Source organism: Gymnodraco acuticeps, unplaced genomic scaffold (assembly GCF_902827175.1).
Source record: "Gymnodraco acuticeps unplaced genomic scaffold, fGymAcu1.1, whole genome shotgun sequence".
NCBI lineage: Eukaryota > Metazoa > Chordata > Actinopteri > Perciformes > Bathydraconidae > Gymnodraco > Gymnodraco acuticeps.
Genome location: NW_022991440.1, coordinates 1 through 56,669, shown reverse-complemented (window position 1 = coordinate 56,669; position 56,669 = coordinate 1). Strand labels below are relative to the sequence as shown.

Below are 56,669 nucleotides of genomic sequence, written 5' to 3'. Positions count from 1 at the left end.
TATACTGTATATTATAGGTCTCAGATATATCCAAGCCTGTCTCTGATTGGCTTGAAACACCAAACAGATCATTGCAGCATTACCCATAATCCCCTCTGTTTCAGCCCTGTTTCCAAAGTGCTGATTCTCTGTCTGTTAATTTAGATGAAAATAAGGAGCCCCTCCCCACGCCCCTCTGAGAGACATTTGGTTACAAAGAACTCAATGGAGTCTAGGAGGAGATTCAGGTGATAAGGGGGGGGGGGGGTTACCTTGGTTGCTGATTGGCTGATGGTTACACAAGACAACACATCATAAAGTGGCCAAAATCTGATCAGCTCATTTTCAGACAGGTTTTTATAGAAATGGATCAAAAAGAGAGAGAATCTTTGTTCCTGAAACTTTCAGAGTCTCTTTCCACAGAGGGGACACATGTTGATGTAGAAGAGACATGAAGAAGAGGGACACATGTTGATGAAGAAGGACATGAAGAAGAGGGGACACATGTTGATGAGAAGAGACATGAAGAAGAGGGGACACATGTTGATGTAGAGAGACATGAAGAAGAGGGGACACATGTTGATGTAGAGAGACATGAAAAGAGGGGACACGTGTTGATGAGAAGAGACATGAAGAAGAGGGGACACATGTTGATGTAGAAGAGACATGAAGAAGAGGGGACACATGTTGATGTAGAAGAGACATGAAGAAGAGGGGACACATGTTGATGTAGAAGAGACATGAAGAAGAGGGGACACATGTTGATGTAGAAGAGACATGAAGAAGAGGGGACACATGTTGATGTAGAAGAGACATGAAGAAGAGGGGACATGTTGATGTAGAAGAGACATGAAGAAGAGGGGACACGTGTTGATGTAGAAGAGACATGAGGGAGAGGGGACACATGTTGATGTAGAAGAGACATGAAGAAGAGGGGACACACGTTGATGTAGAAGAGACATGAAGAAGAGGACAACATGTTGATGTAGAAGAGACATGAGAAGAGGGGACACATGTTGATGTAGAAGAGACATAAGAAGAGGGGACACATGTTGATGTAGAAGAGACATGAAGAAGAGGGGACACATGTTGATGTAGAAGAGACATAAGAAGAGGGGACACATGTTGATGTAGAAGAGACATGAAGAAGAGGGGACACATGTTGATGTAGAAGAGACATAAGAAGAGGGACACATTGATGTAGAAGAGACATGAAGAAGAGGGGACACACGTTGATGTAGAAGAGACATAAGAGAAGAGGGACACATGTTGATGTAGAAGAGACATGGAGAAGAGGGGACACACGTTGATGTAGAAGAGACATGAAGAAGAGGGGACACACGTTGATGTAGAAGAGACATGAAGAAGAGGGGACACACGTTGATGTAGAAGAGACATGAAGAAGAGGGGACACATGTTGATGTAGAAGAGACATGAGAAGAGGGGACACACTTTGATGTAGAAGAGACATGAAGAAGAGGACACACATGTTGATGTAGAAGAGACATGGAGAAGAGGGGACACATGTTGATGTAGAAGAGACATGAAGAAGAGGGGACACATGTTGATGTAGAAGAGACATGAAGAAGAGGGGACACATGTTGATGTAGAAGAGACATGAAGAAGTGGATTTTGCACAATAGGTGACCTTGAAACTGAGAACCGAAGGAGTACTCACGTTAGTATCAGCGTGTCTCTTTGCTCTCCATGGAGGTGGAGCTGGGTTGTTAGTTGAAGCAGAGTTCGACCCTCCGCTGGACCCCGAAACCTCCGAACACATCGACTGGCTGCACTCGGATCTTCCCGCTCTTTCTTCTCTTTGTCCATTCTTTAAACTCTCCTCCTTGTCCTTCCTCTCCATCTGTATCCCGGCGATGCTCTCCACCAGCCGGCCGAGACCCTCCATCTTGGCTCTGAGTTGCTGGTTCTCTTCCTGAAGCCGGTTCACCGCCTCCACCAAAGGTCCGTTGGGAATAATCAGCTCTCCGATCCTCTTCTCGATGCGTTGCTTGAAGGCACTGACGTCAACGTGGACCTCTCTGATGGCGGCTTGTAACGTTGCTCTGAACTCGACTAGAGCCTCGCTTTCCATCACTTCCTGTCGACCTTCTGTGGATTCATCCATGGCTTCAATGTTGTTGTTTGTTTCTAATCTGTGAAGCCCACTGCGACAAACGTGTTTTGTGATATTGGGCTTGATTTGATTCTTTAGAGACCCTCACTAACCCCGAGCTTCAAGTCCAAAGAGTGGCCGAAATGCAGCTCGGAAACCAAAACCTTCTTTAGTTCCTTCTCTGTTCGACGCCCTTAAAAAGAGTTCTTGAGAACTTCCTCTAGTAGTTCCTTCCGTTAGATAAATCTATGGTTTTCCATGCCAGTTTTCAGTAATTTTAAAGATGTAAACGGACTTTTAACGGACGTTTTGCAGCAGGAAGATCCCTTGGCGGCAACTTTTCCCATCTACCTCCATGGAGGACTTCTCCCAAAGTGTGTATTCTCTCACGCTCTGCTCTCATCTGCTGGAAGTCAGAGCAGGCGTTATTTATAAGCTGTGGAAAAGTCATGCACAGTGTCACTCGAAACAGATTACGTACTGCAGGGAAGGATCAGGTTCTCAGAGCAGGCGAGAGCTGATGGACGATCAAAGTAACCTTTCAGAGAGATCCAGTTGGAGTGGTGCATCTACTACTACTAGTGTGTGTGTGTGTGTGTGTGTGTGTGTGTGTGTGTGTGTGTGTGTGTGTGTGTGTGTGTGTGTGTGTGTGTGTTTCCTGAATGCTTCCCCCGCTGAGTGTTGTTGTCTATAAGCTATCTGTGTCTCCTGAGCTGAAGAGCAACAGGTTCGCTTCTGTATTTTGGGACAAAAAGGGGGTGGGGGAATATCAAAATGTAGAGGAGGGGGCCGTGTTATTGTCCTGTGTTTGTCTGGGTTACTGGAAGTCCATTTCAAAAGGTTTTATGGGTGGTTTTTATTCTGAAACGGACACAATATAATATTTAATCTATTCTTAGACGTACTCCAGTCTTCAGAAATACATGTTATCTTAGTTTCAGGACTTTTTGAGCACCAAACACAACCAGAGTGTGGGGAAACTGAAATGATTAAACTATTGCCACCTTTAAATATAATAAGATGTTTAGCTCTTGGAAGGTCTTTATAAAAAGGTCTTCCACAACGCACATTCTCAAATTAAGAAAAATGTAAAAAGGATGTTGCCTTTTTACATTTGATTGATATTAAAGATGTTTTATTTTTCATTCTATCATGAAATCTAATCATATTCTTGTATAATTATTTTTTAAATTATCATTCTGAGACAAATGTGTTGATTTAATGTAATTTCAAAATGAAATCTATGGTATTCTTTTAAAGCCGGCTATTTAAATAGTACATTTAGACCTGTGCCAGTATACAGTATATTCTATCCACATATCAGCCCTGAGCCACAGTGCCTCCCAGTGGCCATGACTTCACATTACATCTTCAAAAACACCTCTAATGCACCATAACCAGACACTAAATAATACAAAAGAGGAAAAACAAAGTGAGAAGAAAATGTAGATATTCTTTATTTAAAGCAGACGGATGATCTCAGGCGGTTTCTCTGTTAATTAAATTAAAACTCCTTCATGACAGCAATGTGGATTTCTTATCTCTACCTTCAGGTTATGACACTCACATATATTGTCTTACCAGTTAAACACTGAGCTGTAACTCCATCCAGATAAAACACCTGCAGATTCAGGAGATTATTCTACTGGTGGTTTGATATAAATATATTGATCAAAGATGCTTTAATGTAACTGTTCCCACTCATACTGCAGCTTCTCCGTCATTCTTGTTGTATTCAAAACAGAGCGGATGCTACTGATGGAGGAAATAAAGAGTCCTCTCCCGCTGATGTTCAGGTGTATATCAGTATGAAGTGTCTCTACTTTAAAGAGTCCTCTCCTGCTGATGTTCAGGTGTATATCAGTATGTAGTGTCTCTACTTTAAAGAGTCCTCTCCTGCTGATGTTTCAGGTGTATATCAGTAGTAGTGTCTCTACTTTAAAGAGTCCTCTCCTGCTGATGGTCAGGTGTATATCAGTATGTAGTGTCTCTACTTTAAAGAGTCCTCTCCTGCTGATGTTCAGGTGTATATCAGTATGTAGTGTCTCTACTTTAAAGAGTCCTCTCCTGCTGATGTTCAGGTGTATATCAGTATGTAGTGTCTCTACTTTAAAGAGTCCTCTCCTGCTGATGTTCAGGTGTATATCAGTATGTAGTGTCTCTACTTTAAAGAGTCCTCTCCTGCTGATGTTCAGGTGTTATCAGTATGTAGTGTCTCTACTTTAAAGAGTCCTCTCCTGCTAATGTTCAGGTGTATATCAGTATGAAGTGTCTCTACTTTAAAGAGTTCTCTCCTGCAGATGTTCAGGTGTATATCAGTATGTAGTGTCTCTACTTTAAAGAGTCCTCTCCCGCTGATGTTCAGGTGTATATCAGTATATAGTGTCTCTACTTAAAGAGTCCTCTCCTGCTGATGTTCAGGTGTATATCAGTATGTAGTGTCTCTACTTTTAAAGAGTCCTCTCCTGCTGATGTTCAGGTATATATCAGTATGTAGTGTCTCTACTTTAAAGAGTCCTCTCCTGCTGATGTTCAGGTGTATATCAGTATGTAGTGTCTCTACTTTAAAGAGTCCTCTCCTGCTGATGTTCAGGTGTATATCAGTATGTAGTGTCTCTACTTTAAAGAGTCCTCTCCTGCTGATGTTCAGGTGTATATCAGTATGTAGTGTCTCTACTTTAAAGAGTCCTCTCCTGCTGATGTTCAGGTGTAGATCAGTATGTAGTGTCTCTACTTTAAAGAGTCCTCTCCTGCTGATGTTCAGGTGTATATCATATGTAGTGTCTCTACTTTAAAGAGTCCTCTCCTGCTGATGTTCAGGTGTATATCAGTATGTAGTGTCTCTACTTTAAAGAGTCCTCTCCTGCTGATGTTCAGGTGTAGATCAGTAGATGTCCCGCCTCTTAGCACATACAACAATGTGTTGCAACGCTAGCCAATAGGAGTGTGGGTGTTACATAATGATGTCACTATGAACTTAGGGATTTTAGCCTTTGCAGACCATTTACATGCACAACAGCCTATAGAATACACTACAGGAAAGGGACCACCCCAAAAAGCAATACAGTAGTTTAATTGACTTTGAAATACATTTAAAGTAACGAGCAAGGATTTTTCTTAATGGATGTTAATGGTTTCTAAACACAGATGGCAAGACAAAGAAAACAAAACACACACTTGTTCAAATCAAAATTTATTGAATTTTTTAAAGGGGTGCTCTGAATTCACAAGTTGCAGCTACAGTACATAACTCCTCTCACATCAATAGTTTTTTAAGCTATTTTCATAAAACAGTCCCACTATCTCTTTTCAGATATTTCCTCCAAAAAGTCCAAGCTAACAAAAAAAAAGAAAAAAAAAAGACCGATGCATCAAATGTGATATATTTATATGAATGAAAAATCAGAACGCTATCAAAAATAACGCGGGGCAGGACGTGTTAGAGGTCGTGACGATGCTTGGAGCAAAAAGTGATATATGGTCAATCTCCAAAACGTCCACAAATTAAAAAGGTCTAGAAACAGAAACACGGCAAACAAAAATCACAAAACACGAGGAGTTTCAGCCTCAAATGATGCATTAGAAAAACAAGCTGGATTTGAATGATGATTTGAAAATAAAGATTAAATGCTACAACATATGAACGGCTAAATAAATATCAACATAAAGGCCTTAATTCAGAATCAGAGGTTATCTTTTATTCTCGCAGTAAATGCATAGCAGTTTGAATAATAATGATCTTGAGGATTGCAGTGAACATGAAGGATATGAGGATAATGAAAATACAACCTGTAAACACTGCCTGCCGACTTTTTTCACACTCAGACATATGTATCAGACATAGATGTTTTTCACAAGGCACTGGAGACCAGATTTGGTTCACGGTCCACAGATCAAAATCAGTCCCGCTACATACACACACACACCTTAACTTAAAATGCAAGCTTTTTGTCAGAAATATGAATGATAAAACGTCCTCAAAGCTGTTTAAGTTCACTATAGCCTAATGCTGCATTCACATCATATCAGTATCAAACATAGACGTTATTTTCAGTGTATTTTTAAGTGTTAAATTGGTTTCCTGCTAGCATGTACTTTTTAAAATTGTATTATGCTCAGAATGTTGTTAGCAGGAAACAAAGGTAAAGGTATCCCAAATGTTTAGCATCAACGCTAGTGTGAGACGACTCGACAAAAATGTTTTTTTAACCAATTGGGTGGCGACCAACCCTCCAAACAATGACGTATTTTCATTTGTAGTAATGCCAGGATCTAACTACACAATATTTAATCCACAATAAATAATGTTTGGATAAGTCAGTCAAATATTCATAGATGATGTCCAAGAAACATGGCGGCGCTTCGGCAATCGCGGCAAAACGACATATTTCACATCAACTTCAGTCACATTTAGTCACCATCATGGTGGTAGATGAAGCCAAACTAGCTGAGAAATGGTTAATATTAAGAATCAATTGGTAAAAGGAGTAATTGGTTTGATATTGTGTAGTTTGATCACAGTGTAAGACAATGTGAAAAGTCACTCTCCATCATCCATTACCTTTCATTTAACATGGCATGAACGTGACATTAGACGGCCATTTTTAAACCTGTGCTAGCTTCAAAACCTTTATTCCGCCTCATGCAAGTCAATGGGAATGCCTAAAAAACAACAATAACACCCCCAGCCCCCAAAATATGCACCGCTAACCCTGAATACATGAGTGTGAATACAAAGCACAAAATCATAAAGTGTCATGGTGGGGAGGGGGGAAGAGAGGGGACCCCACATGCAATTCATATTCTCATCTCCAGAATCCAGAGGAACTTGACATGGTTGAGCTTATCGTGTTTGTTATTGTTGTATTAGCTTGCATGTAGAAGGACTAACTTCAACGGGGGGAACATGGAATCCAAAAATGTGGCGCTAGCTAAATGCTAACCCTTGATTTGCGAAGATCTCACCAAATGTTAGGGCTACAATTGTTAAAATTAGTCGAGTAGCATCTACTTCAGCAGTTTTTAAACAAATATAGGGCCTATACAGATATTTACAGCACCTTTCAGATATGTTGTTCACCCTCAGATGACATGAAGCCCTCATAAAGTTTAAGACTAAATGAACTACAAAATAAAACATCATGAAAGTAGTGTTTATTTTGTTTGAGTGAAGGTTCATTCTCTCAGCCACCCACTTAGTTTATTGTGCTATAGCGTTAGCAGAGTACTCAAGATATTGTTAGCAAGATGGCTTAAGTTTTGCCAAATGTTTAGCATCAAGGCTAGTTTGAGATGACTCGACAAAATCAAGTATTAGCTTGTAGTGCCTCAATAGAGTAGCGTTAGCACGCAGGGACTCTATATTGATGCTAAAGCGTTAGCAGGGTACTAATCGTGTGAGATCACTGGACACAAATCAAGTGTTAGCTTAGTGTAAAATAAAGTGTTAGCATGGATTCTACAACCTTGATGCTAACGTGTCCACATGCTAGTTAGCAAGAAGTTGGCTATTGCTCAGCTATCATTTTATTCAACCAGAACTCGAGCAGAAGGAGCTAAATATGGCTCAACAATGTAAGATAAAGTGTTAGCATTTAAGCAGCAACCACTTAGCGTATTATGCTAAAGCGTTAGCAGAATACTCCTAATCAAAATATTGCTAGCAAATGTTTAGCATCAAGGCTAGTTTGAGATGACTCGACAAAAGTCAAGTGTTAGCTTAGTGTAAGATAAAGTCGTAGAGCTCAACAATGTACGTTTAAGTGATAATAACGTTATGATACAATTATGCTTTATTGTTAGCATGTAGTGAAGCTTCAACTTAAAGTAGTGTGAGCAAGAAGCTAAATAGCGCTCCAGGCCTATGCTAAACATCGTTAGCATGTGTAGCGAGGCTTTTGTAGTTATTTCGGTGTCCATGTTCCCATGCTGTCCTTACATACAAGGAATACAAATCACATCTTGTTTTGTTAGCTTACTGTGTGATGCTAAAAAGTAGTATTATCATAGTTTCACAGCCAGTGTTGCAGAGTTAAACATCCATGTCTTAAATGTACTTGGTGCGTGTTAGCGGAGAATCAACTATACATCCATCACGTAAGGAGATGTTTGTTAGCTTTTAAGACAAATCATCTACAGTCTAAATGAACCACAGAGAGAAGCAGGTGGTTTTCTCTTCATGTCACTACTGTGAATATCTGACAGTCTTTGGTTTACCAACCCTAAGAGAAGCTTAAATACAAGAACAAATCTACTTGGTAAAAACAAAATGATTTCATTCAGAAAGGAAAACAGCAACCATTGTGGATGTGATCGTCAATAGAATCTCAGTTTAATCATCTTCACAATAAACCTCTACACACACACACATATAACAGCTTTATCAAACTTCATTAAACCCTGAGCAAAGAGGATTAAGACTTTCGATAAAAAGTGAGAAAACAATAAGATATGTGTACTCTGCATGCCTTTCCTAAATCTTTATATATATATTTATCAGTGATCCAGACAGATAGAAATAATGAGGCTTTTATAGTCATCAGGGACAATCAATGTAATCTTTAAGGTAATGCCGTCAGCTGATATGAATGTTAGCTTGAAGAAAAAGGGAGCTTTAATGATCAAATTCAGGAATGTTTCTTATATTTATTCCATTATTTCAAAAGATATGCCTGCTTTTAAACCTCACATTCATCTCCTACATTGGTTCAATTGAAGATAACCCAAACACCATTAATAAAATGTAGCACTTTTCCTCTGTCAAATGGAGTGTTTCCTGCATGTCGGATAGCTTTGTGTCAGTGATATAAAACGATGACTTTGTCTACCCGAGGTAAACGAGAACGTGTTTAAAACACATGTAATAAAAAGCATTAAAACAAACATGTCAGGAGGTTGAGGTCATGTGACTTAATGCAGCAGGAGGTTGAGGTCATGTGACTTAATGCAGCAGGAGGTCATGTGACTGAATGCAGGAGGTTGAGGTCATGTGACTTCATGCAGCAGGAGGTTGCGGTCATGTGACTTCATGCAGAGCCTCACTAATCCCTCAATGATGTAGTGTAAACTGCTGAGGGGACAGAAAGGTTATCCTGACGACAGATGGCAGCAGAGAGGAAGAGGAGGAGGAGGAGGAAGAAGAAGAGGAGGAGGCAGAAGAGTAGGATGATCTGCAGCTTTTACATCTTGGTTGAATTGAGTGGGAAAGGAGATATTTGTGACATGCTTACACTTTAGAAATTGAAACCATTGACTTCATGGAACGTAATGAAAGCTAACAGATGTAGCATCCATGCTAGAGGAGTGTCCTACTGTTGTGTGTGTGACGAGGCGTTAGCTTTGGGTCAATCCACTATATTAAGAGTTAGCTTTGTTCCTGCTAGCACTCGAAAGATAAAAGTGTCGGCATACCCAGCCACCGCTTAGATTATTACTCAAGATATTGTAAGCAAGATGGCTACAGTTTGGCCACATGTTTAGCATCAAGGCTAGCGTGAGATGACTCGACAAAAACCACGTGCATGCTTCACGGTTATTGACGAATTGTGAGAAAGCAGAGCTAGAATAGTGTGTTAAACTCCCTCATGTACTTTAATGCAGCCTCTAAACCATGACAAGATATCACAATATTCAAAGTCTAAGAGGATATGTAGTTGATGTTGAGATGTTTCCCTATTCCTAGACAAATTGATGAATATAGAATTCTCAAAATGTAAATGAAATGTGTTTTTGGGTGCTGAAGCGTCCTCACCCTCCTGCAGCTCGTCAGCCAACAGGAACACTCATCACTGCTTTCTAACAAATGAATCTGCAGCACTACAGTACCCATAATGCAACAGTGTTCAGATTTGATAAGCAGTGTTGAAATGTATACATATTTAACATATCCACAATTAACCTTATCTGTATTTATGTTAACTACAACAGCCCTTGGACATTTAGGAAACTAGATTTTTGAACAATTGTATATTCCCAAAGTTGTATTAATTTAGAAATGAATCTTCAGGTAAGCCTTATTAAAGAACACCCAACACGCCATGCTTTGTAAACCAATGGGGTTCATCTCTGTAATGAAAGCAAAACCGTGTCATTCATAGAAGCAGAAACAATTGAAACGTTGAATTTGATTAAACACATTGACTGCATTTGCTCTTATAGCTGCTTTCTGTTAGCTTATTTAAACATGTCGTCTTAACGACAGTAAACCTTCACAACGATGAGCAAAAGTCACATATTTTCGCTTTAATGCAAAGTGGGAACATCATGACACAAAACTATCCGAGGAACATTTTGGATTTGAAACCAAACAATGAGGCGCAAGTTAGATCCGTTGCTGCCTTTAAAGAAATGCATTTGTGTTTTTATATAACAACAAAACTTTTAGTAGTTATTATAAAAGTGATTTTCATATTAGTTGGAAAAGGTCAACTGAGCTGCAGCTGTAAACATGTCTTTGTGTATGCTACAACAATCCTTACTTAAATGATCAATATGCATTTATTCTTTCAGCAGTAAATGAGTTTATGAGAACACAACTGAGGTACATGTTAAAAAAAGACAACGATATGTAGTGTGGAGAACGGAGATGCTTTGGTCCCCAAATAAACAAAGTGAGGCTGACATGACGTTAGTGTCTGAATACATGCCTCTTCTTGCATAGATTGAATTTGCAGGACATTTAAAACAAACAAATGCCATAAATGTACGGTTTGTAACAATTTGTCTTATGAAATCGTTGATATGAGGAAATGATATGAGGAAGAAGTATGATGAAGTCTTAATGCAACTAAAACAAAACAAAACTCCTCTCAGGTGAAGTCACTCTATATTTAAATGTGAGCATGACGAGTGAGAGCAACTTCAGCACAACATCCAACAACTGACGCTACAGGAAGAATATCTCCTGATATCCTTCACTTTTTGTAACCTAAGCTCACCTTATTGCTCTGACACCCGCCGTGAGTTCACCCCCCCCCCTCCTCCCTCCTCCTCCTGACAAACATTTGACCCCGAGTGACCCTCGAACACTGCGGCGTCTCGACTTCAACGTTCACTGCCAGCAATGCAGCCGCAGATTCTCCAGTGTCATCAAACAGAGATCCACGAGGCATCTCTCAGTAGCAAGAACTCGCCCTCTGCACCGAGGAGTCATGCAGATGATATATTTTAATGTTCTCTCAGAGGTCTGTTTCTCGTGGTAAATATGTGAACTTAACGGAGCTGCTGTGATGCCAACAAATTGATAATTGTATCGTAGAAAAGACCAAGAAGAAATCGAAATGCTTGCATCCGAAAACATAACATTTTGCAGGTTTCAGTCGTTCTTAATCGACTAAGATGTCTTACAGATCATGACCGTTACATCAATTAGTAAAGTAAAACCCTTTGAGTTTTATCGATTAAGGGTTTCTTTAGTAGAGAAGACCTTAATATTTCCTCATACACTGTCATTTTATCCCATCATGGCTTCACGATATCATTTAGACACTGTTAGACTCATACAGTACTTCATACATTTAGCAGAAACACAAAATGAAAAGCTAGCATGTACTTCACAATAACATGAGCTGTGATGCAAAAAAGAAATGTAGTAGTATTATCATATCATGTAAAGACCAAGAGGACATTTAAAAGCTTGTATTGGGGTTTCAGTTTGTCCAAAAACAGAACATTTCGTACTGTTTCCCACTTCTTAAATCGACCGAGATGTCTCACAATGGGTTTATGTTTCCATACCGGGCTGCATCTTATCCCATCATGGCTTCCCAACAGTACTTAGACACTGAGAGTGTGTATTTCTTTTTCAAGTGAATTTCACAGCCATTCAAACTAAAAAGCTAGCATGGACTTTAGCTGCCATGCATACAAGTCAAAACACTGAAAATGAAGACGTTTTTCTACAACTGAGGTAATCTCTTATCAATATCAGTGCCACAAACTCCCACTCCAACTCCAACGTAGGAGTGGTCCCAAAAGCTTTCTTAAAATTAAAGTATTCCCAATTACATGAGAGCAGTTTTTAAATAAGGGAGGGGAGGGGGGGTTCACCATGCATACAGAGCGAGAACTAATTAGCCGGGGTTGTACAAGTGTGGGAGTGAAAATGGGATTTGCAGATTTACAAACGGATGGAGAACATGCGGGATGGGAAGCTACACACATGGTGAAGAGTCACATTAACAGGTTAACAAAGTGAAATGTATTCCTCACAATAAATCCAACCGCCCACCCTCGATTCCTAATCCTTCCTGGTGTGATTATTGAATATCGGATGGGGGGAGAGGAAACAGAAATCTTTAAAATAAAATACAACCTGTCTCTCACACTCTGTAACAGGCCGGTCAGAAGAGACACAGTAGCAGTGAGAGGTCAGGAAACGTCTCTCCAGTGGAAGCTCCTCCCACTTTCTTTTTACTCTCAGGTGAAGCAGAACATGACATCTCTCCAGTGTTGTAAAATGTAGACGGACGCAGTAAGATCCAAAGAAGAAAAATCATCAGTAGTAGAGCTGGATCGACGGAGAGAGAGAGAGATCCACTTCAGGCAGACGATATTTTTGTAACACAGGATATTATTTTTTTCTTTTAAAGTGTGCGGAAAGATGCCCAGGAGTTGTGGGACAAAAGAGCAGGCAGTCCTGTGTACTACAGTACGATGGTGGAGGGGAAATGTCGAAATGTGTTAAAAGTCAAAACTAGTGCCTTTTTGCAGAAGTAGTCGAAGTAGCGTTAGTAGCTGAAGTGTGCGGCTTTGAGCGAGCAAAGAAAAAAATCGTGAAAACGGATATCAATCAGCCTTGGGATTGTCCGCGAGGGGTTGAACGTCCGGTTGAACTTCCGTCATGCGGCTGCGTCGATAAAGACAATATCCTTTCACTGCATAGCACACGAACCAGTAGACCTGCGGCGCCAGAATGCACGCGTGCCCTCAGGTTAGGTGAGCAGCGGCAGGTGGAAGGGAACGCTGTAGAGAGGGAGTCGTAGTGGCGCCCGTACACCCAGTACATGTAGGGGAAGAGGGCGTATGCGGCACATGAAGAAGGTCAGGAGAACCATGCCGCCATTTGCCTTGTGCAGCCCAGCAGTCCTGGAGGCCCAGCTGGAGGAGACGAGAGAGGAGGAGACAAGAGAGGAGGAGATGGAGAGGAGGAGACAGAGAGAGAGGAGACGAGACGAGAGAGGAGGAGACAAGAGAGAGAGGAGACAAGAGAGGAGGAGACAAGAGGAGGAGACACAGAGGAGGAGACAAGAGAGGAAGAGACAAGAGAGAGAGGAGACGAGAGAGGAGGAGACAAGAGAGGAGACCAGACAGGGGGAGAAGAGACAGAGAGGAGGAGATGGAAAGAGAGGAGACAAGAGAGGAGGAGACCAGACAGGAAGAGACAGAGAGAGGAGACGAGAGAGGAGGAGACAAGAGAGAGAGGAGACAAGAGAGGAGGAGACAAGAGGAGGAGACACAGAGGAGGAGACAAGAGAGGAAGAGACAAGAGAGAGGAGACGAGAGAGGAGGAGACAAGAGAGGAGGAGACCAGACAGGGGGAAGAAGAGACAAGAGAGGAGGAGATGGAGAGAGAGGAGACAAGAGAGGAGGATACCAGACAGGAGGAGACAGAGAGACAGGAGACGAGAGAGGAGGAGACAAGAGTAGTGAGACACAGAGGAGGAGACAAGAGAGAGAGGAGACAGAGAGGAGAGACAGTAGAGAGAGGAGACACAGAGGAGGAGACAAGAGAGAGAGGAGACAAGAGAGGAGGAGACACAGAGGAGGAGACAAGAGAGAGAGGAGACAAGAGAGAGAGAGGACCAGACGGGGGGAGACAGAGAGGAGGAGACCGAGAGGAGGAGACAGAGAGGAGACAGAGAGACAGAGAGGAGGAGACAGAGAGGAGGAGACAAGAGAGAGGAGACCAGACGGGGGGAGACAAGAGAGGAGGAGACACAGAGGAGCAGACAAGAGAGAGGAGACCAGACGGGGGGAGACAGAGAGGAGGAGACAAGAGAGAGAGGAGACACAGAGGAGGAGACAAGAGAGAGAGGAGACACAGAGGAGGAGAGAGGGGAATTTAAAAAGAAAGTTAGACAGGATCCTTCTTCTTCTTCTACTGATCTAAACAGGTGTAGGTCGAAGCGAACTCCCGCTCAGCACAGAGATGATGTATTCAAAGAGAGACACTAGGTATGTATTCTCTCACGGTTGATATTATTGTTCTGTTCCGTTTATTTTGTGACGTTTATACATCAATATTTGCTGTTTATGTCATTTTGTATTCGTGTGCAATAGATGAGAGCAACCACCTACGTCACTTCCGGGCAGGAAAATTACGGCCCCGCCCACTTTTTGGGGGAAACAACGCTGTCATTTGAACGGCGGTCGATACACATTCTGAAGTTTTTGCCAATCCGATCAGAAATGTAAGAAACCGTGGATTTGTGGATCTTCAAATAGTAATTTCTCCAGCTGTTACTCTCATGAGCGAGGCGGAACATAATAGTTTTAACATGACAAAAAGCTGCTGTGTCGTTTATTGCTCCTCAAACATTAAAACAAATCCAGAGTTACGTGTTTCTGAACTTCCTCTCAGAACAAAGGACAGTAACAGAAGAGCTCTGTGGCTTCAGGCTCGATCGCCGTTCAAATGACAGCGTTGTTTCCCCCAAAAGTGGGCGGGGCCGTAAAGTCACGTAGATGTTCATCTGTGGACATCGATCGCCTACTGCTTTATTTAACCATACATCGAGCCCGATCGTCGATTTCCAATGACTTAATGTAATTGTTTGCCTGACTGGCCATCGTGATCGGGCTCTTTGAAGATCCACGGTTTTCTTACATTTCTAATCGGATTGGCAAAAACTTCAGAATTTGAATTAACCGCCAATCAAAAGCTTTGTTTTCCCCCAAAAGTGGGCGGAGCCGTCATTTGTTACTCTCATCTATGCTTGTCTGCGGGCTGCTGGGACAAAGGAATTCCCCAAACAGGGATGAATAAACGTATATCTTATCTTGTGTATTTGAGTAGGCCACAAGTTAGCATGGCTAGTGTTCCCTTGAGAGGAGAGGAAGTGGTCAAATGCTGACTCATCCCTGGGTTTCTGCACCACTATATGATTTCTAGCATGCTCACCGTCATTAGCTAAAGCTGAGACAAAATACAGTCTGATGGTGTTGTAAAATATGTTGGATTAGTTCATAAAACTCCTTTTTTTAAATAAAAACCTAAAAGATATTTTCTCTCAGTTATGAGATTTTTATTTCTGTGCCTTTTTGTTGTTGTTTCTTTACTATTCTGTCATGCCAAACAGACCAAAACAAATGTGCTGTTCTCCTGTTATATGATGCAGGAGCCATGGCTGCTCCACACTGAGATCGATAGGAGTCAGCAGTAAAACTGTCCGTTAGTGCTGACTCAGGCCGAAGGAGGGAGACGAGCAGCTACGCTTCGCCTTGCTCTGCCCACACCAGATGTCAGCAGAGACCTGGAAGCCATCGAGTCTATTCTTAGAGGAAGGCTTTACTGAAACGCACCGACAGGAAGTAATGTGGCTGAAGCTAATGAAGGCATTACTGCTGTTAATGGGTAATCAGATTACATTTCTAAAAAAGGTGGATATCTAGAAGGATTTCACTTAAACCTAAAAAGATGATGTAGTGTTTGTTGTAAAGGATCAGCTGTTCTCTCTTCTCTGTCAGCTGTTCTGTAGGACAATACTTTAGGGGTTAATCGATACGCCTACTGCCTGCATCTGATTTATGAGATCTTAATTTGTATTTCTTGTGGCCCTAATCATGTTAAAATCCAGACTATTTTTTCTTTTTAAGTTTTTCTCAACTTTCATGATTGAAATGCTACTTTTTTGTAATTTTAATGTATTTTCTAAATTCTGCTGTCGGCTGTGCGTGGTGATGAAAAGCTGGCTCGAGGGCCCCCAGTGAATGTTTGCCTAGGGCCCCCACCGACTCTAGGATAGGTTGGTAATCAGATTACTTTATTAAAAAAAAGGGGGGATTTAGAGCAGAATCCTGTTTGTTTTTCTAAAATATTATTTATTATCACATTTTGAACTATTTTAACAAAAATCAATTTGTGAAAACATTTTGACTTTTTTAAAAATTCTATTTTGACTATTTTTTCAAAGAATCTTACGTTTTCCAAATTCCTGACTTTTTAGATAAATCCTCACTTTTTTTGTCCGATATTTTATCAAAATTTGACTACTTTTTTATATTAGTCTTATAAGACAAACGCAGCTTTTGATTTCTGCCCCCCCCCCGGGGTAAAGAGCAATGGGTTTGAGTTGCCCTTTGTTCCATGTGCAATAAAGCCGCTTGATTTGCACCGAAGCTCCACATTCCTGCACAGCTCAGCAGCTCTGCACTCTGCACTCTGTACAATGGATTTACTTTCATTATTTGCTGTAACTGTTGTGATTAATGCCGAATGTCCTCTTGTGTTTCTGCCATTTTCTAACAATAAGCTCCGTTGTGATCCTTGGTCTGGGAAATATTGACTAGTTACTTCTCTAGATATTAAGTTAGTGTGACCTGAGACATTTAGCAGATGACGTCAACCTGTTAAGCCCAGAGCCTGTTTTCCAGCTCTCAGGCTCGAAAATGGCATGCCCAGAACAAATGACCATATCTTCACTTCTAAAAAGGGGTACATGAATAATCTTTGCTCTCAAAGCAATGATAAACCTGTGAGTTGGATGTAGGAGAGTCAGAATCAATATAGATATTTTTTCTTTTAAGGTAAATTCCGATTGAACATAGTCAATTTTTTTAAATTATTGTGTCCGTCTGTGCTAAAAGTGCGTTAGCAGTTTTCCGCTCAGGGCTCATTTCGACGCTTCTTGTGAGACTTGTGTTTTGTTTCAGTAAAAATGGTTCATATTGTCAGTTAGCTTAGTTTCTTCCCGTTAAGTGAGTATGACACATTCATAGTTTAGTAAATGTTAAGAAGCCCTGAGGCAGTTTTGTGAAATAAAACCCTGTTAAGAGAACAAAAACACACTAACATTATGTCAATCAACAGGTCTATCAATGATGCAGACAAATGATAATTATTGCAGATTATAAATAAATCATTTAGGGACAAGGGGGTGAGATCAAATAAATTGTACTTCTTCTCACTCCTTTTCGAACACTAGATGTGGCACTGTTTATGTTGCTAATGTTGTTGTTGTTGTTGTAAATGCACTGCAACATTTGTTTTTGTAATTATTTATTTTACTTGTTCGAAATAAAAATGTATCAATAACATTCCTGTGTTTATATAAATATTTGTATTATTCTTTTAACAGACATTTTACTTTCCGTTTATAAAATATGTAAAAATGTATCTATATTCGTGATGAACAAAGTGTTCTGATGACAGGTGTGTGACTTCCCAGCATGCATCTGGTGTGTGTGTTTTCTCACCTGGATCAGTATCTTTCCCATGGAGACGAAGGGTGTGCTGAGCTCCGTTAGAAACAAGCAGCCAATGAAGAAGTCTCCCTGTTCCCTTCTGAAGAACTGTTGACAACACACACACACACACACACACACACCACACACACACACACACACACACACACACACACAACACACACACACACACCACACACACACACACACACACACACACACACACACACACCACACACACACACCACACACACACACACACACACACACACACACACACACACACACACACACAGTGAGCATGAAAACAAATAAACAGACACAGCTGACGTTCAAGGACACTTAGTGGAACAGTCTCAGAGGCTTGATGCCCAGAGAGGATTCAAAGACATGAAGACATCAGGTTTGAAACGCGTCTATCGAGGTTTCATTCTCATAAAGGTGGAATACAAAATCTTATGCAACAGTTGTCATTTCATCCAGAAGGACTCCACAGTAGTCGGGGTAGAAATAAAGGTTTGCTATTGTTAAACAGAACTGCAATTAGTTATAATTCCCCCCTTCACCTGTTGCGCTATAATCCGGTTTATATACAGATTACAGCGGCTTAATAAAGAAACAAGACTTAACAATTTCAGGTTTAACTGCAATGTGTATGGCTGGAAAAGATGCAGGATCATTACAGAAGATTTCTGTTGCATTTTGAAGTTAACGCAGCTGTGGATCAAAATGAAAAGGTTTTAAAGAGGACAGACATGTTTTGCTCTTGGTTGGCGTTTGTCTTGTTAAGCACATCCATTCATTTTTAGTAAACACAGGTTTAGCTGAAGGCGTGCTGATTGGGTGAGAGCGTCATTTTGAAGCCCTGCACACTTGTAACTACTCCAAATCCAAATGCCTCGTAAAGTCGACGCGGCCGTGTGATATGTCCCAACTTTACGAGTTAAGGGAAATCGCCCGGCAACAAACCAACAACAGACTGGAGCACAATGGACAACTCCACTCATGTCTACAAAACAAAAGGCATGGCTTAGTCTATTTAAGACCGACAGGAAGGACCTTGTATTTGGTGCAGATATTGGAACATCACAATCTAGTCTAGACACTCTTAAAGTAAATGGAAAACTCCATAGTGTTATTTCTCATCAAATGAAAGTTTAGGAATATCTTACTAACAGATGATATAACTTGATGTCAACCACTGATTCTAATATTGATCAGATTAGCCATGAGCTAAAAAACCTGACATCAAATTATAAAATCAATCTCATGTAGGGTTACCAACAGGGCTGCAATGCAACAAACGACTCATTTGATAATCGATTAATGAAACGATTAATCGACTGTTACTGGATGCCTTGCACAATTACTCAAACGCTCTGATTGAGCCCTCAACCTTTAGATGGAGCTGGAGGCTGTTTTAGGCATGTGGAAACTAACAAGACAATAAAGATGAATACTTGATTCAAAAATACATATTATTAAATTAACTTAAATTGTGAACAGAATTAACATTGCTTTTTATTTAAATGAAATAAATAATATTTCACATCAAAAGAAATGTTTTAACAAATCGTATTAAATAATCTGATGACAGAACTGTAAACAGAATAGCTGAAACTTTAACAAATTAAATAACTCAGTTTCCTCTAATCATTAACCCATGTTTGTATAATGGAGTTAACTCCGTGTGTTGCTGCTAGCATACAGAACACCTGACGTGGAAACGTTGCTCGTGGACGGAGCTACAGAGCTGCTAGAGAGACGGTGGAACCCGGTACATTCCTCCGTCTGCATGCGGTGCACTTTTGCTAAATGTTTAGACACATTGCTCGTGTTACCGCCCTCACATGCTAAACTCTTATTGCACTTTTGGCAACGAGGATTGTCCACATCGAGACGGGTAAAGTTTAACCACCTCGGAGCGCGTTCTCTCCGCCATCCCCGCAGTGTGTTGCTGCATTTAGCTGCGTGTGTGTGAACCGCCCCGCCCCCTCGCACACAGACGGGAGAGAGATCTCGTCTGGATTGGAAAGATCGAAAATACACCATAGACGCATTTGTTTGTCTTTTTGCATGTTAGAAACGAGTTGGCGACACTCAGACTGCGATATAATGTTTTTGTAGCAATAATATATATGACATATTTTTTAAATGTCTCCAGTACCGATAAAAAGACCGATAACGTTGGAGCTTAACGGCGCGTAAAACACACGTGATGACGTCACCAACGAATCGACGACTGAATTAGTTGGCAACTAATTTGGTCATCGATTTTAATTGATTAAGTCGATTAGTTGTTGCACCCCTAGTTACCAACAATATGTATTTCTAGAATAAAACAGTGGCAGCTTCAGTGTTAATCCTATAATTGTAACCTGAGAACGAGTTAAAACTAACCCTCCGCAAATGTGCCTTAAGCCACTGAGGACTCGAGGTGTAATTGTGTTTTTTAGCGTCTAAAGGCCCGGACACACCGAGCCCATTTCGGCCGTCGATAGATGTCTGGCCGTCGATGAGCGTCCTGTCGCCCTACTCAGATTGTTGTGTCCTGCACCGTCGTGTCTTTTCGGCCTTGCCGACACCTTCCGCCGCCGAATCAACATGTTGGAGGCTGTCGGCCAAAGAAATCACTCTGATTGGCTGTTCAGCTTAGCGAATCAGTGCATGAGAATCCTCTTTTGAATGAAGAATACACACCACCGCCACCTGCTGGTAAGGAGAGTTATTGCCACTCACGCATGCGCAGTGCGTACGTGCTACTTGGCCGTCGGCTGAAGTCTTTGCGGTGTGTTCCAGTGCGACTTTTTGGCCGAGACGCAGGAGACGTGAGGCGACAACAATCGGGTCAGTCGGGTGTCTTTGGTGTCAGTTTGGTGAGTCAGGGCCTTAATGCTTACCATCTGTGTGAGGATTTATTTAAAAGTCCACCATTAGCCATGAGCTAATAAACCTGACATCAAAATATAAATCAATCTCATGTAGGGTTACCGACCATATGTATTTCTAGAATAAAACAAAAACAGAAGTTAATGGTTTTTGGTTAATTCTTATGAATGATAATATAGGGTTGGAGTAAATTATGATCTGTATATGCACTTAGTGGAGGAGATAAGTATTTGATCCCTTGCAGATTTGGTAAGTTTGCCTACTTACAAAGAAATGAACAGTCTATCATTTTAATGGTAGGTTTATTTGAACTGAGTAAGAATATCAAAAAGAAAATCGAGAAATGGACAAATTGATTTGCATTCAACTGTGGGAAATAAGTATTTTGGAGTAAATTGTGATCTGTATATGACGTACTCGTAAATCTCTTTCCTTTCATTCTCTGGTTGTGTTGGTACATTGGCCCCACCACAAAAGGGAGGTATCTTATTCTACCACAACTTCACCATGGGTAAAGAGAGCTAGCGTGAGTGAGTGTCCTGAACATAAGTAGTGAATGAAGCTTTCAAATATTGACCAGTGGCTGCGCGCTGTGTGGTTAGAGATCCTAGAACAGGTGAGTCAGTGAGGACGGATAGAGAGACTGCAGACAAAAGACGAGAGCCGTCTGGTGGAGGATGAATAAAGCATGAGGCCTCGCCATCTGCCCGGGAAATAAAGACTGAGACCACAGAGGGGAACTTTACACCACCTAACAAACTACCTCACCTGCCATGGACGAGTGATACCTTACGCTATGTTGATCCGACATGTGGTATAAGGCATAATTAAAGATGCCATATTCGGGGGTTTCAATCCCTTTCCTGTCGTGTGTTCTATACGTTTTAGTGCATGTAAATGGTCTGCAAAAGGCAAAATTCCCTAAGTTCTGGGACATAGACTGCAACCACTACTATTTAGAAATATTGATGGCTATTTCACTTGCATCATTTGGTTACTATAACCGTTTATGAACACTCAGTTAGAAATACAGTACATTTATATATTTAACGTTTTTAGACTGTAAGTGTAAATATGCACATTGACATTTAATTGTATCTCGTTGGACTGTCATTGCTACGACTTCTGCTTTTACCACTCTTATTTATCTATTTATTTGTGCCTATTTTTTACTGCAGTGAGAGTTGCCAAAGAAATGGTGTTGTACTTGGTATGATGATGACGATAAAGATATATTCTATTCTATAGTGAAATCCCTTTGGAACACTCACACTTCTATTGGCTAGCGCTCCAACACCTTGTACGGGATAAGAGGTTAAGGGGCGGGACATCTCTAAGCTGTTGACCAATCACAACAGAGCCGACCAGCTAACCAATCAGAGCAGACTGGGCTCTGGTTTCAGACAGAGATTGAAAAGAGGTGCTGCAGAAAATGACTAGGATAGCGCCTTTTAAACTGTGATCCCCTGGATATTTTACCTTTCAAACACTTTCACTCCTGAAAAGCTGTTAACTTGGGAGTACTTTATCGATGCCAAGCAGAGAACAATCAGAGGTTTCTTCAATGGCAGCTTCACTCTTAATCCTATAATTGTAACCTGAGAACGAGTTAAAGCTAACCCGCGTTGTTAGCCCCCCTCCCCTCCGCTAATTTCCCTGGAGCCACTGAGCACAATAGGTGTAATTGTGGTTGGTAGCGGCTAATGCTTACCATCTGTGTGAGGGTTTATTTAAAAGTTCCCCGTTAGCCATAAGCTAAAAAAAGATCACATCCAAATATAAAAGCAATCTTCTGTAACACTGCACACCTGTATAAATGCCTGATTGTCATAATGACTGTACAATCATTAAACACCTGTGTAAATATCAGGATGTAGAGACTGCAAACTTTGCACATTGCTAGGTGAGCTTCAAGCCCATCTTATACAAAATCTACCCCGGTTTCTTCTGTGTTGTTACGAAGCTTTTCCAATTCAGTGTGGCCGTGTTCAAACTGCTTCAAAGTGTGTTACAGGTGTTCAAGTTGCAATAATATGAAAAACATGAAAACATGTTTATGTAATGCACTGAAAACGCATTGAGGAGGGATTGAGAAGAAGACAGACAGGAAGTAAACACTAAAGGGAACAGTAGAAGAAGACGGACAGGAAGTAAACACTAAAGGGAACAGCAGAAGAAGACAGACGGACAGGAAGTAAACACTAAAGGGAACAGCAGAAGAAGACAGACGGACAGGAAGTAAACACTAAAGGGAACAGTAGAAGAAGACGGACAGGAAGTAAACACTAAAGGGAACAGCAGAAGAAGACGGACAGGAAGTAAACACTAAAGGAAACAGTAGAAGAAGACGGACAGGAAGTAAACACTAAAGGAAACAGTAGAAGAAGACGGACAGGAAGTAAACACTAAAGGAAACAGTAGAAGAAGACGGACAGGAAGTAAATACTAAAGGGAACAGTAGAAGAAGACGGACAGGAAGTAAACACTAAAGGGAACAGCAGAAGAAGACAGACAGGAAGTAAACACTAAATCAATAGATCAATAAGGTCATTTTAAATCATTATAGTGAGTGAAGTCATTGGTTTATTTAGTACGTAGCCGTGTAATAAGCGGGATTATGTGTTTCTTTAATGAAATAAGAACACCGACAGGGCGATCAGGATCTCATGTGCGAACAAGAGGAGAGTCGGAGGGCGGGCGGGCGGTGAGTTTAGACACAAGGCAAGATGACTGCAGCTGAATAATGAAGGGTAATGTGATCTCATATTGCCACTGCAAACAAAAGGGCCGGGTTTCAACTGCACCTGGCCTGCTAACCTGAGACAATACATGGAGGAGAGTGGCTCCTGTAAACTCTACGCTACATAAATACTAAGTGTTGGAGCCATAATGTATTGTTTGTTTTGATCTGCACAAGTTTAATGTAACATGCAGTTCTGTCATTGAACACAGGATGGAGCATTCACTTGTGAGTGTATATAGTGAATTTCCCCACATTATAGGTCCATCTTATCTTATATATAATCACTGAGTGGTCAGATTCAGGTGTGTGGGACAGAAGCAAAGAGTCTTTCTCAGCTAAAAACTTTTATGTTTCTTGCTATTGTGCTTTTTAATAATGTTTTTAATTATTGTTTTACCCCCATTGTGTTATTTTATATTGTATGTGTTCCCTGTACAGCAGTTTGGTCAACTGAGGTTGTTTTAAATGTGCTATATAAATAAGTAAAGATTGATTGAGATTGAGTTTTTGACCGTGTCGGGAGAAGCTGTGTAGATATGATCTGTGTGTTAAACCTGTTTGTATTCAGCGTGACTGGCGTGCATTTTGAACACAAAATTAATCTATCGATGGATTGAAAGATATACGACGCATATCGACATTGTTTTATCGTCTGGAACACGCAAGTTCTCCCGTCCGCATCCCTCAGTGGCTTAAGTATAGATTAGGTTTAAAAGTCACTACACTAAGTATGCAGAATAATCGTAACTTTATTGAAACTGCAATTTGGACTAGAGGACTACATACTGATATACACCTGAACATCAGCAGGAGAGGACTCTTTAAAGTAGAGACACTACATACTGATATACACCTGAACATCAGCAGGAGAGGACTCTTTAAAGTAGAGACACTACATACTGATATACATCTGAACATCAGCAGGAGAGGACTCTTTAAAGTAGAGACACTACATACTGATATACACCTGAACATCAGCAGGAGAGGACTCTTTAAAGTAGAGACACTACATACTGATATACACCTGAACATCAGCAGGAGAGGACTCTTTAAAGTAGAGACACTACATACTGATATACACCTGAACATCAGCAGGAGAGGACTCTTTAAAGTAGAGACACTACATACTGATATACACCTGAACATCAGCAGGAGAGGACTCTTTAAAGTAGAGACACTACATACTGATATACATCTGAACATCAGCAGGAGAGGACTCTTTAAAGTAGAGACACTACATACTGATATACACCTGAACATCAGCAGGAGAGGACTCTTTAAAGTAGAGACACTACATACTGATATACACCTGAACATCAGCAGGAGAGGACTCTTTAAAGTAGAGACACTACATACTGATATACACCTGAACATCAGCAGGAGAGGACTCTTTAAAGTAGAGACACTACATACTGATATACATCTGAACATCAGCAGGAGAGGACTCTTTAAAGTAGAGACACTACACACTGATATACACCTGAACATCAGCAGGAGAGGACTCTTTAAAGTAGAGACACTACATACTGATATACACCTGAACATCAGCAGGAGAGGACTCTTTAAAGTAGAGACACTACATACTGATATACATCTGAACATCAGCAGGAGAGGACTCTTTAAAGTAGAGACACTACATACTGATATACACCTGAACATCAGCAGGAGAGGACTCTTTAAAGTAGAGACACTACATACTGATATACACCTGAACATCAGCAGGAGAGGACTCTTTAAAGTAGAGACACTACATACTGATATACACCTGAACATCAGCAGCAGAGGACTCTTTAAAGTAGAGACACTACATACTGATATACACCTGAACATCAGCAGGAGAGGACTCTTTAAAGTAGAGACACTACATACTGATATACACCTGAACATCAGCAGGAGAGGACTCTTTAAAGTAGAGACACTACATACTGATATACACCTGAACATCAGCAGGAGAGGACTCTTTAAAGTAGAAACACTACATACTGATATACACCTGAACATCAGCAGGAGAGGACTCTTTAAAGTAGAGACACTACATACTGATATACACCGGAACATCAGCAGGAGAGAACTCTTTAAAGTAGAGACACTACATACTGATATACACCTGAACATCAGCAGGAGAGGACTCTTTAAAGTAGAGACACTACATACTGATATACACCTGAACATCAGCAGGAGAGGACTCTTTAAAGTAGAGACACTACATACTGATATACACCTGAACATCAGCAGGAGAGGACTCTTTAAAGTAGAGACACTACATACTGATATACACCTGAACATCAGCAGGAGATGACTCTTTAAAGTAGAGACACTATATACACCTGAACATCAGCAGGAGAGGACTCTTTAAAGTATAGACACTACATACTGATATACACCTGAACATCAGCAGGAGAGGACTCTTTAAAGTAGAGACACTACACACTGATATACACCTGAACATCAGCAGGAGAGGACTCTTTAAAGTAGAGACACTACATACTGATATACACCTGAACATCAGCAGGAGAGGACTCTTTAAAGTAGAGACATCACATACTGATATACACCTGAACATCAGCAGGAGAGGACTCTTTAAAGTAGACACACTACATACTGATATACACCTGAACATCAGTAGGAGAGGACTCTTTAAAGTACAGACACTACATACTGATATACACCTGAACATCAGCAGGAGAGGACTCTTTAAAGTAGAGACACTACATACTGATATACACCTGAACATCAGCAGGAGAGGACTCTTTAAAGTAGAGACACTACATACTGATATACACCTGAACATCAGTAGGAGAGGACTCTTTAAAGTACAGACACTACATACTGATATACACCTGAACATCAGCAGGAGAGGACTCTTTAAAGTAGAGACACTATATACTGATATACACCTGAACATCAGCAGGAGAGGACTCTTTAAAGTAGAGACACTACATACTGATACACACCTGAACATCAGCAGGAGAGGACTCTTTAAAGTAGAGACACTACATACTGATATACACCTGAACATCAGCCGGAGAGGACTCTTTAAAGTAGAGACACTATATACACCTGAACATCAGCAGGAGAGGACTCTTTAAAGTATAGACACTACATACTGATATACACCTGAACATCAGCAGGAGAGGACTCTTTAAAGTAGAGACACTACATACTGATATACACCTGAACATCAGCAGGAGAGGACTCTTTAAAGTAGAGACACTATATACTGATATACACCTGAACATCAGCAGGAGAGGACTCTTTAAAGTAGAGACACTACATACTGATAAACACCTGAACATCAGCAGGAGAGGACTCTTTAAAGTAGAGACACTACATACTGATATACACCTGAACATCAGCAGGAGAGGACTCTTTAAAGTAGAGACACTACATACTGATATACACCTGAACATCAGCAGGAGAGGACTCTTTAAAGTAGAGACACTACATACTGATATACACCTGAACATCAGCAGGAGAGGACTCTTTAAAGTAGAGACACTACATACCGATATACACCTGAACATCAGCAGGAGAGGACTCTTTAAAGTAGAGACACTACATACTGATATACACCTGAACATCAGCAGGAGAGGACTCTTTAAAGTAGAGACACTACATACTGATATACACATGAACATCAGCAGGAGAGGACTCTTTTTGTCATAACTTTATTGAAACTACAATTTTATTGAAACTAGTGCAATTTTCAAAAGTGCAATTGAGGACAGAATGGAGAAATGTCCCAAACGAACATATCGAACTGCGTAATAAAGTGTATTTTCATTAAGAAAACAGAAGGCTCTGAATACGACCAGTATGATGTGAAGTGGAGCATATTCTGACCCAACACTGGAATCATCAGATTTCCATTAGACCTCTATTTACTCAGAAAATGGGGTTCTTTAACGAACTTCATTGCACGCTTTACTGCTCAAACTGTGTTCACAGTGAACTCGGGTTTAACGGTTCAGCAGGTTTCCAATTTGGCAATCATACCTGCACTAAAGGTCCTCGTGGACCACAGTACCTCTGCCATCACTTAACAACTGACTTTACATTGATCTATTAAAATTGTTTTTCCGTGACTTATTGTGCATCGAGATGGCCTTTCTGTTCCTCGACACATTCAACCAACACCTGTATCCCATCATTAAGCCTTTAACTCTCTTTGTCCTGACCGTTTTTATTGCATTAGTGCCTTTGCAATAACTTGAAAAGCAGGTGATAAGTCTGCTGTCTTAGAGGAGTGCATGCATAGAGTCAAAGTGTGAAGAATTTAAGAATAGTTTTTTTAAATGTGCGATACAAATGTATGGTTGACTTGGTAGTGTTTACTAAGGTTTATACAAAGAGTCGATGTATAAACAACATTTAAAGATTTGGGATCTCCTGTATTAGTTAGCCCACCACCAACATTATAATCACAGTTTCTTGTTTATTAAAAAAAAGTTAATTGTCGGAGATTGGAGGCTCTGAGGTTTAATGCTAACGTTAGCAGCCACTTTGTTAGCTTCACATTTAAAGGGTGTTATATATTATGTTTCTGGCAGCTTCTAGTTTCATTTCCATCAGCAGGCCTTTCCTTTTGAGATCCAGCTCGCAGAGACTTGATTGGTAATCAATGAGAGTGAGCATCATGCCTGCTTTATTGTTGCCACTCAAGTAATCATTAGGAGATAATGCAACACACACACACACACACACACACACACACACACACACACACACACACACACACACACACACACACACACACACACACACACACACACACACACACACACACACACACACACACACACACACACACACACACACACACACACACACACACACACACACACACACACACACACACACACACACACACACACACACACACACACACACACACACACACACACACACACACACACACACACACACACACACACACACCACACACACACACACACACACACACACACACTGATCATTTCAGACTAAGTATTCACTAACTGATAACAAAGGACCAGATGTTTTGGGACACACGACACACTGGCTGAGTGATTCCTAAGAAACTCGATTATTAACAATATTTCATGAAAATTATTAAGAATTGATGCCTCGTTTAATCAATCTCCTCCTTAAATGTGTATTAAATATTAACTGACGATTTAAAAAGACATTAAAAAAGTTCTTCTATCTTTAAAATCCAGAATGTGACACGGCACTTAGAGATGCACTCAATGGGTTCATTTCTGACAGATATCTTTCTTATATTATTCATTAAAATAATTAATTAAAAAAGACATGCCTTTAAAAAGTATTTCTCTATATTTGTCATTTTTTTATTTCTTGAAGCATTTAAAAACTAAAACCTTCCATCTATCTGACAGATATTATACTTATATTAATTTAATCATTAAAACCTATTCCCTCATTTTTTAAATGTTGTGGTATATTGGACTGTAATATGTAGGATGACCTTACATAACATATTTTACTTTATTTGTGTTATACCCGTGTTATTTACGTTCTCAGTGTTAATATTGATTTGATTTCTATACGTTTAGTTTTTCATATTCTCATGATGAATTTCTTGGATTCGAGACCTTCTACATGTTGGGACCCCTCTCTAAAGAAACTGCTCATCTAAATAGAGCATGGATGTATAATAAGAACTGGGTACAGCGTGGGAGGCGGGGTCTCGTTCGTTCCTATGAGAGCTGCTCATTGGCGCATGAGGACAAAATGGCCCAACTTTTGAGAGAGCGAAACGTCACAGATTACCCAGCATGCCTAGCTGTCAGAGCAGAAGAACCCGTATGTGCGCTCACAGAGCATGCACCCCTTAAGCCCCGCCCCCCGAGCTCCCACTCTTGGCTCAGTAGAATGAATGGAGACAGAAAATAAATCTAGATTCGGCTTTTAGTGCATTTTACAACTTTAAGGACCAAATGATTCTAATAAGGGCTATAACATAGTTCATACTGGGTAGTTTATTTAGTATAAAAAAAAGTATCCGCTGATTTACAGATGTCTCTTTCCCAATGTTAGTCAATGGGGAAAAGTCTTTCTGGGCCCAGTGACGTCAAGGACTGATACGGAAGTGTAGTACCGCCGTTTGGACACAACGAATATTTTCACCAGAGTCTGGCGCACATCCTGGGGGCTTGATATAGGCCCAATCCCAAACCGCCCCCTACACACTACCCCTACGTGTGCGCGGAGGGTCCGCCATATTAAGTGCTGTTCCAAACCAACTAGTGTGGAGCGGTGTGGAGGGGGAGTGGGCTATCGAGCCCTCAAACAGCGAGTCTGCAGTGGTGCTGACTGGAGACCGGTCTCTACCTGACCGGAGTCACGCTGTGTGTGTCCGTCAGGAAACAAGCTGTTTACAAGCAGTTCCAGCAAACATCCACTGATAACTGCGATGTTAACAACCTCATGATAACCTCATATGTTTTAACTTAGGATCAAACCTGTGTTTAGTCTAGAAAAAGGTAAATGTGTGCATTTTATTATAAAGTTGTGTATATTTACAGACTGTTGCAAAAACTAAGAAGCTTATAAACATCAGGTTTAAAACTAAAAGATCTTTGAAACACAATGAAAGATGTTTGGAGTTTTATTTGAGTTATTCATTTAAACTTTTTGTCTATGCTGATTTGAAACCGCTGTTACATACAGTTACGGCATTTCCTGTTTCTGCCGTAGAGAGGGGAGGCCGTCCCAAAGCTTGCTGCTGTATTTACTCCCTCCATCTGACAGGAGGAGCCTCGTTGAGCTGCGAGTGTGGCTACAGACGGAGTTCACTCCGTCACGGAGGGGGAGTGTGTAGGGTAGGTTGTAGGGCATGGTTTTGGATTGGGCCATAGAGCGGTGCAGTGACGAGTCCTAAAACCCGGAAGTGAGTCAGCATTTCTCCACTTCCTGTTCCCTCGTCTCAGAGCCAATGGGATCTCTCCATAGGAATTTGGAAAATATCTGGAACTAAGGTCTGTGGTTGAGACTCATTGAAGAGACGGATCACGTTTTGTTCTACGACATTAAATCCATCAGCAGGGACCCCACTGGTGATTTCTGAAGAGTTGACGTGTCTGTAAAACGATGGTTGTTACCAAGTGGCTGAATAGGACTACAGAAGTTGAGGTCGTTGTACGTCATTACACCGAACACGTAAACACTCCTCTAAGTTAGTTTGCCCTGTTCTGCTTGAGAGCAAGTCCCTGCCTCCTGCAAAGTGTTCAAACAAACGCTTCAACTTGAACCATTTAGAATCTGTATGTTTAAATATAGATCTTGAGTTGGCGTGACGTTGAAATCGTGCTGCTGGACTCGGCTGTAGTTCCTTTACAGCATAACTTTAGCATTTTGCTTCTAGCGATTAGATTTATGATTCGAAATTATAAAAGTAGGATAGACATGTGGAGATTATCCGGCTGAACAAAACGTGCATTCATCAAACAGGTTCGTTTTCCAGACATTATTTCGAGCTATTTTCCGAAATCCTATGTACAAATCCCATTGCTTTTTAGTCGAGGGAACCAGCAGCTAACTTCTGGGTAAATAAGTCATCCCTGCTCCTCTCTATAGGAGTGCTATGGATGTAAAGGGGAATGTGAGAAAATAACTAATAAAGAATAGGTTTAAAAAATAAAAACCTATTCCCTCACCAGTAGTGCTGCGTACCTGGACTCACATTCAGGTTCAGGTCCGGACTGAAGTCCAGAGGTTCAGGTCCGGACTTATAAGTCCGGACCTGAACCCATGGCTTGTGTCATGTTGTGTGAGTAACTAAAGTGAACTTATTGTGAGCTAATTATCAATTGAAAATTAACTCATAATCAACTCAAATTCAAACTCATCAGGTTTATTGTGCTCCCTTCCAACTTGTGTCTACATTTACATTCTACAAAGTACAAATGTAAAAAAAACACTTTTTGCCACTTAGTCTACAAATGACTTATGACAGCAACTACAGTGAACCAGTGGCGTTTTCTCCCGGAGGCCAAGGGAAGCCAGGCTTCCCCTGTTTTTTCGGATTGTAGTTATAATTTAAAAAAAAACACTTTGTTTTGTTTCGATAATTCTCCTTTGCTGTGTGTTGCTGCCGGCCGTCGCTCACCCATTCTCATTGAGTATTTTACAAAGAGTGAAACAAACAGCGCCCCTCTAGATGTTATGGTGAAACATTAGATTGCACTCTCTGTTGCGAGAGGAGGCCAGCCGAATCTGGCTTCCCTTGGTTAAAAAAAATGGAGGGATTGACCAATCAGATGAGGCCCACGTGATGCCCCTGCCAACCTGTGATTGGTCAGGGCCATGCCAAGGGAAGCCAGCCGCCTCTTGCTTCCCTTCAGAGGCGGCTGGCGATTTGATTGGACACTGCCATCCAATCAAATCACATCAACATCAGTTTTAATACTGTAACTGTCATCACCGCCGTTAGAAATTATCAAGCAAATGAAGCATTATGGAGGGTGGAGATTTGGCGTACTTAATCAAACATAACTTTACTAAACTTCCGCTACAGCAGCAACTGAAAATTCAATCAGATGACAGGCCAATGCCCGCACTCGAGCTGTGTGTACACCAGTCTATGGTGTATCAGGGAGATAACGGACGTTCAATGAGGACAATTATGTCCGCACGGAGTGGCTAACTGGAAGCGCTAAACTTCAGCGTCTATTTTGCTGGCCATGTCTTCTTTTTGACAAGGATTCGTGCTCCCTGAACAATCCTTGGGCAACTTCAGGATTCATCGACCTTGCCAACCTGTCACGGGCAATTGAGAGGCACGGTAAATCCAAACATCACATAGATTGTGTGATTGTCTGCATACATTAATAAGTAAAATGCTTAAATTAATAAGGAGAGAGTTTCAGCTGGAGAGTGTGTGCGGACCTTTCGGTTAGATAACAGGCGTGTGCAAGTCCTGCATCTGTGTGATACAAATGTGTGTAAAACGATACCGGGCGCTGTAATCACTCATTGGTTACGTTATTGACCACCCCCCGACCCAAAATATGGGATTCCCCTACATTTTTCCCCACGCCACGCTACTGCAGTGAACTACTACAAAGTTCAAACATTTATTTCATTTACCAAACTAAAGTAACCAAACAGTCCCTGAGCTGACTGAGCCTAAATCCCTAAAACGTTGCTGAAAGGTAGAGTGTAGAGTAGACTATACGCATTACACTGTTACACACCTACTACACAGTATAGGCTACACTGTAGTGACTGTACAGTCAAAGTGTACTGTACTGTCTGTACACCATGTCTTTTCTACAACTCTACATGTGTACATTATACAGTACATACTACATACATAGTGATGTCGTACATACATACTGTTAGAAATTAAAATCAATGTTGATATGGCGTAATTTTGAATTAAATACACTATTTAATTTAAATCAGTTTTATTCTGAAAAAACCGGAAGTTCACACTATTAACTTAATACTTTTATTCTGAAAAGTATTCACTTCCGGTTAGCATTAGCATGTGGCGAAATGCTACGTTTTCAAACCGTGAATCGAAGGTGAAATGACATGTGATGTTGTACACTGAGCACACTGGGATTAGCACTCATTTATTGACGTTGAATAACGTTTATCAGGGAATGTTTAAATAACCAGAGGCACCAGAATATACATAAGTGCTAGTTTTTTTGCGAGTCCAAGTACCGGTTCCCGACGTTCCGGTTTTAACCGGACTTGAACCGAAACTTTTTACAAGTCCAGTACCGGTTCGGTGTACCGGTACGCAGCACTACTCACCAGCGTGACGGGCAGCAGGATGGTTAGCAGGGCGATGTGATGCAACACCAGCAGGAACTCTCTGCGCACGAAGGTGCTTATCGTCCTCAGCGAATGGCGCTTGTAGTCCTCGTGCCCTTTGACGCGGAAGCGGTGGTAGTGACTGAGATACATGGCGAAGATGTCGTACGCCATGTAGGGCACACCGAACCAGATGACAAAGTAGGTGGCCAGCCAGTGCCTGAGGAAAAACAAAAAGACCAATACAGGTTAATTAGGACAGAATACGGACAAGAGCAAATTGCAGGAAATGCAATATTAGGTCATTTAGTTGCTATCAAGTGTCTAAATGCGACTACTCAACGTCATCACGCACAACATTAGCCGCCTTTAGCTTAGCGGTGGAGACGTGAAGTCATGTGACCGTGCTGTAGTTCCTTTATAGCCCAACATTAGCCGTCTTTAGCTTAGCGGTGGAGACGTGAAGTCATGTGACCGTGCTGTAGTTCCTTTATAGCCCAACATTAGCCGCCTTTAGCTTAGCGGTGGTGACGTGAAGTCATGTGACCGTGCTGTAGTTCCTTTATAGCTCAACATTAGCCGTCTTTAGCTTAGCGGTGGAGACGTGAAGTCATGTGACCGTGCTGTAGTTCCTTTATAGCCCAACATTAGCCGCCTTTAGCTTAGCGGTGGTGACGTGAAGTCATGTGACCGTGCTGTAGTTCCTTTATAGCCCAACATTAGCCTCCTTTAGCTTAGCGGTGTTGACGTGAAGTCATGTGACCGTGCTGTAGTTCCTTTATAGCCCAACATTAGCAGCCTTTAGCTTAGCGGTGGAGACTTGAAGTCATGTGACCGTGCTGTAGTTCCTTTATAGCCCAACATTAGCCGCCTTTAGCTTAGCGGTGGAGACTTGAAGTCATGTGACCGTGCTGTAGTTCCTTTATAGCCCAACATTAGCCTCCTTTAGCTTAGCGGTGGTGACGTGAAGTCATGTGACCGTGCTGTAGTTCCTTTATAGCCCAACATTAGCCTCCTTTAGCTTAGCGGTGGTGACGTGAAGTCATGTGACCGTGCTGTAGTTCCTTTATAGCCCAACATTAGCCACATTTAGCTTAGCGGTGGTGACGTGAAGTCATGTGACCGTGCTGTAGTTCCTTTATAGCCCAACATTAGCAGCCTTTAGCTTAGCGGTGGTGACGTGAAGTAATGTGACCGTGCTGTAGTTCCTTTATAGCCCAACATTAGCCTCCTTTAGCTTAGCGGTGGTGGCGTGAAGTCATGTGACCGTGCTGTAGCTCCTTTATAGCCCAACATTAGCTTTTTCTCATTTGCCGATTGCATTTAACTTTTAAAAATGGTGGTATTATTATTATTATTATTAGCTTATTTTCTGCAATATACCATTGCTTTTTGTCAAGGGAACCCTTGCAATGCTTCCGGGTCGCACTAATACTAATCATCACTGCACTAGTCTATAAGCGCTGACTGGACTAGATATAGAAACAATTTTGACACGGAAAAAAAAAGATTTTTGAGATTGACATACCTCATACCTAGTTACATTATTTATCCTTAACACAGTGGAACTATTTGTTCAAAAATGTGCACTGAAGAAAAAAATGTGTAATCTTAAATGTTGCTTGGGAGCATTTTGACAAAACAACCTGACTCCACATTTCTCAGAGTTACGTAATTGATGAGTTAATGATTACGTGGTATTAGAGCAGATAGAGCAGATAGATGGAACAGTAAACAACCTTTAGCTTCAACACACAGGAACATGTAACCTATATGCCTTTTCTCTCAAACACACACACACACAGGCTTGAAGGCAGGCTTATGTAAGTACAGTATAAAACACAGCTCAGATGGCTGCAGCACTTTAATGAGCAGCGATTACCATGATGGTTAATTATGTGGACAGCATGGCATAAAGCTGCAGGGCAGAGCTGAGCTACTGACCGCTGACCCCTCATTGGATCTTCAGCTCTTAAAGGTCGGTGCATGCGGATTAAGAGCAGGAAGGCACAACAAACAGCTCCGGGTAGAAACAACGCTATGTCCATTTAAAGACTGTATTAAGTAGACCCTCCAGAAAAACGTGATTCTGCGATCGCAGAATTTACCGCACAATCAGCAAAATGGCGCAGATTTTTTAAAAGGCCGCATATTTATCAAAAGGCCGCATAATCCCCGCATTTTTCCACACTTAGTAAAAAAAATACAAAAGTGAACTCGTCTTGACGTGAAGTGAGATGATGATGATGATGACGCGACGTCATCAGCTCGCGCATCACAGAAGGTAAACAACAGCGTAGAGTGAACGTGTGGAGCTCACACGAGAGAGAAAACACCAAGATGAAAACATCTAATCCATCTCATTTACCGACGAACATTTCTGCTAAAGACCGGGCAAAGCAGTTCCCCGATGTCTCGCACGAAAGTGGGGGGAAACTATTCTGCACCCCGTGCAACTGTGTGTTGGAGCATAATAGAACATCGACGGTGACGATCCACTTTGATTCATTCAAACATTCGAACATGCTTTCTGCTGCTGCGGACAAGAAACAACTCACGTTCACCGAGGCATCGACCTCCAAAACCCTTTCGAGGGCTACAAGAAACGAGATGAGAAGCCTACGAGATTGAAGCTGGTCAGATATGAGTAAATGAAATGAAATGAAAACAGAATGAGGCGGAGGTGTGTGTGTGTGTGTGTGGTGTGTGTGTGTGTGTGTGTGTGTGTGTGTGTTTGTGTGTGCGTGTGCGTGAGAGAGTGTGATTAAAATAGCCCAATTGCTTTTACAATAAATAAACATTGAATGTGTTTAATTGTATAGTAAAGGGGTTTAACGTTAGCGGCAGGTTGTGTGTGAGAGAGAATAAATAAATAAGACATCCCAATATTTATTTTTTCCACATATTTAGCATATTTCCGCATATTTCACAACTTCCCGCAATTTCACCGCATAAAACCACATAACCCCCGCATGTTTGATCGCATAATCAAGGGTTTTAGCCTGCGTTTTTCTGGAGGGTCTAATTAAGGGCAAAGGGACTGCCTTTTTTAAACACACAGAGAAACATAAATACACCTCCCTAATGTTACATTTCATTATGATATTCTGTTACACCACTTAGTTGAATACTCGACTCTGATTGGTCAATTTGGGCATTCCAGAGGTTGTTAATTTGCAATAACAGACTGTTGCGTAAGAGGATCAAGGGAATAGAAAAAGGGACTAGGAAAAAAACAAGCAGTTTTAAGATAAACTTATCCAGAATATCTAAACCACTTTGGATGCAAAAAAGCTAAAAGTTGGACCGAAATAAAACAAGCTAATGTGTCAGAAAATAGACTCAACGATATACTAGTATAAGTATTTTCATATACGTTGGTTGTTGTATTGAATGTGTTAAAAGATACAGTATGCTTGAGGTAGTTTAAAAACGATGACAAGGCTCATCTTACAACAGGAAAGTGTCTTGGGTAAAAATGAAATTAAGAGATCCTTTTAAAAATGTTAATATTTAAAATGAATATCGGCCAAAACTCAAATGTATCAACATTATTAAAGGCCTTTATTGGTGCACCCAATATGTTGAAAGCAATCTCTTAGTTAGTCATATTTCCCCCAGGAAGTCGGCCTGTAAATTGTGATGTGGTTTATTTAGCTCATGTTTCTAGTCCCATCTGAATTTGTTTCTGGAGATGTTTCAGCGTCCAATCATCACAGCATTGATAGCGTTTAGTACAATATGTTATTATAAATCTGAGAAACAATGGCCGCTAGAGAGGGGCCCAAATTGTAATAAATCCAGATTCTTCATTAAGAGATCACAATTATTCTGTACATCTGTAAATGATATACCATCATATGTATATACAGTACATTATAAGCAGGGGTGCACATAACTGGTACGCATGCGCGGCAAACATCTGAAATGCGTACCGTCACTTGTGTCACTAAGCGCACCGGCGGACTTGTGAAGCATTTCCAGAAGGCGCTGCGATCGCTGGACGACAGAGCCGGTCGCCGTGCGCACAGACGGGGCTGCTGTTAACGTTGGTGTGTACAACGGAATTGTGCCTCAACTTCCGGCGTGTGCTCCACTCCACACGCGTGTTTCACTAGCGCCCACCTCTCCTGTCGACGTTCGCAAAACAGAAGGGCAGCCCTGAGTACCAAACATTGGCTCCTGGTACTCATTTGAGTAACTCACTAATACCTCATTCACACCAACGCAACTCCGGTTCAAGCTCCGTGCTAGAGCTTTTCAGGTTCAGAACCGGTTCTTCGGTTTAGCTCCGGCTCTTTTCACACCGCCCACCGCCCGTAAGCGTTTGCGTGCCTGCTTCATTAAGCCAAACCGCGTAGAAACCCCTCACAGCTGCTCACACCGACAACAACAACAATGGCCGATTGTGCTCCAGCTTCCTCTGTACCTCTTCGGAAGACCAGATTCCCAGCAGGTAGCTGGTCTCTTCAGTGGACCACTGCTGCTTGTTAAGTTTCTTCATCGTTGTGTACAAGCTGGATAAAACGCCGGCTTGTTGTTGTTGTTGTTCAGGAGTTGATCCCGCCCCTGCCCCCGCCTCGACGTAAGCGTGACGTATGTGGTGCTTTTGCTCTGGCCGGACAATTTTTTGGTGCTTGAAACGAGGCTAAGAGGCTGCTCCGCTGCGGTGTGAACAGGAAAACCCGGTGCTTTTCAAGCTCCAGCTCCGAACCGGCCCTGAAACACCGTTGGTGTGAATGAGGTATCAGAAAGTTATGTGCACCGCCTGTTCCTGCTACTGCAGTATTTTTGACCTTTTTAAAAAGAACATTATTACATTACATGTTACTTGTTAGACGCTTTTATCCAAAGGGACTTACATACTCGATACTGTGGACAATCCCCACAGGAGCAATTTGGGGTGAAGAGTCTCAGGGACACAACGACATGCGTGTCGTGCAGTGGGGTTTGAACCTGTGACCCCTGATCCCAACACCAACGCTCAACCCACTGCACCACACGCCTCCCCAAGAACATTTTAATTATCCAGACTATTTGATATACTATTTTTCATTTTCATTGTTAACTCTTTTCCACTTTTTAAGTATTTTTATTTTAATGTTGAGCACGCTGGTTCTGTAACAAAATAATTTCCCAATTTGGGATTAATAAAGTATCCATCTATCTATACTCCGTCTTTAAGGCCACAGGGTTTTAGTCAGGAGCCGTTCAGTGATGAGAATATTAAAAGATCCTTCTGTTAGCATGAGGTAGAATATGCACTCAACATATGGGCATTACCATGCTCTCTCAGCTGTTCAAAGTACAGTTTTTACTCGGTATTGGAGGTTTCCCCATGGCAGAAGACTGTTAAACACCTGCTCTTTTGAAAGAACATCCATAACAATCATCCATTTGCAACTTACAAATTATTTATCTAATATAACATATTCCAATTACTTGTATATAGACTCTCCTTGCACTATTTCTATTCTATTGTATTGGTTTTATTGTGTTGGAGGAGTCTGTGACCTAAGATTTTCATTGATATATCTACACTGTAGCTATCAACACATGACAATAAAAGCCTTGAATCTTGAGTCACTCAACATATGGGCATTAGCCTGCTCTCTCAGCTGTTTCAAATACATTTTTTCCTCACTATTGGAGGTTCCCCCACTGAAAAAGAAGCATGGACGGCTAAATAAAGAGACAGATTGTGATGGAGCATTAAGAGTGTGCATGGGTCTGATTTTGGAGCATGTGTCTCCTAAGCTCCAGGCCGTGTGCATGTCACAGGACGGCAGAACTGAGCGGCGTTGTGAAGGGATTAATCTCTGTGGGTGAAGGGGAGGGCCGGCGGAGATTAGCAGCCCTGAAACTGGGCCTGCCCGCTGACTCAGGAAGATTAACACGCTAGCATTAGCCTAGCGTAACACTACACTGCACCAGGGAAGCTAATGCTATGCTAACAATAACCTATTGCAAGGTGGCTGATGTGGAGCTTGATTTTTTACTGTACATGACATAACAATTGCTTAAGCATTGAGGCCCCACTGTGCCGATTATACGATGGACATTGACCATGTGTTATGCGGTAAAGCCCTTTGACTTATCTGTGATATTAAGAGGTACAATCATAGGTAGTCTTGAGATAGTGTAGCTGTAATCAGTAAAGCAACTCTTTGAACGATACAGCACAGCGGTACAGTATGTTTTTCTTTGCAAAAATGACAACGCAACACTTCCACAAACTGCACGGGGAAGCTAATGCTATGCTAACATTAACCTCCTGCCAGGTGGCTGATGTGGAGCTTGATTGTAAAGAAAAGGCTCTTCTTGAATTGAAGAAATGGAAGATATATATTTTTGTGTAGATAAAAAGGGAAAGATTTATTTTACAGTTTTTCTTTGCAAAAATTACCGTAGCGTAACACTTTGCAACACTGCACCAGGGAAGCTAATGCTAGGCTAACAATAACCTTCTGCCAGGTGGCTGATGTGGAGCTGGATTGAAAAGCCTCTACTTAAATAGAAGAAAATTGAAGATATATATATTTTTGTGTAGATAAAGGGAAAGTCTTGGTTGAAAAGACTGTATTTAAAAAAGGAAATTGAGGATACATAGTACAAGTGTTTTTTCTTTGCTAGCATTAGGTTAGCATAACACTTGCCTAAACTGCATGGGGAAGCTAAAACTATGCTAACTGGCGGAGGCATGTGGCGCAGTGGGTTCAAACCCCACTGCAGTCAGCATGTCGTTGTGTCCATGAGACTCTTCTCCCCAAATTGCTCCTGTGGGGATTGGACACAGTATTGAGTATGTAAGTCTCTTTGGATAAAAGCGTCTAAAAAGTGGCACGATAACCTCCCATCAGGTGGTTGATGAGGCGCTTGGTTGAAATAAAAGAAAAACTCAGAAAAATGTATATTTGTAGCAGTAAATGTAAAGAGTTTATGACATGAAATAGCTTGAGCACTGAGCCCCTGCTGTGGTAGATTGTGAATGGACATTGAGCATGTCTCATGGGGTAAAGCCCTTTGACCTACGTATGATATAAAGAGGTCCAGTCTGAAGATAGTCCCGTTGTAATCAGTGTTGTAGCAACTCTCGTACAGATATAGCACTGCAGTACAAGTGTTTTTTCTTCAAGGGTATTAAGGGCAGTCTAAACCCTGGATCATCTTAGTGTAGGTACACTGGTAACCCTTGTTTCCAGCATACAGTGCAGCCATTATACTGTACAGACGAGGCTGCTGGAAACAATGGAGTTTGTTGTATTCCCACACTTTGTCCTGGCTGTTTTCCTGCTTAGTTTAGAAACACAATGTTCTGTTATTGCTCAGCCTTTCAAAAACAAATAAATACTGAAATACTTTGAGCCTTTTCTTTTGTTACTCGTACATTTCTTGATAATTTACCAATCCACATTGTTTCTGTTGTGTTACATGTTGAAGGTACAACTAAACATATTGTTGCACGCGACATCAAGGGCTATGATTGGCTGTTCATAGATAGATAGATAGATACTTCACCTTGTCCATGCAACAGAACTATAAGTAGGTTTCTTTCCTTGCGACATTCATTTAATGCATTTACGTGAAATAATGAAAATGATATCAAACAATATTCTTAAAGCCATTTCTTATATGGCTTTAAAACTCGATTCCGATTGGTCAATTTAGATATGTTGATGCTGTGGGTACATCCGCAGAAGAAAGGCCCTTCCCCTACATATTTATAATCTTTTTATCTTATCTTATTAAAGGCAGCCTTGTGTCTTGGCCTTGATGAGTGCAGGTGCAAAGTAATGATTGAGTGTGGGGAAACAATGAGATGCAGAGAAAGGTGTGAAAGGGATTTGTTGGGAAAATACTGAATGTCCTCCTCCAACATGAGAGTAACGTGATAACAAAGGCATCCCAACTGCAGCTGTGAACATGACAGGATGTGTGATTACCTAGAAGAGCATCAGGACTGTTTGAGGCATGTGATAGCTATGTGATTAACATGATGATTCAGCCTCTATGGAGAGACATCAAGCATGCTCATTTCTGACGTGGAGCTAATCTGAAGTAAACATTGAATACTGCTTTCTATTCCTCCATCTTGTGACTGTGTAACTCCCTCTCTTGGATATCAGCATGTGAAGGACACTGTTCAGGAACTAGTTGATGCTCTGTATGTGATGACTTCCATTCTGGAGAGGATCACAGATACATGGATCCTGAGACTGAAGCTCAAGCCGGGGACGAGGGATATTTTTCTAACAGGATGAATGAAAGTTAGTCCGACCTGTCACTAATGACGCTGCCCCGGCATGACGACACCACGATGACTCCCGCCGTGGTCGCCATAACGGCATGGATGGAGGACACGAGCCTGAGAGAGACACAAACAAAGAGAAAGTGTTATATAAACGTCAGCAAATACATTCATTAAACACACTCTAGAAATCTGATTTAAAAAAATGTATGGTTGTGTTTTTAACTAGCCTAGGCATGCTAACAAGCTAAACTAAGACGGTTTATATCATGCCAGATTAACACCAACATTTTTATACATTTCAAAAAGGTAAAAAATATATATAGTGTTTTTTTGAACAGATAATTGTATTTATGGGAGCAAGATGGCAACCAAGACCAACTCTGTATTTAACCAATTTTATTTAAAATATTGCCTTTTTTACTTTGTTTACCTGCGTACCCCTGATGTCAACAGTTTTGTGTGGATGTATATTTTATATATTTCAAAAGGTAACAGATAAATATTATATTTTTTGTACAGTTAATTTGATTTATGGAAACATTTAACATTCAAAATTAGATGAGTGACACTTCTCCCAAGAACAGTCATATGGCACCTCTTCGAAAACAACATTACGCCTAAGAATGCAACAAATATATTATTCGAAACACCATCTTTTGCTTGTCTTACTTTGTGCATGTACCTGTGTACCCAACGTCAACAACATTTGCTGTGTATATAATATGAATACATGTCTTTCTATTTGTTTAAGACATTGTCTTGTTAGCATCAGCTCAAAGCACCTCTGTGCCCAGGTACACCCTCACAAAACAAACGTCTAGTTTAGGGATGCACGATATTGGTTTTTTGAAACCGATACCGATAACTTCCTGCTTCTCAAGACCGATACTAAAAAAATGTTTACGCCACTAATTATTTTAACGCGATTAACGCATGTGTATTTTTTTCCTCGGCCGCCCCGTAGTTTCAGAGCGCATCGAGTTTAAAATACCATCTACAAGCTGATGCTGACAGCCCTGCTCCTGCCGCCCGCTTGTGGCAGACCACACTTCCACGCTCACCGGCAGGGCACCGACTGGCTGTTGGGAGGACCGGGAGGGTGTGTGTATGTGTGGCCCAAGCGAGCGAGAGAGAGACCTTACGTGTATTGTTGTTGTTAGCATCTGGTGCTAGCTAGCAGCGCTAACGGATATAAGGAGCTGCTTAAATGAAAACAGAGGAGCGACATTTCGCCACAACTGCGCCGAGCACTTGACTTTATGCAGGAAGCCAGACAGTGGGACATTGTACGAAAAGTCAGCACACTCATCACGGATAGTGCGCAACATGATTGCAGCGTCCAGGCAGCTCCGGTTCGAGCATATGCCTTGAGTTGCACATAGCTCCAACGCCCATACCAACGACGACATGTTTGTTTACTGTCCTGGCTTCACGGCCGCACACCATTTACGTCACAGCCAGGCATGAGTTAGGGAGCGCTGGATTTGTGAAAAACTCCCCTCTTCCTAAACCACTAATACCACAGTACTGGCAAACCGGGAGGAGCCGAGTGAAAAACAAGCGCCCCTCATCCCAATCCACCCACACCGCAGTATTTTTTTCTTTTTTTTCCCCCAAAAAATATATTGTATATTATCGGGGCTATTAATACTGGTATCGGGTTTATCGGGATGACGTCATAATTCCTAATATCGGACCGATAATTATCGTGCATCCCTAGTCTTGTAAATTGAGTTCCCTTTGTGATTGATCCGACTAAAACTTGAATAAATCTAGCGTCTGGTACACTGACCTACAAGTTCAGTACCATCATGAGATTAGCAGTGCTTGGCCTCATCTTTCCCCGTCTATAAACAGACTTGTCATAGGAGAACTTGGTGCGACTCCATTTGAAGTGTCACTGTGTACGGTGGCATCCATAATAGTGTTCTTACAACTCGTACACTAAAACCTCCCTGACGGTAATGAAAAACGTGAGGAATGTTCAGCTTTCAGCCAAAGAGACGCTGGCAGATTTTCTTTTTCTAATTGAGTTCATTTCTGTCCATTTCAAACAGGAAGTGGGATTAGATCACCAATTTGTTCAAAGTATGAATGGCCGCTTTTTTTGCACAGACAAGCTCTCTCTTTCCTGGCCGTCCTCCAACTTGGCAGCAGTGACAGTAAGCTGCTTTTGAATCAGAAAACATGTAATTTATTCCCCAACACTCACTGCAGCCATAATGGACAGTCAGCTCTTTCACAACGTCACAGTTTCAAGTTTTTCAGCTTTTATTTCTGGTTCACATTCTCCACCTACAGCAATGAAAGGAGACTTATGGCACTTTTCCACTGCAGGACCTAGCACGGTTTAGCACAGCTTAGTTTGGCCTTGGTAGGCCAGGCTCACTTTATGCTGCGTTTCCATTACAGTTTAGTAACTGGGGTAGTAACTATAGTAACGCAGTGTAGGCGGGGCGATCGGCTGTTCGGCGGGCGGAGCGACGCTGTGTAAAACTGCCGTGACGTCATCTTCAATGCGAACCACAAAACCAACATCAGCCGTTAGCAGTTAGCACACAGAGATCACAGCTCCTCATATCTGTTCAGAAACTAGACACAAGTTAAACAATTACAAACCACAGACTGCCTGTGTCATGGCGAATACAGTCGCTGCTTTATTTATGTCAGTAGGCCGTTGTTGTGAGTGTGGACGGTCGGAGCATATATACAACGTTAGCTTAGCCGATCTCCATTCAGAAAACCTGCCGTCTGTCTGCAGACCGGTATCAGTATATTGTTACTTCGGCGTAATTTTGAAACGTGTATTACAATTAAATCACGGTCAAATATGTTCATGTTGTTGTAGTTGTAGCCCCCCCCACCCTTGCCAGCGATTCTCTCTGACCACTCAGCAGTCGAGAGTGTTTACGTCACTAGTTGAGCATATTCAGCCCGGTTGTTGGCCCGGTAAGAACCTCGATTTTGGAGGGGCAGAAAAAAGGTGAAAAAGTAGCTCTGAGCCGGAACTAGCCCGAGAGGAAAAGCAAAAAAAAGACTTGCTACGTGCTGCAGTGGAAAAACGCCATAACAAAGGTTACCTAGAAAAAGAAAAAAAATGGCATCCAGTGCAGCAATTACTCAGGTGATGGTTATGGATGAGAGGCTTGTGTGAGACAGAAAGAAAGCTCATTTGAATTTAAAACAAACTTTTGTGGTTCGTAGGCCTTTGTTTTGGATTAATACCGTTTTAGGAGAGGACACATATTGGATCTGAGGACTTCTAATTCACTTTAAAACCAGAAATGATCATATCTTCCCTAAACAGATTATATAGGAATCATGGGGTTTGAAGGTTTAAAAGTCAGAAAATATAATCATTGATAAAGATTGTGCCCTGTTTTGCAAAGTGTTCAGTCAGCGGTTCTAGCCTGTTGATAAGATATGTCACGAAGCACAGGGTGGACTGTCTTGATATCTGGATTAGACATTAACTGTCCTCAGTGGATGATTCCTAAGAAACCCCTTGACTTTTTTACTTCATTAATCATCGGGTTATAATGCCCCTTGCATGGTGTCCCGAAAACAACAAATGTCATTAAGGTGTCCAAAAGGTCCAGTTTATTCTCCCCAGGGGGACGAACCCTTGACATTGAGGCACTTTATAATCTTCCCTTTGATACAAATTAGTGTTTACATCGTATTTCAAAATGTAAGAAATAGACTGCCATGAAATACACTCAGCAAAAAGTGTGCTTCTTAAGAGATGTTGACTTCAAGGTCCTGTCAAAGACACATGGTACATTTCTAGATCTTTAATGGTAGCATAGATGCTGCACGATTAATCGTAACTTAATTAATATCGCAATATGGACTGGTGCAATATCCAAATAGCAGTAAACACAATCAAATGAAAATATCTGAATAAAGTATTTTAGAGGTTCCTATAGTCCCGGCCTTCAAATCGCTTTCTACAGTCATAATAAAAAACATCCTTGCTTGGTACAGATCCTCTCAAATCATGATTATTTGAATATGTTTGCCAGTGAGATTATGAATTATGTTTAAATTGAATTACTCGTATGGCGAATGCAATATCAGTCAAAGTAATTGGAATTAGACATTTTTTCCCAAACCGTGCATCTCTAGTAAGATGGCAATAATTGGGTGAGGTTCATAGATTGAACCATAGGAAACCTAATAAAAAAAGAGCCTATAAGGAGATCAGATTCCTCAGACCCAAGGATATTCACACCCGATCCAAAATACAGTCTACGCAAACACACTCGCGTGAAAACACCACCACTGGCAGTAGCATGATGATCCAGTAAATAAAAGCATCTTAAGTAGGGCTGAGCGCTATATGTAATATGGATATATCGTGATAGACAAGCCTAGATTTTGAATTAGACTATGGATAAAGTAATACGGTAAGGGTTTCCTTTTCCCAGGTTTTAAAGGCTGACTTAAGAGTTAAAAGGTGGGGTAGGTAAGAATGGAGAAACCAGCTGAAAGTACGCAGCTGAAAGAAATCTGCCACTTCCTTCAGACTTCCTCACAGAGCCCCTCCTCCAACACACACGAACATGACCAATGAGGGCACGAGATAAGTTAGAGCACAGATGGAAGGCTGACAGGCAGGTAGGCCATCCAGTTACTTTAGCCGGCTCAGATGATTGGTCGTGCTTTTTACAGCGCCACGGCTTCCAGAGGTGATATTTATTTATGGATTTATTGTCAAAGCATTTAATATATTCATTGCTATCGGGACGTTAAAGGTGGGGTAGGTAAGTCTGAGAAACCGGCTCGAGATACACTTTTTGTTATATTCCATGGAATGCTCTTAACATCCCGATAGCAATGAGTATCTGAAGTGCTTTGACAAAAAAGCCATAACAAATGTCACCTCTGGAAAACGTAGCGCTGTAAAAAGCACGACCAATCATCTGAGCCGGCTAAAGTAACTGGATGGCCTACCTGCCTGTCAGCCTTCCATCTGTGCACAAACTTATCTCGTGCCCTCATTGGTCATGTGCGCGTTGGAGGAGGGGCTCTGTAAGGAAGTGGCAGATTTTTTCCGGCTGAGTATTTTCAAATTCTAGCGCGCTTACCTACCTCACCTTTAACTGATGTAATTTCCTGAATTTACCAGACTTGTATTATTTGCCATTAAATCCACAGTACTGATTGAATGACAGTACATCTTCACAACATCGAAGCATTTGGTCAGAAATATTGTGATTAGATTTCTCCATATCGCTGAAGTCTAAAAGGACAGTAGAAGGTTTTTATTTTGTATTTTACAGAATAAACGCTGACTACAACCTTTCCCAGAGTTCCCGTGTCAGGTAAGTAAGTAGGAACAGAGACTTCCCCAAAGTGTGAGAAAAGCTTAAGACCTTTAGTCCAGCTGCGAATAAAGACCGGTTTTACAAGGTCAATAAAGACTGCTTTCTTTCTCTTTTTCTAACGAGGTAATCGCTTGTTGCAAAACGGCAAGATTGAGAAACAAAGAGATTATTTGTTGTGACGTTGTTCCCTCTCTGAACCTGCCGTTAGTCGCACTAATCTGCATGGGAACGCGGCCATGACACCGGCATCGTCAAGGTCATGTGACTACAGAAAACAAAAGCCTGAGCAGGAAAAGACTTACTGGCTCATTAAAATCAACACAAGAAATGCACTTAAAGAGTTTAGCCCATTTGTAATGCACCAGAATTTACAATGGTTTGGCTCAATGAAGCAAAGATATCTGCATTATTCTCGTTGTTATTACTTTGTGTCTTTATTGTGCTCATTGTAAGGATGAAAGTGCAGCTAAATAAAATGTAAAAAAAAAGTCTAGAGCTGCAACAATTAATTAAGTAATCACCAAATGTTGATTATAATTAGTTTAAGTACACGTGTGTGGGGAAATGGCAGAAATTGTCTAAATATCTTTGGGGTTTTATTGGGCCGACATAACAAGATACCTATAGACTAGACCTTAGACTTTGAGAAGCTGGAATGAATATTTATCCCACTAGACCGAAACAATGAATAAAGAAAGTATTCTGCACGTTGTTAGTCGTAGCCATGACACAGTCGTCACTGCAGGCTTTCATTTTTGGTTAGAAAAACTACAAAATTAAAATCTATAAAAAAAAAAAAAAATCCCAGGCCTGAGCAGGAAAAGCCTATCTGGCCTCTCTAACCCCCAGAAACACACTCGCACACATTTTACCCCCACGCCTCGCTGCCTTCTATGGCCGCATACTTTATCATAAGACCCAGATTTGTACACAGCCCATTCATTGTGTGTCCGGCAATAACCCCCCCCCTCTCTCTGTGCTGATGAGAGGTGGACGGGGTGAGGAGCGTGTGGAGGGGAGAAAGGGGAGAATGTGTTTCGGCCTTGTTGTCCTTTATTTCCTGCTGTGTCAGGCCGGTGGAGAACCTCAGCTTCCCTCTCACTACGACTAAAATCTCCCGAAAGTCTCTTTCCGGGTTAATGCACGGACCTCATGTTCTATATTACTCGCCTCCTTCAGTAAATGGGCGACGTAACCAGAGCGAAACGAAAACGTGACAGCAGAGGCAGAAACAGGGTAAAGTGCATGTCTTAGAAATGTTGAAGTATAGGAGAAGAAATAATGTTTAAATCACTCACAGAAAGCACATCACTTCACCCTTGCCGAGTGCCTCAAGTTAAAAAGGGGCATCACAATCATTTTACACCTATATCAAGTTGAACATGCAAATGGACACGTACACGCTTCCCTTTCACCGCGTCCTCCTAAAGACTCAGGGTTAATGCACGGAGCAAATGCTCTCATGTTCTGTCACACGTCTCTTTCCGTTTCTTCACACTCGCCTCCTGCAGTAAATGGGCGACGTAATGTGGAGTTGCTTTGCCGCTGCAGCAGAGCGAAAAGAAAAAGTGACAGCAGAGGCAGAAACAGGGTAAAGTGCATGTCATGGCAAGAAGGAACCCTCTCCATCACCACGGATGCAGCTCCAGCGATAACGGCATCGCTCCCTTTCCTTCTTGTAAATAAACACTTAATCAATAAGAAGCAGAGCATGGTGTCGTTACTGTTGTCGGTAAATTCATTGTTTAAAGACCAGCTGGTTGCAGCTTTTCAGATTTCATCATCAAATGTAACGCTGATGCCATTATTGCTACGAATAGATTTACATATTATTATAAAGAAGATCATTTTAGAGATTTACCCAAAGGTGCAAAGCAGTAACGTGTGCATGCAAGGCGGTGATAACATTTACATTTGATTGACTTTAAGTTATATTTTACATTCTGAGGCAAATCCAAATAAATGACTAAAAATATCAACAACAGTAAAAATCTTTCACGTGTGAATTTGAAGAAAAAAAGAGTGATGATAATCCAACTACATTTGAAAAGTAATGTCATTATTAAACAAGTAGATATTGTGATGACCAAAAATGTGACTCCTTTCCAAATGTATTTGTATTTAAACCAGCGTTTCCGCCAGGGGGGCGTCTTGCCGCCATTTGTCATTCGTCATTTCAAGCGATAAAAACTCTCGATCTATCATTTTTTTTGGACGCCCTCATTCAGCTCGGGACGCCCTGAACTCGAGCCGAATGAGGGCGTCCAAAATCAATTATAATTCGAGAGAAGATCGAGAGTTTTTAATTGCTTGAAATGACGAAAAGGAAAAAGGACGTCCCTTTGGATTCTGGCGGGATTCTTTTCGCCGCCAGCAAAGCGTGTTCCTGTGACGGTAAGTGTACTGCCGGCGAGCCTCGACGGGGGGTGCTATTGGAGCGGGGGGTGCTATTGGAGCGTGAACTGCGAGCGCCGGAGCCTCGCAGCAGCGAAACTGAGGCTCTGTGGTAAACTGTGGTAACATGAAGAGCCGGCGCTTCTTAGTGAGCCGAGCCAAATGAATTCCCATCACTAATACGTAAAGAGATAGTATCTATAAGGGACGGCTCAATTCAAAACTCAAGTCACGCGACATGACGTCACACCCCCCGCTCTCGGGGTGGACGCCCTCTCAGCCCTGGTCTGGCGGAAACACTGATTTAAAACTAATTAAACAAAAATGAAATTTAAACTCTGGATATTCACAATTACCATTTTAAAAAAGGACCACGATTAATTGAAATCTATAGATGAAGCGACCTTTTGAACATTAAAGCATGTAAATATGTCACAGACAGTAGAGGCACACAAAATTAACCTGAACATTAGTTGTTGTCCTCTTTAGGAGCTCTGCCGCTGTACGAAACCCAAAAGCCGAATGCTCACTGTGACCGTAAGATTCTTAAACTGAGTCGGGTTGTGTTGAGCAGAATAATCCCTCGTGAAGTCAAGTGTTGTTCTCTAAAGTCGGTTCAAGTTAAACCTGGTGCTGTATACGAATCATAGTTATATTTAGCCCACCTTTATTGCTTGTACCTCGGACATCAAAGTCAACACAACAAATAAACAATATGTCAATAGACGGAAAAGGAAACGCTAGTAACATGTCCTGCTTTTCTCCAGTTTTAATTTAATATCTTTGGGGGTCTTAACTGACAAAAACCTTGGACTTTGAGAAACTGTGATAGAGATATTTCCCTCTGTTTTGACTTATAGACCAAACGATAAATACATGTTAGTTGTAGCCCTGACAGTCATCACTGCAGGCTTTCATTTGTGGTGCAAAAAACGCTAGTGTTTGAGCACAGTCCAGTAATGTGGTCAGTAACAGCGTTTCCGCCATTTGAAAAAAAAAATTATTCGAGAGAAGATCGAGAGTTTTTATCGCTTGAAATTACGAAAAGCAAAAAGGGCCAGGACGTCCCTTTGGATTCTGGTGGGATTATTTTCGCCGCCAGCAAAGCGTGTTCTTGTGACGGAAGTGTACTGCCGGCGAGCCTTGATGGGGGGGGCGAGCACCGGAGCCTGCAGCGGCGAAACTGAGGCTCCGTGGTAACATGAAGAGCCGTTTAGGAGCTCTTCTTAGTGAGCCGAGCCAAATGAATTCCCATCACTAATACGTAAAGAGATAGTATCTATAAAAGGGACGGCTCAATTCAAAATTCAAGTCACGTGACGCCGATTTAGACTTATCCCGGGGCTTCTGATTTATTCATGTAGGTGCACAAAGGCACAGACATAGTTTGCGCTGTTCAGCCAATATAACGTTGACGAGGAATGGGAAGTGCAGCATCCATCGCTTTAGGAGTTTGTAGTAGTTTCTATTTCAGGGACAAAGTACTACATCTTGGCCTCTTCCTATTTGACCCGTCTCTCTAAAGTCCTCTAGAAACAAATATATAATGCTTTACTTCTGAGAGAAATGTTGATGCAAGTGGATATCTAACAGTCATGTAAATGTTCAAACCCTATACACCAGGGGTGTCAAACTCAAGGCCCGGGGGCCAAATCCAGACCGCGACTTCATTTTATGAGGCCCCGCAAGAGCTTGCAAAGAATATAACACGGTTACATGCCGATTTACAGAAGCAGGTTGCCCCATAAACTACATGTCCCATAATGCATTTCGTTTTGTGACATGCTCACTGAAGAGACTTGCCATGATTTGCCCTGGACTTCTGCTTTCAGACGTAGTTAATTACTAAGTTATTATCCTATCCAATAATAATCCAATTCAGAGGCAATAATGTAATTTAATACATTATTTTATATATAGATTTATATGTATATAGTTACAACCGGCCCTTTGAGTGCAACCTTTATGCGAATGTGGCCCGCGATGAAATTGAGTTTGACACCCCATACACGATCGTCCATTAATATGCTCCAAGTTACTGACGTTTGCTGCCAGTATACTTCACCACAATATGAAATAGATGGTACATATCAAGCAAATTCAAAAGACACTGGTGCGATCCAGGCTGTGGACCTGCTTGATACAGAAGACTTCAGAGACTGGTTTAAGTTGTGAACAAGCGGTGTGTGACATCCCCCGAGGCGTGTAGGAACATTTCCGTTAGATGAGCATTAGTAAATTAGTAGCGGCGTTTATTCAGGAGCCCGGTTCAGTGTTTTCCATCGCAGAGCTAACTCAGCAGTCGACCCTGACCGGAGCTCAGAGGAGGATTAGCCGGAGTGACAGCGTGCAAATGAGCATTGAACTGAGCTGTGCACATGCGAGAGTCACACTGACCCCTCACACTAACTGTGTTCATTATCACTACTTTGCAATACCCGTGAGATGAGCAAATTACTGAAAAGGCTGCTGATGAAACACCATTTGATTGGTCACATGATATGTAACAATAAATGGATGGAGCTTGTGTTTTCCACAGGAATATCCCTTCAGATGTGGACAAGGCCCCTAGTGGATGCAGGGTTTTAATGATGTCCCAGGTTACTTCACATCATAAAAACATACGTGCATGTTAGTATATGTTTTTAGTAATAATGTTATTTCTAAGACATATCAATTTATTACACCTATACAGAAATACAACTTCTAATAGCATGTATATCAAGGCTAAAGGTGCGATTATACCCTTTATGTGTTGGTCTTTTTAGCTATAGCATGTATGTATAATGATCCTACAGGGGAACCATAGTTTTGTTGTAATGATGTTATATCTGTGTTTATTCTGGTGTATTCTTATTATTTATGTATATATGTTTTATTATTAATGTAATCTTATTTTATTTTATCTTTATTCTTATTTTTCATCTTTTATTAAAAAATAAATGTATTCTTGTTTTATACATGTTTTCTTATTTTAAAAAGGGATTTTTGTATTCTCGTTTAATTCATTCATGTATCATTTTGTACAGTTTTTAGCTGATAGCATGCATCTGTTCCTACAGGGATGTGTAGTTTTTGTTGTGATATATTGCAATCATCCTTGTAAGATGCCCCATTTTGCACTAAAGCCCAAAAAAACATTTACATTTACGTCGCACACATTTCATTTAGCTGGTAAACTGAATATAGATACCGGTATAAAGCAGGTAACGTGACGTCACATACATATAAAATAACACATTAGCTAGCTAAGGGGTAACCGTTACTAGCTAAGCTACCAAACAAGGTCAAATGCTACATGTTAGCTTGGAGTTAGGTGGTATTTTCTTAGGTTTTCAGGTCCAATAAAAGCATTAATTTAGCTATGGTTTTACCCTCTCGCTGATCAGCACCACGTCGGCATCGCTCCAGTGTTTGAACACACACGGCAGGAGCCTCCTTAAGGCGAAGAAGAGACCGGGGAGGAAAACTACGGCGCCACAAGCTAAAACTTGCAACATCCTGCCGTTATATTTCCTCTAATCTGCCCGGAGCCTGGATCTCTCCCTGCGCGAGTTCGCCCCGTTTACACGCGGCGATGAGGCATTTTAATTCGGCCCGTAGGTCGGTCGGTGGTGTGGTGTGTGGGTTTTTTTTTTCACCGGGAACAGTCCACCATCCACACACACTCTCAACACACCACACACTGCTGAGGAGGCTCAGCAGCAGCACCACTGTCGAGCTAACGGGCGAAGGAAAACACTCCGTACTTGTAGGGCGGCTGTCAGAATAAAAGCCCTGACCCGGTGACACTTCCGGTGAGAGGGGTCCGCTTTTATTTTTAAAGGGTGGCTCCATTACTGACGGGTGCAAACAACGTAAAGGTATTTGAAGGTGGGATTTTTTTATTCCTATTTAATTTTGTTTAATAATTAAATTATTTGTTCACTCTTTTTTTATTTCCTATTTCTATTTTTGTATTTCTATATTATTTTTTATTTATTGTTTTATTCTTGTGTTATTCATCCATTCTTATTTTATTTGTGTATTCTTATTTTATTCCTTATTTAATTCTAATTAATGTTTTCAAAGTTTCTTTTCATTATTTTTTTATTTCCTATTTAGTTCTATTTTTTATTATTATTTTGTATTCATTGTTTTATTCTTGTGTTATTGATTAATTCTTATTTAATTTTTTTATTATAATTCATTGTTGTATTCTTGTTTTATTTTGTTATCCTTTTTTTTATTATTCTTGTTTATTATTATTTTTTAATTATTGTCTTTATTCTTAATGTATACATTTTATTTTATTATTTTGGGTGGGGTTAAATCTCAACTGGCTGTCAAAATAAAAGCCCTGACCCGAAGCCGGAATAAATGAGGCAGTTCCGGTGATAGGGAAACATTACACAACGCTTTTATTTTGAAATGGCAGCTCCAACTTTCTTCTTTTTTTTTTATTCTTGTTTCATTCATTTTTATATTCTTGTTTTATTCATTCATTCTTATTTAAAACATTTTTTTAAATGTATTCGTATTTAATTCATATTTAATCCTTCCCTTTTAATTTATCCCTTTTTATTATTATTTGAATTTAAATAGATCATTTGATTCTTATTTAAAAAAAATATTCTTGTGTTATTCATTTATCCTTATGAATAATAACACATACTTTAGTGAGGGGTTGAAACCACCTATAAATACCGGTTTGTGTTATTCTAAGTGATAGTGATTGTAATTATCTTCGCCTAAATATAAACATTATTTTCTATTATCAACTCTATTTGATAGTGTTCATTGTATTGTAACTAACTAACCATTCAATCCTACCACCTGAGGGCAGTGCAGCGTGCACAACACTATTTATGACCAAGGTTGTATGGCTTTATGTGTAGGACAGTGGCTGCCGTTGTCCTGTAAAGGGTTGGGAATGTAACCTGATTACATCTGAGCTGACAGAAAAGGCTCCATTTTAGTTTAATACACACAGTTAAGCTCGCACACACTGTTTAATGAACAGGTTCACCTGCTGAATTAAAAACAGAATAAATGAACCAAAGAAAGTGAAAAACCATAAAGCAAATTCAGGCAGTAGAAGTATAGATTCACACTTAAAGTAATACCATACATAACAGTGTAATAATAGTGATCCTCGATTCACAGTAATCTGATCAGATAGATAGAATGGGATTAAACCCTCTGTAATGGTCTCACATGCAGAGCACACAGTGACATGTGTTCTCTGCTTTTAACCCATCCTAGTACCAGGGGTCTGGCACTAGGAGCAGTGGGCAAGGCAAGGCAAGTTTATTTATATAGCACCTTTCAACACAAGGCAATTCAAGGTGCTTTACAAAAATGAAAGACATTCAGACAAAGGCATTTAAAAACAGTAAAAGATAATAAAAGAAACATTAAAATAAAAAAGACATGAATAAAAAGTTACAGTGCAGTTTAAGATATGAACAGTTCACACAGAAGTTCCACTTTACTGATGAACACAACGGCTCAGTTTCAATTAAGAGCAGCGACAAAAAGAAAAGTCTTCAGCCTGGATTTAAAAGTAGTCAGAGTTGCAGCGGACCTGCAGGTTTCTGGGAGTTTGTGGCAGCTATTGCACAGCGCCCGGGGAGCAATGGGAGTGAGGGGGGAAGGGGGATGTCCGGTGCCTTGCTCAAGGGCACCACGGCAGGGCAGGAGGCAAACTGGGACCTCTCCAAGTAGCAGTCCACACTCCATATTTAGGTCGATCCGGGGACTTGAACCGGAGACCGTACGGCTCCCAGTGCAAGCCCCTACTGCCACTGCCGGATTACATTTATTTTTTATAACTGAAAGGGAATACAGTTACCTGCTTTTTTGTATTCTTATTATTTAATCCCCAAGCCTCATAGCGTACCGTGGGTTTCTGAGCTTCTTTGATAACAACTTAATCAGAATCAAAATTGGTTAAGTTTCACTTCCTCCAAAAACGAATCCAATGCCATCACAGAGCCGGCCACACATTTGATAGGTTATTGTTTCAGGGTGTGTTGATGCCACATCAAAGCTTATCAGTCATTCTGTCAAACTGTGGTTGATTACAGTTCAAAAGAAGGCATACTGCTATTTTAAAGATGTAAATGTTGTGTCTCTTAGAAGCAAAGTATTTAAGAAGTAAAATCCAGAATATTTTAAGAGTTAAGCAACATGGGGTCACGTACCCAACTTTACACCCACGTGAGCCAAAGTTCAGATTGGCTTAACGTCATGCTATTTTTGATTGTTGCCAAGTGTGTTTACACATATATGGGATTTCCCTTGGTGTTTAAAAGAAGATCAAATGTAAGAAAAACTATTATAAAACCTATTTCTTTAAACATAAGATATAGAAAAGTATTTATATGCAATCTGGATGTACCAAAAAACTACATACAATATGACAAAATAAAAGTAATATTATGAAAAGCTGTGCAGATACTAAGAGAGGTATAGCTTGTGTACAAATGTGCAAAATACAAATAAATGTGCCGTTATACCAAAACAAAATGGTATCATACTAGAGAAATAAGAAACTGTAGATATGCAATCATTTATTTCATTCATAATAAATCTAATTCTTAACTGTGAATGGTTTTCATTTATTTAACATTTGACATGTAGCTACTAGTCTGGCCAAACATGATGGCAACCTAAAATCCCTCTCTTTCCGTATCTCAGATAGAAGATATGATTGGAGACGAAACAGCCAATCAGAATGGACCTCCTTGAGTTCTCCGATTGGTTGATTTTGTGGCGCATTGTTATTTATTTTTTTATTGAGTCAGGCACAATGTGTTTACATTTATACAGTCAATATTTTATTTATTTTCCTTTCCCCCCCTCCCGGTCCTAGCTAGTAAATTAAATAACTAACTAAATAAATATATGTATATCTAAAACATCTATGTTTTGGAGAGATATCTATGTATCTCTCCAAAACATATACGAGCAGTCCATTATCAGACAGGCAAACAAAATGGAGTCTGATCCCACCCACGTACTCCACCCAGAATTCCAGCTCCTACCTTCTGGTAGAAGATTCAGGGTTCCCAAGAGCAGGCTGAACCGCTATAAGCACTCATTCCTACCTGTCCATTAAGCTTCTTAACATTCACATGAAATGAAATGTAGTCAAATGTACTTTTTAAATGTTGGCCATGAGGGGTTGTGCAAGAGGTCGCCATTGTCAGTATGTGCGTCTGTGTATTGTGTTTGTTCAAACGGTGTATGACTGATATGTGTATGTCTCTTAATGTCCACTATGCTTGTATATGTACATGTATGTGGAACTGCAGGACGGAGTCCAGAACAAATGTCCTTACGGGGACAATAAAGTATATCGTATCGTATAGGTACAAGTAAAGTAATGTAGAAGATAATATTAAAAGAAAATTAATAGATAAGGAAATAAAGAATAGTAACAGTAATACATGTACCCATATACTCACATTGTCACATATGTATACCCACATATACACATTTAATTTGTTAGCGCTTTTACAAGTGCTCAAAGACGCTTATAAGATGCTTACATACACATACATGTGTGTGTGTACATACCCACACACATGTACACATGCACATACATACACGTAAACAAAGACAGAATAATAAATAAAATAAATAAAAACAGATAAAAAGAGACACAATATAAAACATTTAAATAAACATACACATACATTCGTAGTTCCCCACATTTCTTCTTGATTTTGTGGCACATGTGTAACGCTGTGCCAACTTGAGCGCGCAGGGTCGAGAGGTTGAGCGAGGGAGAGAGTGGGAGAGAGAGGGAGAGAG

General features: G+C 40.9%; 2 protein-coding genes across 2 annotated transcripts; both read right to left on the bottom strand.

Annotated features, from left to right (window-relative positions):
- Window positions 1–1,656: 1,656 nt before the first annotated feature.
- On the bottom strand, window positions 1,657–2,666 carry LOC117532794 (endochitinase A-like; the record flags this gene model as incomplete). The annotated part of the gene is given in 2 exon segments (XM_034196288.1): window positions 1,657–2,495; window positions 2,574–2,666. A coding segment is annotated over 1 exon segment (448 nt), but the record flags the coding sequence as incomplete, so codon positions are not given.
- Window positions 2,667–5,269: 2,603 nt separating this feature from the next.
- Window positions 5,270–52,628, bottom strand: LOC117532793 (ceramide synthase-like). The gene is made up of 5 exons (XM_034196287.1): window positions 52,244–52,628; window positions 41,173–41,258; window positions 32,895–33,114; window positions 17,507–17,602; window positions 5,270–13,189 (listed from the first exon to the last, which is right to left on the bottom strand). The coding sequence occupies exons 1-5, from the start codon at window positions 52,367–52,369 to the stop codon at window positions 13,019–13,021; spliced, it is 699 nt and encodes a 232-aa protein (XP_034052178.1). The 5' UTR covers window positions 52,370–52,628; the 3' UTR covers window positions 5,270–13,018.
- Between the last annotated feature and the right edge of the window lie 4,041 nt (window positions 52,629–56,669).

What these genes read in the sequence shown, in the direction of transcription:
- LOC117532793 (XM_034196287.1), bottom strand. Translation starts at nt 52,369, where the DNA reads ATGTTGCAAGTTTTAGCTTGTGGCGCCGTAGTTTTCCTCCCCGGTCTC. An exon ending in TGGTGCTGATCAGCGAGAGG is followed by an intron (nt 41,259 to 52,243) that starts GTAAAACCATAG and finishes GTCTCTCTCAGG; the next exon opens with CTCGTGTCCTCCATCCATGC. An exon ending in TGGGAAAGATACTGATCCAG is followed by an intron (nt 13,190 to 17,506) that starts GTGAGAAAACAC and finishes CGTCTCCTCCAG; the next exon opens with CTGGGCCTCCAGGACTGCTG.